Raw genomic sequence first — 60,948 nt, forward strand, 5'->3', positions numbered from 1 at the left:
TATAGTGCTTATATATCTGCGCTTACAGCATAACCACTTCTTATCAGCCTAACCACATTCTAATAGACTAACAAACTAGAGTGACACGTGGATATACTCTATCAGCCCCCACAAGCTCATGGGAGAAAGGCTCGAGCATGAGATTGGAGCAGTGAAAATCGAATTGAGGTGAGCACAAGCCTTTGGTTAGGATGTCAGCAACTTGTTGAGAAGAGGAAACATGCTGAAGCTGGATTTCACCGCATGTGACCTTCTCACGAACAAAATGACAGTCAACTTTAATATGCTTAGCACGAGAATGCAGAATAGGATTAGTAGAGAGGGCCATAGCAGACAAATTGTCATAGTAAATAAGAGGAGACTTGGCAAGAGGAAAGGAGAGATCTGTCAACAACTGCTGTAACCACACAATTTCAGCATCAATGGCAGTCATGACACGATATTCTGCCTCGGTGGAAGATCTGGAAATAGATTGTTGTTTCTTAGAACTCCAAGAAACGGGATTGGAGCCTAAGAAAATAACATAACCAGTTGTAGATCGCTTATCATTGGGATCACCAGCCCAATCGGCATTAGTAAAAGCATGAAGATCCAAAGAACCCTTGTGAAATGTCAATCCATAATGCATGGTACCCTTAAGATACCTAAGAATTCGTTTCACAGCAAGGTAATGGGTCTAAAGAGGAGAGTGCATAAATTGGCAAATCTGATTTATGGAATAGGCAATGTCAGGCCTTGTGAAGGTCAAATATTGCAAAGCACCAACCAGACTTCGATAATGAGCAGGATCAGAAACGGGGAGACTGCCATATCTAAGAAGCTCAGAAAGGTTGGCTTTAGACAAAACATCCTTGGTGTATTTAGATTGAGTCACGAAATACCAGCATCTGTATACTGAATGTGCAGGCCAAGGAAATAATGAAGATGTCTAAGATCAGTCATATCAAACTCCTTAGATAATAAAGTGATCATAGAAGCAATTGCAGCATGGGAATAACCAGTCAAGCTAATGTCATCGACATACAAAAGCAATAAAACCAAAGAGGTGTCATCTTGCTTAACAAAGAGAGAGGGATCAGCTTGAGAGGTACGAAAGCCAATACATGGAAGATAATTGGTTAAGACCATATAGAGATTTATCCAATCAGCAAACATGATGAGGATGGAGAGGATCAACAAAGCCTTGTGGTTGAGACATGTAGATTTCCTCTTTGCGAATGCCATGAAGAAATGCATTTTTGACATCTAATTGGTGAAGTTTCTAGCCAAAAGTTGCAGCTAAGGCTAATACTAAACATACAGTGGTATGTTTCACCACAGGACTAAAAGTCTCTGCATAATCCAAGCTAGCCTCTTGAGAAAAACCTTTGGCAAGAAGTCTAGCCTTGTATCTAGCCATAAACCATCCGGATTTTGCTTTAGCCTATAGACCCACATGCAACCTACCAGATTTCTATTATGAGGCAAAGGTACCAAATGCCAAGTGCGTTGCTTCTGTAAAGTATCAAATTCATCTTGCATAGCTTGCTGCCACTTAGAATATTTTATCTTAGAACAGAGAGATCTGAAGAGGCTTGAACAGCTGATAGGAACACCTTTTTCTTGACAATACCAGATTTGCTCCTAATCTGCATAGGATGAACATTGGAAGGAGCAATTAGGAGAGTTGCTGCCAAATCTAAAGGAGGACAAGAGGAATGTGATAAATCTGCAGGGATAGGCTGAGGAACATGAGAGAGTAGTGAGGAAGAGGAAACAGAAGAAGATTCTGAGGCCATAGGACTCATGGGCAGAGAAGGTAGGTGTGTCAAATGACTAATTGCCGAATAATAGACAGTAGTGGTTCTTGAAGTGGTGAAAGACTAAAAGAAACCCCAAGTGCCGAAGGAAAATAACTTTCATCAAAAATAACATGCCTCAACAATCAGCTTGTGAGAACTCAGATTGTAACAAATGTAGCCTTTGTATTGCAAAGCATAACCAAGAAATAGACATTGAGTTGTCTTAGGCTGCAACTTGTTGTGAACATAAGGCTTGAGTGAGGTATAGCAAGCACAACCAAACACTCTGAGATAATCCAAAACATGACATTTGCCATATAATAATTCAAATGGAGATTTATTATCCAAGGTTTGACAAGGAATGCGATTAATAAGATACGCAGATGTAGTACAAGCATGAGTCCAAAACTAGGCAGATAATGAGGCTGTTTGAAGTAAAGTGATAATGGTTTCGATCAAATATCTATTCTTACGTTCTGCTAAACCATTTTGTTCAGGTGTATAGGGACAAGATCGTTAATATAAAATGCCTTTAGACAGTAAGAAATGCTGAAAAGCTATGCTAAGATATTCCCTTCCCCCATCAGTTGGTAGGATTCGAATAGAAATAGAGAACTGAGTGGGAACATAGTGAAAAAAAGATTGAAAATAGGAAAATACTTCTGATTTATTTCGCAATGGATAAAGCCATGTATATCTGGTACACTCATCAATGAAAGTAACATAATATCTGAAACCTTCAAAAGAGGACCTAGAAGCCGGGCCCCATACATCACTATGAATGGTCTCAAAAGGAATTCAAGATTTAGACTTAGCTAAAACAAAATGGAGCTTTGTAAACTTTCCCTTCAAGCAAGGTTGACACATATGAGGAGCAGAAGAAAAAGAACTGGATATACCATATTTGTCCAAAGCAAGCTGAACAAAGAGTTGGTAGGATGTCCAAATCTGTAATGTCAATGCTCAGATGCAATCCTTTGGCCTAGGAAGACAGTATGTTCAAAGAAGGAAGAAGCATAGGATAGAGACCATTATGACTGAGGCCCGTGAAAAGAATTTGCCCTGTCCGCTTGTCCTGTATATAATTGATGAACATATAATAAACTCTGTGATAATTGGGGCATATGCAGAACATTGGTAAGTTGGAGAGAACTTGTAGGAGTAGAAATTGAAGAAGAACCAATATGAGCAATAGCTAAACCTGATCCATTTGCAGCAGTAATGGTCTCATAACCAATATATGGAGTAGGAGCAGACAAATTCCCAAATTCAAGTCATATGGTTGGTTGCACCAATATCAGCAATCCCAACCTCAGTGGAGGGTGAAGAAGAACAAGCCCGAGCAGCCATGACAGTCATTGAGTAGAGTGTGAGGAACTGTAGGAATACTGCCTCGATAGAAACATGTCGTGGCAGTATAATTTATCTTCGAACAAATTTGACAGAGTTCAGCCTCAGAGCGAGATGGAATCGTAGATCGAAAACGACAAGTAGCAGCGAGATGACCCTTTTTATGAAAAATTTGACAAATAGGCACAGGAGCATAACCGTGAGAACCATAACTGTTTCGAAAAGGTTGATGAGGTTTACCAAGAATACCTCAAGCACCATTACCAAACTGAGGAGGAGAATTGGAGAATTGCTTAGAAGGATTAGAATAAGACTGATTCTTAGGTTAAAAGCGTGACCCATTAGAGTAGCCATGTTGAGTATAGAACATCTTGCCTTTGCCTTTATCTTGAAATCCAGAGGAAGAATTATGAGACCCATAAGGCATAGGGGAAGAAGGAATAGAGTTCATACTAGACCTAGAAGAAGAATCCCAAGTCGCGGCAGCCATAGCAAACATGATTGGAACATTGCGAGTGGATTCCTCAATTGTGGCTTCCTCAACCTTCAATTGAGATCGAAGATCTTTCAAAGAAATACCATGATCACAACCCCGAATCACAGCCTTGACCGTATTATACTCAGAAGGTAAGCCTTTGAGAACCAAAATGACAGTATCATTATCCGGAATTTCAACGCTAGCAGCAGAAAACTGATCATGAACATCCTTGATTTTCTAAAGATATTGATCAATAGTTTCTGAGCCTTTCTTGATATTCTGAAGATCGGTCTTTAATTGGAAAATGCTTGCTCTGGTAACACTTGCAAATCGTTCAGGAAGATTGACCTACATGGTGTTAGAGGTTGAGCAACCAATAACACACGAAATAGCCGAGGGCGACAACGTCACAGTAATCAAAGTCATGAGTGTTGTGTCATGAATCATCCAAATCGTGAATTCATCAGAAAGAACAGAGCCATCCTCCGTGACCAAGAATTGAGGCGGGCATTTGAATGAACGATCGACGAACCCTAGGATTCCATTCCCAAGTAGTAAGAGCTCTATTTGAAAGTTCCAAGTGACATAATTTGTATCATCTAGTTTAACAGAAATAGTGTTACCAACACTAGAAATCAAGGAAGAAATTGGGGATTGAGTTAGGCCTAGCTGACTCGCTGTTACCATGATTGAAATTGCAAGAATCGAGTAAGAGAGAAGCAAGAATGGACAAGAGAAACCAGGATAAAGAAAGAGCGGAAGCAAGAAACGATTGAGAAGCAGAAGCTTTTGTTAGGCTCTTGATACCATGAAAACTTTAGAAGAATTGTAGAGAGAATTCATAGAAACTGATTTTCTTATTTCTCTTGTTAACTACTAATTACATCATTATAGTGCTTATATATTTGCACTTACAGCATAACCACTTCTTATTAGCCTAACCACATTCTAACAAACTAACAAACTAGAGAGACACGTGGATATACTCTATCATACCTTTCTATAACTGTATAGTTTAAACAAGTAAGAGTCTTAAGTCTATCACTAATTGATTATAGTCTATATGGTATATCAATTCATGAACAAATTTCATGCCAATTACACAATTAGTCTACCAAAATTCATATCAAATCATCAATTAATCTCATGAAAATCAATATCAATTAATCTAATCAAAATGCAAATCAAGTTATCAATTAAACAAACAAACCATAATTCATCATACCTTGAGTTATAGGCCGCACATCATTCTTCTCCTCGAATTTACTACTGATTATATGAATACAAAGATAACCAAATCAGAAAACAAAAATAATATCTCTAAAAAAAATACATATTATCAAATAAAAAAAAACATAAGGAAAATAAAAACCACAAGAAAATAAAGAAAAAATAAAATTCATTCAAACTAGGAGAAGATGGATGGATCTGCAGCAAGATTCAAGAGCACGCAAAGCTTCATCAAGAATTAAGACTTCAACGTAAGGCATCCCCTTGGTTAAATGGATTCCAACTTGGACTCAAAGACCACGCTCTTTTGTTCAGGTTTCACTTTTATTTATTTATTTTTCTTGGCCAAAATGATGTCTTTTGGCCAAGACTTAAAAGAAGAAAATATGGTCAGCACATCATCGCAACAAAGAAAGGAACAAGTCGCTGGGTTGCTAACTGAGGCATTTATTCGAACAGGTGGTGGGCACCTCAAAGGCAAAGAGCAAAGGCGCTTACTTTGAGGACTCCAAAGCTTTCTGGCGATGGAAGGTGCAGTTGTACCTTCTTGCATCTTTGTAGGTCCGCCAATGTGGACAGATGTCAAGATTTTAAAATGATGGTGGTGGTATACCGAGTTAAAGTGGTAAGTAAAAATGCTCCCCTCAATAAATTATTTTTGTTTTATTTTACTTTACTATGATGGAATTTAGGTAAGACCGTATGCTATAAGGCCATCTCCAATTGGACTCAAACCCAAAATATCCCCAAATCTCTCTCAACCCAAGAAAATGAAGGACCCAAAATCCAAATTTGGACTAAATATGGGTCCAGTATTGCATGAACCTAATACTATTCACTGAGCCCACTGAGGTGGCATAGCCCATTTGCTTCGGAAAAATGGTGGGACCCGCGCTGGTTACATATTCGATGGGCTTGTCCGTGGCATGGGCCACGTGTTGGCACTAGATGAGAGAGTCATAGGCTTTGCTGTCTCCTTTTTTTAAATTTAAAAAAAAAAATCAAATAGTATCGATTGGGCCCACATGCTCGCTGTTTCCTTTAAAAAAAATTATGGAATTTCAAATTTTTTTAGGTCAAATTGTTCAAAAAATTAAATTATGATGTTATTTAAAAATATTAAATGAAGAAAAGTTATCCATTAAAAAAAATAGATTTAAACAATTTAAATAAAGTTACGGACTTAAAATTTGAGTTCAGAGGGTTGGGAGAAAAAAACGATTTGAGTCCGGACAAAACCCAAATAGTCACCTTTTGGAGGGGGGAAATTTGGATTTAGCCCCTCATGGGTTGAAGAAGGCCTAATCTTCAAATAAGATGAAGCAACACTTTCATATGAAAACAAAACAAAAAACAAAACAAAAACTTTCGTGGGTATGTGACATGGATGTGATAATTATTATAAGAAGGGAGCTCTGTGAAGCAGATGAATGAAAGGGCCCATAAGTACATTATCTGGCCTAATATCCAATCTATTGGGCTAACCCTACCCAATGGAAATCCCCCATTTTTGTTTCCTTTGCATTGTGCATGGCCCAAAAGCTATCGGCATGTTGAATTGAAGGGGCTGGTTAATTAGGGTATAACAACTTAGGCCCCGCCGGCTCTACAATCATTGCCTCCACTGAACTCCACAACCACAACCATCGATGCCGCCTTCCCCCGATGACAATCGCCACCACCACCACCTCCACTCCCACCCCCATTATCACTTTAACACTAGCAATCCTATTAATTGCTCTGTAATGACAGACGTTAAATTTTGTATCTAAGTTCCATTTTACTTTTAGGTTAGTTAAACAATAAACTTCACAATTTCTAGAACTTTAAATTCTTTAGTATTCTTAAACTCCCTTGTCCAATAACATGGTTACTAATTTAACTTTTATTGAACTTTTATTTGATAATTAAGTAAATTGAACTCTACCCAGCAGACAAAATAATTAAGAAGTATATCTTAAGACACAAATGAAGGAAAGGATTATGCTTTGCCGTAGTCACTCCCCAAGTTATGGTGTGGAATCACCACTAAAGTTTAAAGAGGTTCTGTATCACTATTAAAAAAAAGTCTAAAGAGGTTTAGTATCAGCCAATGAAGGTTGGTTCAGCTAGTAAGGTTCCTGCATTGTGTGTAACCTCATTAGTGTCCTACTAGTGTTCGAGTTCTCGTGCGCGATCTGTAATTTCTTACATAAATGCATACTATTGGTAGTTAGCAGTTGAGTACCACGTGTAAGTCCTTTGGACTTGAGGTTGTGCATTTATTTTTGACGCTAATAGTGAGAGTAGCCAATAATAAAAAGAGGTTTAGTATCAAATATGTAATTTATAGGCAAAAAGAAAGATTAGCCCACTAGTCCACTACAATAAATGCTTGTTTTTACACTACCACAAAAACAAACTTGACCAATTAGAATGTCGACAGATGTACAGCTAGCTAGCGTAAAAGTCAGTACATGTATCCATTGTTCTCTCCGATTTTTGGTTTGTTGTCTCATACCTAAAAATCATACAAAACAATCCATTAATATATAATTTGCCAGTTATTGAGACAGTTGTATATAAAATACTCTAATTGTACTTTTCGATCTCTGTCAGCACGTTTTGTACAAAACAAATGGAAATGGAACATCACAGACAGAAGCTTTGTGTGGAAAACGCTTTGCTATGCTAATATACGTTGAATAATTAGATAATACATGTAAGCTAAGCATGCACCCACCCACTTGAAGGATGACGACGACGACTCCTTTATGAATTGGAATAATTATTTATTACTACCGTGTTCATATGACCTAATTAGCAATCCTTTCCTTGTATGGATCGGGTATATATGGCCAAAACACGATCAGGAAGTAAATGAATTGATTAATGAGATGAGAGACGTACACCGCTACAAAACTGGAGCCAGTACAGCTAATTTAGTGAATTTAGCTACCTAACAAGGACGATGCTTTGAGCAGTACGCGCGTCTAACTTTTGTCCCTTCGCTGCATGTGATGCTCCATGTGGAGGTGGGGACTTGATGCTCAAGGCATGTTTATCTTACATGAGCTAAGTTTTATCCTTTTCTTTTCTAGCTAGTGGTTCGTGTCTGCATTATATTATTCATTGATTGGGTTGGGCGATCTGCTTTTTTAGGTTTCCCATTTATTTTCCGAGAGTGAGCTTGATGCAGACCTCAACCAACATTTTCTACACGTTTTCATGAAGCAAGAGTAGGTGGGAGGAAGAACGAAGAAAGGGGCCTTTTTTTTCCATTTATAACCTGATATTTACGTGCAAATCTAAAAGAGTGATGTTATTTGTATCACATTTATTGACCATATTATTAATTGAGACGAAAAAGTTCAAATGGAAAAATAATTGCATGATCAAGACGAGAAGAAAAACATAATCAAAAATAATCTAAATTACTCTAAATTAATCTAAAGTATGAGGAGATAGACTCGAACTTGGGTGCACTTAAGATAGACCCATTGTCATGACCAACTCACATTTGTGGAAGTATCAAATTCAATGTGAAACACTGTGCACAAAAGTAGTTGTAACATTATTTAAGATTAGGGACCTTGGGCAATCGTTTTCCTATTAGACTAGCTAGGAATATTAGATGAAACTTCTTAGCAGAAAAGAAAAAAGAAAAAAAAGAAGAAGGACGATTAGAGTCAAGTCACCTAACATATTAGTAAAGAAATAAAGTAGGAAAGATAAGTGGGAATTTGTACCTTGCCCACTCCTGAAAAAAGGAAAAAAAGAAAGAAAAAGGGCATTATGAATGTAGATATGAATTGCTTTCAAGGAATTTTCGTGATTCAGAAAACCCGTAGAGGGGAGGACATTATCAATGTGGCCATGGCCCACCACGTCTCCTTTTTGTGGGACACTTGCGTTTTGGGGTTAGATGGAAATTCCAATTTTCTTGAAAGGCAAGTAATTCAATCACGCAGAAAATGTGACCAGTCCATTGGGGTTGGGTTGGGTTGGGCAAAGTCTTCCCTCTTTTTAGACATTTGTCAATTTCTCAATCCTGAAGCCATCATCCGTGTTGGAAACAGGAAACCCATCAAAATTGTCCCCCTAAATAAACATATTGCGGTGTGGAAAACGTGTTTCTTCATTTTTTTGGTAACAAGGCGTCTGCATAGAACTGGCCTACACGAAATTATTACTTGAGTGAATTATCTATCCAAATTATTCCATTGAGTCATCGACAAACATAATAACCTAAATTAAGTGCCCTGACGCATATAATTATAATAAAAATTAAATATTTGAATTTATACAGAAATTGTCGGTCAGCCGAATCCGGTGTCGTTTTTGAAAACAAAATACACCACTACACAAAACCGGCCTTTCATTTTCTTTCTACTATTGCCTATTTTAGTAATAGTATTATTGATCAATTCGCAGGCCTTTTTTTTTTTTTAAAATATGATTAATTAGTGTCATTATATGACCTTATTAAAATAATGTGTGCAAGTTTCTGTCAAGCTTGTGTTGCTATGCAATCCAACAAAAGGTTTGATTTCTTCAAAGAGAAGAGGCTGGAAACACGAAAACAATCAAACATGCGAAGGAGAAAAGAAAGGGCGTGCTGCCTGGTCTGACTTCGACCGAGACTGCAAACCCATCTTCGACTGAGACTGAGACTGCAAACCCATCTCCACCAAAAAGTTAAGATCAAAACGGATCAGAATCTTCAGATACGTTTATTCACACCAATTAAACACGACAAATCGAATTCATCATTAAAATAAATAAATAAATAAATAAATATATATATATATATCAAGGAGAAATCTCCTCTAACAAAATGAAAACAAATACAATAATACTAAAAATTGATTAATCTAAGCGTATAGTAGTTAAGTTCGTTACATATCTTATAGAAATCAATAAAATTAGGTAGATTCACCATTATACCAAATATAGGAGCCCAAATTATTAATAAAAAAAACATATATGAAATAAACTTTAGAAACACATCCAAAGTCTTTTTACAACATAACAAAAAGACTTTTAACTTCTTTTAAATTATAAAACTGTCATTTATTTCTTTAAACAAACTCAACCCCAAAACCTCATAAAAAAAGCCCAAAACACTCAATAGGGTATCAAAGTAATTTAATAATCAAAATTAAATTAAATAGGTCCAACTGTCAATTTTTTGGTATGTTTATAAAAATTAAATGGTGTATGGTTTATTTATAGTTTTAGTGCTAAGAATTGATATATAACTAAATATCTCATAAAGGTATTCACCAAGTTACAAATCCTTACTCTGACAGAAAGATAGGCCAAGAGTGTAATAATTTGTATCTTTAAATTGCTTTTACCTATATATTAAGGGCTCGTTTGGGACTACTTTTTTAACAAGTACTTCTGCTTATAAGTGCTTCTAGTAAAAACGTTTTTATTATAAATATGTTGAAATTTTCATAAGAAATTCAAGTGCTTTCTGGAAAAAGCACATAGCAAGTGCTTATTTAGAAAGCGCTTCTAAGACTTATAAATGCTTTTAAAATTTTGTCAAATGCTATCAAGAGCGCTTGTGGTTGTCTGAAGAGCTTTTAGCCCTTCCAGAAGCACTCTCAAATAGGGCCTAAATAACAAAAAGCGCATAACCCAATTGACGTGAGAAATGCTTAATAAATTTTAACATAAAATCCTTACCCAAAAAAATAAAAAAAGACAAAAAAAAACAAAAAAAAAACTCTCTCAATTGACTAATTTTTTCAAAGAGTTATTTAGACTAACAATCCATGAGGTTTTAGTGTTTTCATAAAATCATTGAAGTTTCAAAAATTACAAAAATACTCCATGAAGTTTTATATTGTTTTCACAAACTCATTTTCGTTGAATGTTCGTTCAAAAATTGATGATTTCATTATTAAAAAAAAACTTATGCAAAAGACAAAACTATGTCATTTGGATCATTTTTATATATATAAAAAATTATTAATTTTTTAATGAATAATTAATGAAAATGAATTTTATGAAAATAATTTAAAGTTGTATAGAGTGTTCATATAATTTCTGATATCTCATGAGATTTAAAAAAAAAAGATTCAGAAAGTGCTATTGTAAATAACTCTTTGTATAAATGTAATGTGATCGTGGGCGGCCAATGTTGAAGGAAATTAAGTTGTTGCGCACTAAGGAACGGCTGTGTCCGATGCGTCCTCATCTAAATCCAAACTCCTCTTCCTCGTGAAGCGTGAAAACCACGACATAAATAACGTACTCTGATTCAGGTTAGACCCCTTGCCCCTGCCTGAATCATGTGATTGCTTTTAAAACCCACCAGTGCTACACGTGGACCCCCCTACCTTCTGCCCGACGACGCATCAGCTTTTCTAGATCTCCTATTTACATTATTGACAAGACCAGAAAAAAAATAAAAAAGACCTAAATCTGGCGCCAAACAGGAAGTAAATACCAAATGCTTGTGGAAAAGTGGGGCACGTGTAAACGTGTAGGCAAAGCCCAAACGACAACTTGACAAAAAAAAACTAATGCATCAATCGAGGAGCGGCTTTAAAAACAGCGGCTACCTGGCCTACGTACGTTTAGACTTGAACGTGTCACTGAATGGACTTCATCTGCTTTACCACGCACAGCCATCTGAAGTCGGCGCACCGTTTGAGCCACCAGCTTTGCTTTGTCCCCAAAGCATAAGGGGGTCCCACGTGAGAAGAATGGGATGAGGTACGTGCGACGAGGGAAACGTTGGCCCGACAGGGTGTGTGTGAAAGAAAGAGTAAAGGAAGGAGGGGGTTGGATTGTAGGGAGGGGAATTATGGATGGATGAGGTTGTTTGTCGTCCACCCAGCGGGTATTTTTTGAATTTTCCTACAAAACAACCATCAGGATGCTTCGTTGACAATCAAATTATGCTGGCTAACTTATTTTATTAGCTTAATTATTGAACATTTTATTGACTAGATGGGCAAACTTCATTTAGTTGAAGATGAAAACTTGTAATGATGTTAAAGGCGGTCTTGCATTCTAGAGGAAATAGTATTTTATGGAGTACATATTTTCCGGTGTGCTCCATGACTCAATCAATTACTGAATTCTTAAATCTTTTTGAATACGGTATATTGACTTTGTTGGATTTATGGTATATTCTTTCTTCTAGTGTAGCACATTACTTACATCCATGGTATATTTATATTATGGGCGGCCATATATTCATATGCTTGTAATTATGGATGATGCTCTCAAATCTTATAATCACCTTATTTATTTATTAATTATTATAGCGTAGCTGTAATTGAACAGAACATTAAAGCAATTGCTTTAGTGAAGAGTTGCACTCCACCAAATCCGCACCAAGCAATATTTCAATCCACAACCCACAAAAGCCACAACATCTTAAAATATCTTTGTGTCTGATTTGTTCTAAAATTATTTCAATCATCATTTGTATATGTGGATTAGGTCAATTGACAAAGATAATGAGTGTGTCCGATTGCACCCAAGTTCGAATTCATAACTTTGTAAATTATATTAATTTTTAGAGTATTTTAAACTATTACTTGAGTGTTATAGTCGCATAAAAAATAAGACTGGGTTGGAAGATACATCAGGGTTTTGGGGTGGAGGTGGGAAGTACGAGTAACAAGAGGTTTTATTTATAAGCTTTATGTGAGTTTAAAGATGAATTTATAGGATCTTCAAAATTTGAGTATCAATTTAAAATTCTCTTCAGAATTTAGAAGTGTTACGTAACTGATCAATAAATTTAATAATCATTTAGTCGAATAACATTTGAGCTGGATCCCCATTGCATTAGAAAGAAATAATTAGGATAGAGATAAATTAAATATCCATGAGAAATAGGAGAGATTCCTGGAAACTACTGCTACACGATTTTGGCAAATTCATTTGCTTTCAGTGCCCATCAACGTCATCAACCACCCATTAAGCTATTCCTTCCAGAAAAGTACGTAATCAATTTATTTACCTACAACTTTTCTCTCCACACCCAAGCCAGTCTCTTTTCGATAAAGTCAAGCTCACCGCCCCGTCAAATCCAAAATCCAACTCCACCTTAATCAAACCCAACCCAACCCGATCCATTTATTCTCATTCTTTAAAAGCCAACTTAATTTACCATAATACCCTCAAACTCCCATAATAATTTCATTCTCGTTCTCCCACCCATCACCCAACAACTCAAACCATAAAATGCTTTACAATTTAGTCAGCCGAATCAAGCCGACCCGAGCCAAAAATAAAATAAAAAACCCAAGAAAAAGATAAATAAACAAATAACGCCGTGATTGACTAGGACGAGTTGGTCCCACAACTGACCGGACTTGAGCCCGGAATTCATTCCAATTAATAGAAAACAAATCTGGAAAAAGAAACCACCCAAAAAGAAGCAAATAAATAAAAAGGGAAAAAATTGAAAAAGATTGGGCAAGGAGTCCGTGATGGACTAAGTATTCGATCCCACGCGCCCGCGTCACATCATTACACACACTCTCTCTTTCTCTCTCTACTCTCTCTCTTTACATTGTCCCCCTATATAATGCTTCTCTCCTCACTTTGCCACCACCACCACATTCTCACGTTCAAATCTTCAAAACACTCCTTTAATTTGCGATTGGTATATGTTATGGAGGACCACACCTCAAATGGTAAGAAGCGGATCCGAGACAACTCGGACGACTCGGAGCATGACTCGGCCGAGGTTAAGCGACTCAGAGAAGACCTACTGGGTTTCCTCGACGACTCGGAACCCGACGCGGCCACTCAGGACCTCGACTCGGTCATGAAAAGCTTCGAGGAAGAGATTGGATCCACCACTTCATGTCCGACGTCGCCTCGTCCGTCGCCGGCCACGCCGTCGGCTCCGGTACCGGTGGTCGATCTGACGTCAGATTCCGGCGAGTCCAATCCGGACCTTGGTTACCTTCTAGGAGCCTCAGATGATGAGCTGGGTCTCCCTCCGTCGGAGAACTTTAGCGAAGTGCTGGCAGAAGGCAGAGAGACCGAGTTGGTCCGAGTTTCGTCTGACTCGTCCGGAATCGACGAGTTTTGGCGATTCGACGACCACCCTCCGAGTTACGACTCGTTCGAGTTAGGAGGCCATGTTCATGACAGTAGTACCGACTACGTGGCGTTCGATGGACTGTTTGGGAATTCCGACGTCTACTTTGATTCGTCTGATTACACTGATTTTTCGTGGCGTTTCGAAACACTACCGGCGCAGTAGTACGAAACGAAACGGGAAAGTTTATGTCGGACGGAATATATGATACTGCACCGATTTGTAAATTAGTTTCTTTAATTTTTTTTAAAGACATTTTAGGGAAATTGATTAGCATACTGAAAAGGGAAAAGACATTAGGAGGACTGTAGGACTAGGCTCGTATGAAAGATGCGTATATGTCACAGGTCGCAAGGAAATTGATTCGCGCCAAAAAGAAAAGAAAAATGAAGAAGAAAAGAATGGTTCGCTTTTTTAATAGCGGTCATAATATTCATAATGAACCCCTCGAGGGAATCTATTCTTGCGAAAGAAGTTATCCAGATTTATTTGGTTCCATAATTATGTATCAAAAGTATTGGGAAAATATGTGGAATCCGGAGCAAAATATTTTGTGCAACCTAAATAATTCAGATGTTTGCAGTATGAGGGCATGATTTTTTGGCTTCAATTTTATTGTAAAGATGAAAATTTTCATCATTCCACATATGAAAAAGGCTTAAGTGCTACAGTGCTTCCTGAAACATTAGTCTAGTCAATTCTTATTTTACAATCTGAAAGTTAAAGTGACCCACGTTTCCCTTTTGACCAATGTTTGATGTTCTACATTGCCCTTTTCGTTAACTTCATTCAAAAGTTCGTTAAGTTCGATGACGTGGCAGAGGTATTTTAGTAATTTTGTGCACTTAGGTTTTTTAATCACTTAAAAAAATTAAAATATAAACATAAAATTGAAAATAAAATAGATTTTAGAAAGGGCAAACAAAAAAGCAAAAACCCAACCCATCCCTTCTCCCCTAATCGCACCAAGTCCTCCCCTTCCTTCTCTGTCCTTGTAAACCCCCACGCACCAGAAACCCAAAACTCCCCCCAACCTACAACCCACCCTTCTCCCTATGCAGAACTTGGAAAGCCGTAACCCCCACCCGCAACCCATCCCTCCTCCGCAGAACCAGAACCTATTCCTCCACCACCCTCAACCTGCAACCCACCCTCTCTAAGCAGAGTCCAAAACCCATCGCCCCCCCTCCCACGGTAAAACCACTCTCCCGGGCAGAACCCAAAACCCACCCCTCAGCAAAAATCAAAACAACAACCCTCTCTCTGTTTTTTCTACCCCACTCCCACATAACCCCAACCCCCATATCCATTAATCAACTTTCAAGTTTTATGCCTCTCATCCCAAAACAACGAAGAGAGAGAGAGAGAGAGAGAGTGTGTGTGTGTGTGTGTGCGCGCGCGCCAATTATCTTCTAGATGTGTGTGTGTGTGGCTGCCAATTATCTCCATCTAGAAGAATAGAGTTATTTTGGAAACAACATTTTTGTTATTCCCAAAAAAATAGCAAGGAGCCCCTCTTTGGTATATTCATGTATATATTGAAATGTGTTTGCTACAGTTGTTCTTAGTACATGCATTTGTATTTTTTAATGTGGTGACTATTGACATGATAATCTCTTCGCTGTTGATATTCTCTCAACTTGCAATCTTGTAAACTATTTTGGGAAAATGGTTCTTGGGGTATGGTGTTGGTCAGATCACTGTGTATCAGGAAGGTTAGTGAGAGAGAGAGAGAGAGAGAGAGAGAGATAGATCAATTTTTTCAAGTTTCAAATTTTATGTTTGTGTTTTAATTTTTTAAAGTAATTAATTTTTTATTAATTTTTTTATCCATGAAGAGCCACCGTGCCTCTAAACTCTAAGGGTTTTTCTTATCTCTTTCTCCATGTTTTATTTTTGCTTTGTTACCATGATTATGAGTAACTGATTTTCTTTTACTAAGACACAATGTAACCTTTTTCTAATTATTCAAAGCTTAGTCATGTCATGCTATTAGAATTTTCATGTCGTTGAAATTAATCACTGTGCTTATTTTCTTAACTAATGCTCTTGATGCTTAGCTACCATATAGGTTTTTGGTTAAGTAATTTGATGCATGTTAGGGTATACGCCATGCCTAATATGAATTTTGCTTCTTGTGATTAAATTCATGAATGCGCCTAAGGTAAACACTGTACTCTTAGGGGTTTGTGTGATTGTGTGAAGCAAGGAACTTAGGTGCACAAAATTACTATAACACCCCTGCCACGTCATCAAATTTAACAGATTTTTGGATAGAATTGGTGGTAAGGGGCACTGTAGAACATCAAACCTTGGTCAATAGGGCAAAGTGGATCACTTTAACTTTCAGGGAGTAAAGTGAGAATTGACCAATGTTTCAAGGTGCACTGTAGCAATTGAGCCTATGAAAAATTCCATCATTCCAACTTTCAAAAAGTTTTGATATTGCAATTTCTTGTCTAATAGTAATACACGGTATTTTCGATAAGAAATTTGTAGTTCAAATAGTTAACATATTAGGACTATGTTCATCTCCCTGAATATCGCTTTGTATAAAAGAAGGATCATGATCCTCTGCTCTGATTTTCTTTGCTATGATTTGCTTTTCTTTTATTCTCCAGACATCACCTGATTAAAATTTAATCTAATGGATTTAAAAGTTGGCATATCATCCTAATACAAACCCAATTTACTCCTAATTAAAAAGAAAAAAAAAACCCTAACACCCAACTAACGGGATAGTTAACGTCCAAAAGCTTTTTTCTTCTTCTTCTTCTTCACTTCCATCATATTCTCTTTTTTTCTCCGAAAAAGGAGGAGGAGGGAAAAAAAAAGCTTTTGGACGTTAATTATCCCATTGTTTGGGTTTTTTTTTCCTTTTTTAATTAGGAGTAAATTGAATTTTTGTTTTAGGATCATGATAGAGAAAATCAGGTGGTATATGGAGAACAAAAGTAAAGCAGAGCATGACAGAGAAAATCAGAGTAGAAGATCTGGATCCATAAAAAAAACTATAAAGAAAAAACGAATGTCTAAGTCAATCATGCTAATAAAGTCAAAGTAGTTGTGGCTTATGGGTTGTCTTTTACATCATACGGGATCGATATCCATAGAAAATCCCAAGAATTCTATAGTGAGGACCTTATATATGGCCATTAGGTGAAGTCCTATCTCTTACGACCTCACTTAAGAACCAATAGCCCAATATGGGCATGTATATAAGGCCTAACGATAGCTTCTTCGACCCAATTGGCCCACAAGTCGATTCATATGAAAATGTTGGCCCAAATGTAAGCCTGAGAGCTATGAGCCCATTTCTTTTAGAGTTGTCTCTAGGCCCAAAAGCTTTGTGCAAAATACCGTACAAATATCTTTGGATATAAAAATTGTAATATATTTTCTCATGAGCTATCTGACAATAATACTCCAATCGTAAAGGACTAAATAAGTAGGAAAAATATAAGTTTCTTTTTAGTCAAGAACTGAATAAATGGGAAAAATATGAAAAACAAGGTGGCAAACGAGCGAGTTAGGCCCATCTCACCCGTACATTCCATACATTCTCCAATCTCTCTTTTCTTTTTCTCCATGTATCATGAATTCATTTAATATAGTATGTGGTCGTTGATCTCATCGGTGCTTTAGTGAAGATAACTTTATTTTTAGTTGGAGACGAATTACACATAAATTTTATTAAAGAGATTAACAAAGTGAGATGACTAAATTTGTTCTAGATATATATTAATGCTATAAATAAGCTTATTAAATTTGTTTGAGGAGAATGTGACTAATATTAGAGGTAGACATTTGAACCTGTTGAGGCCCAAAAAATTCAAGGTTTGGCTCAAATATATTCTCTGCCTAGTATGATACCTTACTGAGAAGAAACCTGATTTGGATATGCGAGAGTTCGTCGTACGCGCTCACACGAGTTATGGTCCACGTGCCATGCTAAGCAAATATATAACCCGTCATGAAGAGAGTTGTAACGAACCTGTAAAATGTATCGGCTCTATGAACCTATGCTTATTATCCTATCAAACATCATTTTGACTTGACCATAGCCCTTTATAATACGATAAAACTCGAGCACGAGCACGCCAAACAACATGCAATGTCAAGCGAAAAACCCTTATTTTTCACCTAGGCACGCTATAAGCTTAAGTAGGCTTAAACCACGCAAATGCCCGGGGCTTGTTGAGCGAGTTGTGGTATGTATGGTTACGAGCATTCACGAGACTCATTGATGAGGTAAGAAATGGAAGTTTTGAGCTGCTTGGGAGCCCCAAAACTCGAGCCTATTTCTTGAGCCAAAATATATGGGTAAGTATGTGTTTGGACCAAAAAAGAGGTCCACGCACCAGCCCACTTCTCACAAAAGCCCACAAAACAGGAAAGAGAGAGGACTGGGCTTTGATTTAAAAAAATAGAGAAAGCCCAAAACCAGATCAGAAGGCCTATGTCTTTACAAAAATGATAGAGTTGTAAAAATGTCAAGATTAAAAGGCAATCAACCACCGGGCTGAAGCAGATCAATAAAAAATTAAAAGAAAAATTGGATTGGGCCCACTTCTGCTCACAACTGATCTCAAAACCCAGAGTGCAAGGTCAGTAGATCTTTTTGGAAAGCATATTATCAGAACCCACGTGACTACCTGACTTAGAAAAGTCAACAATTTCAACTATCACAAGAGAGTTGATTGGGAATTAAATGAAAGCATGTCATTAGAAGAAAGACTTCTCTGAAACTCTGGGGCTAAAAGATCATCATCCTTTTTTATACAATTTTGCATCGGAGCAGGTGATCTTTCCAAGAGATAAGCAAACTACAATCTCAAATAGATAAGTGGGAAGCAGGGAGTTGTTTAAATAGACAATCAAAACTAACCATCACAGTTCTAAACTCTTACAAGGAGCAGTTAAAATTGGAAGAAATGTTAGGTTTTTCTTCAAGAAAACAAGGAAGTGATTGCCTTAGGAACTGACTATTGAGGGCTTATTTGCCAGAATTGATAGAACCCTTTTCTTTTGCATTTAAAAATGAGAGATCTTTTGAGAATTTTTACCACCCATTATTAAAAGAATTAGAAACCCTACGCCGAAACATTTCTTATAAATATAAGAGATGGTAAACAAAACAAAATCAATCAAAGACAAAAAATCAAAATGATCACTTGATCCCAAAGAACCTTCAAACAAACTGAAGCAACCACAAGCTCATTGAGCCATAAGAAAGAAGCCAGCTACAAGTCAAAACTTTCAATTTTCAGACATAGAGAAAAGTCATTCAAAACGAGATTTCTCTTATTACAAATTTGGTTCAGCAAAAGCCAAATCAAGCAGAGTCTGGGTGTTTACAAATATGAAAACCTCAACAAATTTATGGAGAGCTCTGATCAAGGAACATATATTATAGTGCAGTTCCAATTCAAGTAATCCTTAAGATAACCATTTCTCCCATTTCAGATTGAAGAGGCCGCAATTTTGCCCATTCAAAAAGCCTTACATGGCTCGAAATAGATTAAAACTCTGCCAAACTCAAACTTTGGTATCGATTTATCGGCTTAACAATTGAAGTTGGGAATAATCCATCCAGTGCAGCATACTCACCAAATTTCATCGAAGCTTCTATTTAAGGTAAATGGAAGTCCACCTTCTTTTGTCTTTTTAGAGTTGATTTTTTATTGTAGCGCTTTGTAAAAGTCACCTGAAATTCATTTTCTTACTATTTATTATGGCTAGAACTACCAACATTGTACTGTGAAAAATTATGAAGTCCTCACCAGTCTAAGGCAGGAAAATAACTTACTTGGGAGATATTCCTCATCCAAATTCACAATCGCTTGTTTAGAAATCAGTAACTTAGGGCACAAGTTATCTATTTTTAAGAAGTCTGCTAGAATTTTTATTGCTAGCAGTGGCATGCTCGCACACTAAAAAAAGTTGACTTGTTGACCAGTCAATGGTTTTCAAGGAGGAACTTTACCCTTCCATTACATGAGTAAACAAAAAATGGGTGAACAGTATGAAGAGAGAAAAGTGGCCCATCACCTTAGGAAGTGGCCCAACAACTTAGAAAATATCTCAGGAAGCCTCTAACACATGCCCAAAGCTAAATCCAAGCTAGACCATCTGTAAAACTGAAGGATATTTTGTGCATGCTGCTGGGAGTAAAACACCCTTCAGACCAATACCTTTACCCACTTCTTTCCCATACCAACTATTGCCATTAAATAAGGTAGGAAAAAATGAGAGAGTGTTGCCAAAGATAGGAGATTGCTACAAAGACAGTTGATGGAAGACTCTATAGCTCCCAAAAATCTTGTCTCTGTGTTTGGATTAGGGGGATTTTACAAAATGAGGATGAATCAAAGGAAGAGAAGAGGAATGGAGAGGGAGACTTGGCAGATTTGGGAAGAACTAGCTAGGGAAGAAGAAGCTTCCAGTGCTTATAAAATAGGGCATTTCCTACCCAGCAGATAACAACATCCAGAGAGAGCAAGCATCTCCCCTCACTATTGGAACCCTTCAATTTCAAGCTCTTCAATTTCTTTCCATCTTCTCTTCTAGCAAAACACCCAAGAATGTGACGAAACTTTCGTTAAGCAATTAGAAAATTTGCTCAAGCACCCATTCCTCTACCCTCATATTTTCCTATCTTCTTTCAACAAATCCTCCCAAAATTCTCTCTCTTCTTGCTTTGAACTTCTATTTCTCATAGGAAATTCAAGTTCTCTCTCTCTAATGCTAAACTCATGAATGCTCAGCTCCCATGTCACAAGCTTCTCAAGCCAAACCAAAATATTTATTTGTAAGCAAATGTTGGTTTTGTTGGTGAATGAAACTAAAGTGCTTCCTAAGGATCCACGAACCTTTCGAAGCACTCTTGGAACTTGATTCTTGGACTCAGACACAAGGGCAACTCCACCCATTTGTTCTTTATAGCAGCCCAAACATATTTTTAGCTGTTGGAACAAAAAAGCCACTACAGAACCTATAAACCAAGTAAAAGAATGGGAAAAAAACCAAATTGACAGAAAAAGTCAACCTAGACTCAAAAAACGAAACAAACCGTTTTGGATTGATTCCAGTCTAGGTTCTTGTCTTGAAAAAACTGATCTAAATCGAATCAGACTAATTATGTTCAGTTTAGTTATTCATTTATATTAAAAATTACCAGTAAGACTAATCAATATTCAAATCAAGCACATTAGTAACACCATGTAATATCTATATATTTTAGCCCAATTAATAACTAAATGTCTTATTTCCAATTTATACCCAACTAAATAACAACTCTAGCCCCACTTCTTTTTCTTTTAGGTGAACCATACCCGTTATTGTTGCGCTTACCATCTTACTCTATTTTTCATGTATTTCATTGTATTTCTCATCCTCCTTATCTCTTCTACCTCTTTCACTCTTATCTGATCTATTTCTCATTTTTCCTATTTCTTTCTTCTTCACATCCTCATATTTAGTTCATTCCACACTAGAAATTGATCCGAGACTGCATATGTCAAGTTTGGTTCAATTCTTATATATATATTTTTCAAATAAAAGTCAAATTGAAACAGACTGTATGTAATTTTCAATTACAATTACAATTCGATGAGAAAATTGAACCGAACTAGACCGCACCCACCCCTAATTATACATGTGGCCTTTACCTTGTTTGGAATAAGGTACCAAAACGTCAAAATAATAGTTGGGGTCCTGGAAGGGTCCACATTGTTAAGTTTATGGTTTTTTAAGTTTTTTTTTGGGCTTCCTTTGACAATATTATAATAGGACATACATTATAATTACCAAGTTCAAGTTTAGATTAAGAATAGTTTTTTTTTAAAGCATTCTTTCATGGCTGCTATCTTATGGAAAATCAATCATATTGGTAAAGGTAATTTGTGCATTGCATCATATTGCATTCATTAGATTTCTTAAGATTATGACTAGTCATCCTATTTTCGTAGGACTAGTCATCATGTTTTCGTATGACTAGTCATCTTCTACATTAGTAAGTTTTCTAGCTGGATCCTACCAAACCTTTTTGTCATATTCTACGAATTTTCTCAGCTAATATGTGTACCATTTTGACCCATGATTTTTTGGGTAAAAGCCAAATGATCATTTGACAGCAGTCACTTTTGAGGGAAATTTTTGAAAAGGTTCTTACTAACTTTTTATTCTTCTTATTCCTCAAGAGAAAACCACCACTTTCATCTATGAGTTCTCTAAATTAATTTTTTGAAAACTGCTTTTGAAATATGAAATATGCATCTAGCTAGAACAAACACTTCTCATATACATTTAGGTCATATTCAAGATTGGTTTCTAGAAGAGTATGGTTTCTTGAAGAAATTGGTCATTTTTTCCTTGAATCGAAATTGTTGGTTTATGTTCGCGTTTGAGCTGGCTAGTTGGTGCCATGAGATGAACGAGTTGAAGAATGAGCTGTCATTTCCATGAAGGACTAAGCTGCTAGCTTTGCTAAGTTAGAGAAGAAAATTGCACAAAGGAGGTATATCTCATCTTCCTGAATAGATCTAGGATTTCTTGAGCTGGCTTATGTTTCTTTGTAAGAATCTTCTTTACTTAGTGGATTGCCTAATCAGTTGATAACCTCCAATTTTTCCCAATGGTGGGTTTCTGAGTGAACAATTTCTAGTTTGCAGATGTGTTATTTTTTAGGTATGTGTTCTTAACAGCTGACTAATCATTGTTTGATGTTATGCGTTTCTGGGTTTGTGTTTTGCGGTTGACTAGTCATTATTATTTGTCATTTGTTGTTTATTTGATTATAATGTTTTCACATACTTTCACCATAGTTGTTGTTAGCACATGAGATGCTTAAATTGACGGGTACTTCTTATTGCCTAGGTTATCACTAGTAACTTCTAGGTTTGCAGTTACAGTTAGTTATGCTATGTATGTGTGTTCTTGGTTATTGCTTTCATGACTAGTTGTTGACCAGTCATAATTATCTTTGGTCAAGTTCTGAAAGTGTGTGAATATTGTTGTGTCTGTTTGAATAACATTTAAATTTATCCCTTGTCACCTAAGTACCAATTTCACACGTCGAGATGTAGGACTCAATCACAAAGAGTCCTTATCAAGATAAGAACTTACATGTAAGGAAATAATATTATTTTGTTATCTTTAACTAATTATGCAATGTCACATGAAATTATTACCACGCGTGAAGAAACGTGAATAATTTTTTTTTTAGAACAATAGAAGAGAATGCAACATCCTTATACTACCTCGCCCAAACTCGCTTCGGAGTTCTGATGAGTTGGTATGATCTCATCCAAAACTGTTATTGTGATACACAAAAATCAAGCTCGCCATATTCACCCGTCACCAACACAAACCACGCGCTCCCATAACCAATACAAACTACATGCTGCCATCTGAACCGCTCATCTTACTTAAACCCAACGCATTTTTCACCGTGTGTTTCTCGCCTTCTCCCTGTAGCGCGTATCTATTGAGAGCCGTTATCCCTCGTATATAAGCCAGCAAATTTGGGGCTAATTTTTCCTTTTCTTGCTTCACTTTACTTGCGCATTCGGTTTCTTTCTTTTAAACCCTCTCAGCAGATCACAGGCTTCGAGACTGTAGGGACGGCGATTCTCCGCCTAGCAGAAGATGAAGATTTTTGTCAAGACTCTCAAGGGCACTCACTTTGACGTCGAAGTGAAGCCTGAGGACACGGTTAGCCTCAATCGTTCTGAATTCAAATATTTAAATTTTTTAAATTTCGTGTTATTTTTTTTATTAAATTTTCAATCGCGCATTATGATCGTAATTGGAGTGTTTTCTAGGGTTTTGGTCTCGAATTTCTGTTTGTTTCGCAATTTGGTAAAGACTTAATGTGCAAGCTTTAACAGGTTTTTATGTTTTTGGCTTTTGTAGGTCAATTGGACTTAGGTTTTTGCTTCTAACACGTTGAGTATTTTTGGTTTATGGTGGAATTGGAGTCTGGGAATTTACGCTTTCCTTGTTAAATTACTTGTTCCTTTTTTTTTCTTTCGTTTATGTGTTTATCGCAATTTTCAAGTTCTACGGAATGGCTGACTTTGCTTAATTATAGAGTACATTCAGCTTTCTAGATGCAGGAATTGTAGTTCGGTGTGCTTATAAATTTACTTTGCTATAATTACTGACTACTTTGTCTAAATTACATTATCGATGACTAACCACTACTCTTTCCAGGTTGCTGATGTGAAGAAACAGATAGAAACTAGTCAAGGTTCAGATGTATATCCTGCTTCACAACAGATGCTCATTCATCAAGGAAAAGTACTTAAAGATAGCACAACATTGGATGAAAACAAAGTTGCTGAAAACAGCTTTGTTGTGATAATGTTGACAAAGGTATTTTTATTTTTGTATTCGATGCTTTAGAGTGCTACGTTTTCCATTTAATAATAATGGTCTAAATCTACCTTTTTAAAATAACACTTGACCTAGATTTGTAGGAAACATCATGTATGTATCATGTACTTGTTTTGGATTATGTCGGAACATAGTTTTAGCTTTAGGAAAGAGGGATCAAATCAAGAATATAGAGGTTACAAATGAGAATTCAAACTGGCACCAGTGAGCTTATAAACCATGTTGAATTGAATTCTTGATAAAGTAGTCACAGTAGGTGAGCTTGGAAGTAATAAATAATACAGTGGTGACAGTAATTATGCTTGTGTTATAGCTAATGTCTTGCTAAACAACCATCATGGAAACGGAATTTATTATATGGCATTCACTACTTTTGAAATTTCTATTTGGTGCTAATGTCTTATTCTTGTATTGTGATTTCCCTGTTTATTCACGTCTGGTTTGAGCCCACCTCCTGTCATTCCCTAACATACAATTTGTTTTACTTGAAGTTGGTGATATTGTTTTGATTGCCCTATTTGGTTCGCATCTGATTTGTGCCAACTATTTGTAGTGTTGAAATTCCTTCTCCCACCAGATAATGTTGCTAAATCTTCAATTCCTTGTTGGTTTAGAATGATGACAAGTTGTTTTGACTTACTTTATATACCTAAAAATGCTAGAGTAAGAGCTCGTCTGGTGAAGGTTCAGGTGCATCAACTGCGACTACAACTAAGGTAAGACATTTTTTTCATTGTTTTTTCAGTGATTTGTTTTCTCTGTGGGAGGTGCATGGATGTTACCACTTGCTTTGGTTCAAATTGTTGGGATTCATCTATAGTCTTCTGTTAATTTCTATTCTTCACAATTTATCTTTATAATTAGTTTTTCATTCAATACAAATTGGATTACTTCTGTTATATATTAGTTTCATTAGCGCTGAGATACTGTTAAATGTAGAGTTGGTCCGTGTATATACTTTGATTTGCTTGTTTGACTTTAGAAGAAAAATTATGAGCATGGGATTATAAAAAGAGAAAAACCTTTACACAGACTTAGTGAAGTAAACAAGCTCAATAACCCAGATATATTTGCATGCATGTCTGTGGACGAACTAAAGCTTTCCTTTTGTTTTATGTTGGGCTGTGAGTGTAGTTACTGAGTGTTGTTTTTATGTGCAGGCACCACAGCCAAGTGCACCTTCTGCTGCTCCAACTGCGACATTAACAGCACCTCAGGCTCCAATACCAACCTCAGCACCGTGAGTCTTGTTTTGTATAAGCTTTAGTTGTACCAGAAGTATGATATTCATCTTTCATTATACAAATTGTATTTCTAATTTTTCTTGATTTCTCAGGCCTGCTTCTGTTACCACACCTGCTCCTGTCTCTTCAGCTACCACAGAGTGAGTAATTTTGTTCCTTCCGGTGATGCTTTCAGTTTGAAATCTGTAGCCAATGCCCCGCAACGCTTCCTCATTAAGTTCTTCATTGGCTTTATATATTCTTTTGTTTCCTAAGACAATTCTTTGTAATTGTTGAAGCAGGGTAGAATCTGATCCCTACGGCCAAGCAGCATCTGATCTGGTAGCAGGAACTAACTTGGAGGGAACGATTCAGCAAATTCTGGATATGGGTGGAGGTACTTGGGACAGGGATACTGTTGTACGTGCTCTTCGTGCTGCTTTCAACAACCCAGCGAGAGCTATTGACTATCTTTACTCTGTAAGTGGAGATATTATTATGAAAAATTCAGAAGTTGCTCTGCTCTAGTTATATATCTTATACATCATGATTCTCTGTCAAATTTTCAACAATGGTTACAATATTGAGTAGTATTGTAGAAAAAAGAAGTTGATAAGAGTAGTGATTTTCAGAACCAAAAAGCAATGGTTATCCCTGCTCTTTGATTATTATTGTGTTTTCCTTTTGATTCCAATTTGGTATTTCTTGAAGGGTATCCCTGAGCAACCTGAAGTTCCACCTGCAGCCCGTATTCCTGTGAGTGGGGAAGTTGCAAACCTTCCAGCACAACCTCCGCAATCCGCACAACCAGCAGCCACTCCACCAAGCGGACCTAATGCCAATCCTTTAAACCTTTTTCCACAGGTACTCATCATGCCGAATCTGGAATTAATTATGGTGGAAGAATTTTTCAGTGATACGCATGCCTTTATGGAAACAGGGCCTTCCGAATGTGGGTGCTGGTGCTGGTGCTGCAGGCAATCTTGATTTTCTTCGTGACAGCCAACAGGTCATTTATCTCCCTCTCTCCCTCTCTCTATCTATATGTTTGCATGTGCATGTGTGTGTGCATTCATGTATGAATGAACCCACATTTGAACATTGTGGTTTTTTTAACTGTCGATTTGGTGTTGTTTGTCTCAGTTCCAAGCCTTGCGAGCTATGGTGCAGGCTAATCCACAAATATTGCAGGTACTTCTTCCCAACCCAAATGTTGGTTAGTCATCCTGTTCTTTTGGCGATAATTCTTCTATTTTTGTTACAGCCTATGCTTCAAGAGTTAGGGAAACAAAATCCTAATCTTATGAGGCTAATTCAACAGCATCAGGCTGACTTCCTTCGCCTGATTAATGAACCTGTGGAAGGTGGAGAAGGGTAAGGAGTTTACTATCTTACCTTTTATGTACTCTTTTAGTCTTTGGGGTTTGTTGTTGGTTATGTGTATTTACATGATTATGTATGTTTATCTTGCTCATTTGTCACTTTGTTTCAGGAACATATTGGGCGATGCAGCAGTGCCGCAGTCAATAAGTGTTACTCCTGAGGAGCGTGAAGCTATAGAACGTGTAAGTTCTCCCTTTTTTATATAAACACTATATTTAATACATGCAATGCACATGAAATGTAGCTTAAATCATGTGAAATAACAAATTTGAACTTGATTTGAAGAATACTTTTAAGATGAAAACAGGAAACACTGCCTAATCACTAATTGAACAGAATTTATTAAAAATTCATTGAGTGAAAAAGTTTATTTGTGATTTCCATTTAACCAAATACGCTTGGAAGTATCTGAAAAATAAGAGGGAAGGGAGAGATCTAGAAAAACTTGATGAATGTCCAATCATTAGTCTCGAGGGTTTGAAAGTCTTCAGTTTTGGTCCAATCATTACTGATTTAAAACAATGATTTTCATGAACTGATTTAGCTTTATGGTTATGGTATCAGTGTTATGCTTTGCACGTTTGCATTACATATGTGTTTTAATTCTTGCTAACAACTTATTACCTCTCAAGGAGTTGTGTGTATTGGACCTTAGAAGTTTTAGTTTGCTTATTTTGGCTATTTTTTATCCACTTTTTTCGTAAGGGACTTGTGGTGTCAGTGGTTGTAAGAGTTCTAAATATCAATGATTTATTCCTGTTGTTCTTTGAGCGGACAATTTGCTTTCTTGTTGATGATATGTTTATCCTTGCCAGCTTGAAGCAATGGGATTTGATCGAGCAATTGTATTGGAGGTTTTCTTTGCCTGCAACAAGAACGAAGAGTTGGCTGCCAACTACCTCTTAGACCACATGCATGAATTTGAGGAATAATCTATGGAATATCAGCCGTCCAGCCCCCTGTTAAATAAAAAAAGAAAAAAAAAGAATATAAAAAACCCTCTTCTCATGGCTTTCTTTTGAATTTTATTGCAATTTTATTTTTTTTCACATTTAGCCTTTTTAAGTTTGGAGTCTGGATTATGTGGATTGTCTATAGTTTACTAGAAATGTCAAGTGAGAACTTTCTTCTTCCCAAATCCAATCTTTCATTTCTCAGGTACATGCAATTGATTTTTATTTTTATTTTCGGTCGATTTCTTATGTTGTGAATATGAATAAGTTTTTAACTAGCACAATTTCTCGTCATGATTGGGGTGAAAGTCATACATCTTTTCCTTGTCATTTTTATCACGACGCTATTGTCTGGAAGCATAGGGATTGAAGTAGAGCAACAATCATTGATCTGGATGAAGGAGAAGATACATATTTTGATATGGACAAAGGACTTGCCTGTTGGTGGTGGGCTGGCTTTCTCCACCTAAATATTTACAGACTGATGACTTCCCTCAGCCATACGGAGCCTCGGTCCTTGCCTTCTATTGTGACTCAACAAGAAAGTGACATGTGTCCTTTTTTAAAATTGTCAAAACAGTTTTTTTTTTCCTCCACTTTTACTGAACCCCTAGCTTTTCATTTTTACTTCGATTTTTCTCAACCATTTTAAATAAATAAAAAAGAGTGGTGATTTTCCTACTCATTTTTCTCTTATTTTATCCACTTACACTCCTTTTTTATAACTAAAAAAGGAGTGTAAGTAGATAAAATAGGAGTGGGGAAATCATTGCCCATAAAAAATCCTTACTCAGTTCAAATTTTAAGTCTTTGTGGCCCTTAGTTTTGTTTTGGTAAAACATTTGGGCTTCAGTAAAAGTGAAAAAAGAAAGAAAAAAAGTTTTGACAATTCAAAAACAGAGGACACATGTCACTTTGTAATTGAACTACAAATATTTGTCGTATGTTTATATTGATAAGGTTCACAACAGAAGGTGTCAGGAAGAGTTCTGAACCAAATCAACTGTTGCAGAAAAGAGTTTGAACAATGCAGGGAAGGTTCCTAAAGCTCCTTGGTTATGGTAGTGGTCAATGCAGTTAGTTTACCATACAAAGATAAAACACGTAAATTTGGTTCCACACTTCAACCAAATGAGAAGTAGAAGTAATACGAACAAGTTCGATTTCCTAAAGTGATGTGAAGCACGAGCGATTTCATGTGTGTGGGGGCCTCTTACAAAATATAAAGAATCAAAAATTCGAACTCATAATACATACAAAAAATAGTGTATATATGTATATTATTTCAAATACTTTATGTTTTGATATGTACCCACATGTATTGTGGCGGACTTATTAAGGCACAATGAGGTAGTTCAAATTGCGCCCTTGCTCAGCTAGTGGTGATGCACTCCAGGTGTACAGATTACCTTATTTCCATTTTCAACATTTAAGTAAATGTATTTGTCCTTTGACTTTAATTTATTTTTATATTACTCTATTTACTTAAGTTTACAATGTAAATAAGGAAGTACCCCCTATTTGAATTCAAATGAAAATACTAGAAAATCAAATTCCCACCAAGTCCAAATATGAATAATCGATTTTAGTATAAAATACGATTTAGGCTAAAAATGATGGCTCATTAAGTCAATATATACTTCATACTAAAATCCCATAAAATCAAGTTTTCTTATTTCATGTGTAAGGAATAAAAGCCGCCAAAAATTATCTTGAGAAAATGATTATTCAAAAAAACTATTTTTCATACTTGGTCGATATTTTTTCATGTATGATATGAATGCATAAAGAGGGCCTAAGGTTGTTTTTAATTTGGGAAATTTTGATTTTTTTTTCATTTCTATTGGATTTAATGGGGAAAAAAGCTTTAAAGATATTTGCTAAATCGCTACTTTTTGTCTATCTCTTGTAATTTTTCTTGCTTAGAATGTATTTGTCTATCCCTTTGTCGAGAACAATTATGATTGCAACCAATAAGCGATATATTTCTTGACATATGTGATATATATACACTATTTTTTGTATGTATTATGAGTTCGAATTTTTGATTCTTTATATTTTGTAAGAGGCCCCCACACACATGAAATCCTGGCTTCGTTACTGCTTATGTTTATATGGTTTATCAAAGTAGCCTACTTGTAATGAACTTATGTTGATAAATATATAAAACATCTATTTGATTTGTAATATAATCTTACATTTTCTCATTGTAAGCTAATTAGGCTTTTAATTTTGGTGAAATAAATGGTTATAAGTTGCAGCCAACCTGTTTGAAGAAATGTCTAAACCAAGTTGTGATCTTGTTTTTCTTTTCTTTTCTGTTTTTGTGATTTCTATTTTCTTAAATGATTTTAATTTCTAAATATGATCCAGGGGTTAATTACTCAATGGTCCTCAAATTTGTACATGATTTACATTTTGGTCCCTAAAATAAACTATTCGTTCAAATGGTCCATCAACGTTATATTATTAGGTCCATTGGTCCAACCGTCTAATTTTCTACTACATTTAACCAAAATTTAGGGTAAATATGATTTTTCATAATTAACAAATAAAAATAGGTTTACACAGTTTAGTATAAATACAACTCATTTGTATTCCAAATTTCACTGATAAATTTTTTTTTTTGGTTACCCACAATGCTTGGAAACAGAGGACTTGAGGAAATAGAAGCACAAAAGTTGATCATGGTCTCAGTCAATACTATGTCAGAAATGGAATTCAATTGGCACATCATAAGACTCGCATCTTCTTCCACAAAAGATAAAAATTTCCTCAAAAGAAAGCGACAAGTTGATGAAACTCATTTGTATTCCCACCATACCAACCACGAAGACCCACCCCCACTCTTTCAACTCATTTGGTAAACTATTACCATCAACAAGATCAAAACTACAACATCAAGAAAAAAATTAAAACTGTAATGGGGTGGGGATTTTTGGGTGTCTTGAGAATACTTTTTGGTGGATGAAAGGTGGTTGTTGGGTAGGGAGGAGGGTGGTGGGTGGTTGTCTCTCAACAACGAAGGGAAATCAAAGGGGATGGGGAGAAGGTTTGGGTGGTTGTTGAGTTGGTGTTCTGGGTTCATTGGGAGGGGTCTGTGGAAGATTTTTTTCTCTTCTCTTTTTATGTAGTTGCTGGCTCGGGTGGAGGGTGGGAGGAGCTGGGCTGGGTTCATGGGGCCTGGGTGGAGGGTGGTTGTGGGATGGGGTTTGTGGTTGGAGCTTGAGGTGGTGATCATTGGGGAGAGAGAGAGAGAGATGAAGGGATCTTTTTATTTCATTTTTAAGTATTTATTTATGTTTAACGTACGAAATGACTAATTTGTCATCATATTTAACGGCAACAGTGACAGAATGTAACGGTAAGACCAATTGACCAAATAATATAGAATTGATGGATCATTTGAACGAATAATTTAATTGAGAGACCAAAATGTAAATCAAGTATAAGTTTGAGGACCATTTAAGTAATTAACCATATAATCCAGTAGTTCTAATTGATAGTTGCGATAAGGGTCGGGAGAGTTTTAAAAAGTTGGAGTTTCTGTTGAGGAGGCTAGAATTACAACCAGCCAACAAGACTTGGGTTAGAGAGTTGAGAGAAACAAAAAACAAAACAAAACAAAAAAAAGTGTCTTTTTGTAAAGAGGCCACGTCTTATGTCCGGAGCCAAGCATAACTTTCCTGTCACAGGGATGCCAACTGTACGCAAACTACGTAAGTGTCCCAAGCCAATAAAATATCGACAGCTCGCAACTAATTTTAAGACTTAATTACGTACATGCCCCCTGTGCTTTCAAACTTGTCTCATATTACCACATGTGTTTGCAAACGCCTCAAAATACCCCCCCAAACTTTTAAAAATAGTTTCACGTTACCCGTTCCGTCAGTTTTATAGACATTCTGTTACTTGCATTGGACTCAACTTTGTTTAAAATATATTTAAAAGTATACCTGCACGTCCCATTTCCTCTTTCTGAATCACTAAATCCCTCGGCCATGGTCGAAGGCTTCAAGTCGGAGGCGTCCCATTCAATCCAAATGGGTGGGGCCCACCGGATAACGCAACCACCCCAACCACCACCTCCAACCTTCCCCTCAACATCCCATTCTCCCCATTCTCTCGTGCCGAGAAGTTGGGGAGGATCGCTGGACCCGCACCTTTTGCAACAACCCAAATTACCCAAGAATCGGTCGGATCTTTGACTTCTCGAGCGACAAGTCGTTCCCCATTCGCCGATGACGGCGCCTCATTCCGTTCGTTGACGGAAAGCCCCGCCGCGCCCTGTGTTCGCCCCAAATGGCAATTCCACTGCGGCACCGCCACGATGAAGAAGTTGAAGCTAAAAATGGGTGGCGAGAATGAGCGAGCCCGCCGCGACCGGCAATACAACATGAACCGGTCCAATGTCAATGTCCTCGCCGCGGCCGCGGTTTTCAAATCATTGGTCGATATTCAACTCGAGTGGAACATGCCGACCAAATCCCTTTCTCCACATTCCCAAGGCTATCGTGGTTCCGCAACCAGAGGACCTACTCGCGGTGGGCTCGAGTTTTATGATCGGTCCTGCGATCGAATCACGCCCAAGAACGAGCGAAGACTCGAGTGTTTCAAGAATCGGAACTTCTTCAAGTTCACCACCACCGACGACCCAGTCATTCGCCGACTTGCAAACGAGGACAAAGCTACGATTTGCCACTCGATACCATTCTCTCGACTCTTATGTGTGAGTCGATTTACTCTTGGGATATCGTTGTTGGTGAGTTGGGAACAAGTTATTCTTCTTCTGCAGCCTTTTTTTTATTTTAAATTTTTTTCAAAGAGGTATAGCCGTGGCTATACTTTTAAATATATTTTAAACGAAGTGGGGCCCAATGCACGTAATAGAATATTTATAAGATAACGGAGACTGTTTTTTAAAAGTTTGAGGATATTTTTAGATATTTACAAACACATGTAGAATCCATAAATTTGAGTGGCATGTACATAATTAAGTTTAATTTTAATTCGGGCATTTTGGAAAAGGCAAAGGAGAGAGAAATTTTTTAAAGAGCCAAAATAGACAAAAGTCTTTTATTTATTTTTTCGATTTTCTATGGAATCTGCATTTGTATGTTTTTAGTTTGAAAGTTAAGAGATTTTTCTGTTTTTTTCCGAAAAGTTTTGACTTTTTTCAAAAGCAAATTTTTTTTTTTATAGTTAAAATCTAAATTTACTTTTTAATTCCAATTTTATATATTAAAATATGTTCAGCACCCATTTTCTCTTCTCTCTCTTCCGCATCCCTCTCTCTCATCCATTAATCTTTCTCTTTCTTCCTTTAGTCACTCATCCTCCATCATCATCCGAACACCCCTGCATTCCTATTTTTCTCTTCAATCAGTAATCCTTCATTACCCACACTCGGTGATATATCAGTTTTAATTTTAGTGAGGTATATTTATTGGAGAAATCTGGCAAATTTGTAAATGGTGGAGTTGAGAAATTTTGGGTTGGCGTCGGTTTTGTGGAGGAACAGTTTACGTTTTGGGGAAGAAAAACCTTCTCCGGCGTCACTCTCTCTCCTCCAGATCTGAGGAATCTTTTTCCTCTTTTTTTCTTCAAATTTTATTATCTATTGGGCAGTTTTGGAAAATTTGGAATGGTGAAGCTGAGAGAGCTTGGGTTCTGTCAGGGAACAGTGAAGGTGCGGTTTTGGGGAGAAAAATCGCACCATGTATTGATTTCTTCTCCAGATCTAAGGAATCTCTCCTGCCATTCCATTATCATAAAGTATTAAGAGGAAGTGAAACACCAGAAATAGAAGAAGAAAAAAGTTTTTTTTTACGGACTGCAAGAGGAATGGGGGAGAGAGAGAGAAGAGGAAGAACATGGGTGAAAATACTTCGTAAAATTTTAAATTGAAAAACAAATTGATTATGTGCGCTGAGTGATTGAATCGAAAAGGAGGAGTGAATGCACACCGTGTGGGTGATGATGATGGTGGAGGAGTGATTGAAGAGAGAGATTAATGGATGAGAGAGAGGGATGCGAAAGAGAGAGGAGAAAATGGGTTCAGAATTTTTTTTTTAATATTTAAAATTGGAAGTAAAATTAGTTGCCAACTGTCGACATTTTATTGACTTGGGATACTTACGTGGTTTGCTGACAGTGGTATCTTGTGACAGGGAAGTTTTTCTCGTCCATTTGGGCTTTTGGAAGGGTCCACATCGGCGGTGTAGGAGTCAATCACAAAGATGCTCTTCCCTTGGAGATGCTAACACAAACCAGTCACCAACACAAACCACGCGCTCCCTGAACAAACGCAAACTACAAGCTGCCATCTGCACCGCTCATCTTAAACCCAGCGCAAAAAAACAAATTTAATGAAAAAACCCAACGGAGTTTTCATTCTGTGTATCTCGCCTTCTCCTTCTAGCGCGTATACATGAGAGCCGCTAGCACTCGTATTTAAGCCAACAAATTTGGGCTCTGTTTTTCTTTTCTTTATTTAGTCTTGCCTCACTTTACTTGCGCATTCGGCTTCTTTCTTTAAACCCTTTCAGCAGATCACAGCCTTCGAGACTGTAGGGACGACGATTCTCCGACTAGCAGAAGATGAAGATTTTTGTCAAGACTCTCAAGGGCACTCACTTCGACGTCGAAGTGAAGTCTGAGGACACGGTTAGCCTCAGTCGTTTTGAATTCTTTCATTTTTTTAGTTCCGTGTTAAAAAAAAAAAAAAAAAAAAAACAATCGCGCATTATGATCGTAATTGGAGTGTTTTCTAGGGTTTTGGTGTCGATTTTCTATTTGTTTCGCAATTTGGTAAAGACTAAATGTGCAAGCTTTAACAGGTTTTTCTGTTTTTGGCTTATGTACGTTAATTGGACTTAGGTTTTTACTTCTAACACTTGTGAGGATTTTTGGTTTATGGTGGAATTGGAATCTGGGAATTTACGCTTTCCTTGTTAAATCACTCGTTCATTTTTTTCCTTTCGTTTCTTTGTTTATCGCAATTTTCAAGCTCTATGGTATGGCAGACTTTGCTTCATTATTGAGTACATTCAGCTTGCTTTATGCAGGAAATGTGGTTGGCTGTGCTTATAAATTTACTTGCGATAATTACTGGCTACTTTATCCAAATTACATTATTCACAAAAAACCACTGCTCTTTCCAGGTTGCTGATGTGAAGAAACAGATAGAAACTAGTCAAGGTTCAGATGTATATCCTGCTTCACAACAGATGCTAATTCATCAAGGAAAAGTACTTAAAGATAGCACAACATTGGACGAAAACAAAGTTGCTGAAAACAGCTTTGTTGTGATAATGTTGACTAAGGTATTTTTATTTTTGTATTCGATAGTTTAGGGTGCTACATTTTCCATTAAATAATAAATTAGTGACAGTAATTATGCTTGTATTATAGCTAATGTCTTGCTAAACCTCCATCATGGAAATGGAAATTATTGTATGGCATTCATTTCTTTTGAAATTTCTATTTGATGCTAATGTCTTATTCTTGTATTGTGAATTTCCTGTTTATTCACGTCTAGTTTATGCCCAACTCCTGTCAAATTTGTTTTACTTGAAGTTGGTGATGTCGTTTTGATACCCTTATTTCGTTCGCATCTGATTTATGCCAACTATTTGTGGTGTTGAAATTCCTTCTCCCACCAGATAATGTTGCTCAATCTTCTCTTCTTTGTCGGTTTAGAATGATGACAAGTTGTTTTGACTTACTTTATATACCTAACAATGCTAGAGTAAGAGCTCGCTTGGTGAAGGTTCAGGTGCATCAACTGCGACTATAACTAAGGTAAGACACATATTTTTTTCATTGTTTTCTGTGATATGTTTTCTCTGTGGAAGTGGCGTGGAGTTTACCACATGCTTTGGTTCAAAGTCTTGTATTCATCTATAGTCTTATGTTAAACTCCATTGTTCACAATTTATCTTTATATTGAGTTTTTCATTCAATACACGTTGGATTACTTCTGTTACATATTAGTTCCGTTAGAGCTGAGATACTGTTAAACGTAGAGTTAGTATGTGTATATACTTTGATTTCCTTGTTTGACTTTAGAGGAAAAGTTATGAGCCTGGGATTATAAAAAGAGAAAACCTTCTACACAGACTTAGTGAACTAAACAAGCTCAGTAACCCAGATCTATTTGCATGCATGTCTGTGGACGAACTAAAGCTTTCTTTTTTATCTTTTTATGTTGGGCTGTGAGTGTAGTTACTGAGTGTTGTTTTATGTGCAGGCACCACAGCCAAGTGCTTCTGCTGCTCCAACTGTGACATTAACGGCACCTCAAGCTCCAATACCAACCTCAGCATCGTGAGTCTTGTTTTGTATAAGTTTTAGTTGTACCAAAAGTATGATATTCATATTTCATTATACATGTCTGTTTGTAATTTTTCTTGATTTCTCAGGCCTGCTTCGGTTACCACACCTGCTCCTGTATCTTTAGCTACCACAGAGTGAGTAATTTTGTTCCTTCCGGTGAGATGCTTTCAGTTTTAGATCTGTAGCCAATGACCCCCGCCCCTTCCTCATTAAGTTCATCACTGGCTTTATATATTCTTTTCTTTCCTAATACAATTCTGTGGAATTGTTGAAGCAGGGTAGAATCTAATCCCTACGGCCAAGCAGCATCTGATCTGGTAGCTGGAACTAACTTGGAGGGAACAATTCAGCAAATTCTGGATATGGGTGGAGGTACTTGGGACAGGGATACTGTTGTACGTGCTCTTCGTGCTGCTTTCAACAACCCAGCGAGAGCTATTGACTATCTTTATTCTGTAAGTGGAGATATTATAATGAAAAATTCAGGACTTGCTCTACTCTCTTAGTTATATATCTTCTACATCATGGTTCTCTATCAAATTTTCAACAACGGCAACAATGTTGAGTAGTATTGTAGAAAAAAGAGTTGATAAGAGTAGTGATTTTCAGAACCAAAAAGCAGTGGTTATCCCTGCTCTTTGATTATTGTTGTCTTTTGATGCCAATTTGGTATTTCTTGAAGGGTATCCCTGAGCAACCCGAAGTTCCACCTGTAGCCCATATTCCTGTGAGTGGGGAAGCTGCAAACCTTCCAGCACAACCTCCACAATCAGCACAACCAGCATCCACTCCTCCAGGCGGACCTAATGCCAATCCTTTAAACCTTTTTCCCCAGGTACTTATCATGCAGCACCTGTGATTAATTATGGTGGAAGAATTTTTCAGTGATACACATGCCTTTATGGAAACAGGGCCTTCCGAATGTGGGTGCTGGTGGTGCTGGTGCAGGCAATCTTGATTTTCTGCGTGACAGCCAACAGGTCATTTATCTCCCTCTCTCTATTTATATGTTTGCATGTGCATGTTTATGTGCATTCATGTATGAATGAACCCACACTTAAACATTGTGGTTTTTTTAACTCTCGATTTGGTGTTGTTTGTCTCAGTTCCAAGCCTTGCGAGCTATGGTGCAGGCTAATCCACAAATATTGCAGGTACTTCTTCCCAACCCAAATGTTGTTAGGTCACCCTGTTCTTTTGGCGATAATTCTTCAATTTTTGTTGCAGCCTATGCTTCAAGAGTTAGGGAAACAAAATCCTAATCTTATGAGACTAATTCAACAGCATCAGGCTGACTTCCTTCGCCTGATTAATGAACCTGTGGAAGGTGGAGAAGGGTAATGAGTTTATTGTCTTACCTTTTATGTACTCTTTTGGTCTTTCGGGTTTGTTGTTGGTTATGTGTATGATACATGATTATGAATGTTTATCTTTCTCATTTGTCACTTTGTTTCAGGAACATATTGGGCGATGCAGCAGTGCCGCAGTCAATAAGTGTTACTCCTGAGGAGCGTGAAGCTATAGAACGTGTAAGTTCTCCCTTTTTTTATATAAACACTATATTTAATGCATGCAATTCACATGAAATGTAGCTAAAATCATGTGAAATAAAAAAATTTGAACTTGATTTGAAGAATACTTTTAAGATGAAAACAGGAAACACTGCCTTTAATCACCTAATTGAACAAAATTTATTAAAAATTCATTGAGTGAAAAAGTTTATTTGTGATTTCCATTTAACCAAATACGCTTGGAAGTATCTGAAAAATGAGAAGGAAGGGAGGGATCTAGAAAAACTTGATGAATATGCAATAATTAGTCTCGAGGGTTTAAAAGTCTTCAGTTTTGGTCCAATCATTACTGATTTAAAACAGTGATTTTCATGAACTGATTTAGCTTTATGGTTATGGTATCAGTGTTATGCTTTGCACAATTGCATTACATATGTGTTTTAATTCTTGCCAACAACTTATTACCTGGAGTTGTGTGTATTGGACCTTAAAAGTTTTAGTTTGATTATTGTGGCTATTTTTAATCCACTCTTTGCGTAAGGGATGCGTGGTTTCTGTGGTTGTAAGAGTTCTAACTTTCTATGATTTATTCCTGTTGTTCTTTGAGCGGACAATTTTCGTTCTTATTGATGATTTGTTTATCCTTGCCAGCTTGAAGCAATGGGATTTGATCGAGCAATTGTATTGGAGGTGTTCTTTGCCTGCAACAAGAACGAAGAGTTGGCTGCCAACTACCTCTTAGACCACATGCATGAATTTGAGGAATAATAATCTATGGAAGATCAGCCGTCCAACCCCACTGTTAAATATAAATAGAAAAAAAGAATATAAAAACCCTCTTCTCAGGGCTTTCTTTTGAATTTCATTGCAATTTTATTTTCTTTCACATTTAGCCTTTTTTATAGTTTGGAGTTTGGATTATGTGGATTGTCAATAGTGCACTAGAAATGTCAAGTCAGAAGTTTCTTCCCAAATCCAATCTTCATTTCTCAGCTACATGCAATGGAAATTTTTTTATTTTTAGGTCGATTTCTTATGTCGTGAATATGAACTAGCACAATTTCTAGTTATGATGCAGTTGGGTGAAAGTCATACATCTTTTCCTTGTCATTTTTATCACCACATTATTGTCTGGGAAGCATAGCGATTTAAGTATATATATAATCATTCAAAGATTATCAATACAAAAAAATCACTTGAATTCGATATCGTTCGACTACCCAATTGAGTTATTAAATTTTAGATTTTCTTGAAACACCGGGTTCATTGATTTTGTAGGACACAATGGGATGTCGAAATGGTTTCGATTTGTCTAATTTTTTGCAAGAATGATCTATGAATGTAGACTTAAAAAATTGATGGTTTGGATTGTTGAAAAGAAATTCGTAATGGACCCTAAAGGGTGCCCTTGAAATAAAATTATTAGAACATTTTCTTAATAGAATGTGATTGTATAATATTTACCGACTGATGTGTATATCAATGCATGGACAAAAGACCTGCCTGTCGGTGGTGGTGGGTTGGCTTTCTCCACCTTAATATTTTTACCGACTGGTGTAGAATTGGGTATTCTTTTTAAAACACTTGTCGTATGTTTGTATTCGATAAGGTCCACATCAAAACGAAAAGTTGTGAACCAAATCAATTGTTGCAGAAAAGAGTTTGAACAACGCACGAAATGTTCTGAAGCTCCTTGTTATGGTAGCGGTTCTGACCGTCAATATAATTTCTTCAAGTTTTATTTCCTTTTTCTAAGAGTGAGTGTGGAAGGAAAATTTGAGTGAGTAACATGAGCATGCTATGTATATCAAATTATCAATCGAAGTGGGATACAGCAAAGATGAGCACGACACGACATCAACCACTCAGTTTTACCTTGTTGATGGATTTACGCGTCCTGTTAGGCATATGACGTTGAGACTTTGTCCTCCAAAAATAAAGACAAAATAATGATTTTTCACAGGAAGACAAGAGAATCATGCGGAGCAAGATTTTTCGTGGGAACGCATGCTTTTTGTTTCGGGGCTAATCGACGAGAAGATGTAGTGGTCCCCACGGCTGCCTATAGTCTTAGCTACTGGGTGATCTGAAATTCATGTTGTATTCATAAAACCCCAAAACAAAACCCCAAAACAGAAAATAGAAATACAAATAGAAGGCAAAAGCCACAAGGAGTCAGCAGAACACAAGAAAAAACTAACAAAAGCAGGGTCAGACATAGCCAGATTCCACCGGAGCCTAGAACAACAGTCCCTACCCAGCAAACTAGCTACTAATAGGAATTAAAACTAGACTGCATAAGCAACAAGAGGTGGACAAGTCAAACCATCAGAAGTTAACACCCCAACGGGAGACAATGGTTGTCTGTCGACTCAACTTTGCAGTTCCATAATTATGTTACCTATCGACGCCGCTGCATGAGCCGCACGATTTGCACTCCTAGGCAGCCAATGACCAAATCACCTCTTCGAAACTCGAAACCACATCATGGATTTCGTCAATAAGAGGAAGGATAGCCCAGGAGTTGTTATCATGATTTCCAGTGATGCCATCAATTAACACCTTGCAATAAGTAGACAATAATTTACACTATATATCATGTATTACAATTTACAAGACAACCGATAATCAAATTATTGGATATATAGAGTTTGAGAGATCAAATTTGAGAGGGTATACATCCGTGATATCTAAGTTTTACTTCCCTAATAAGTATAACATGTATCGAATAGATCACGCACAAAGAGGTAGGCTTTATGAATTTATATGTTGTTGTTCAACTCACCGAAAGATAGAGATTGCCATCATAAATGCTCAAATCAGGCCCCAAAGCCAAAAGTTAAAAGCTATCCCGAAGGATGTCGCATGGTTTGCATTTTCATTATATTCTTTTACATCGACATGATGTTTTTTGAATATGTTATACATAGACATGATGTGTTGTGCACTTCAATCATGACGACATGTTCTAGAACCACACGGAGAGGAATTTTGGGCCTTTAATTAGGGTTTATTTGACTGGAGAATGACTTCTATGAAACAATCCCGACCAGGCCAATAATCTTATGACATACATAATAATATTTCCACGCGTCATAGAATCATTGGAAAAGGGTAAGGGAGTCAAGGACCACACGTCATGGGATTTTCACTTTTCATCTCTCAAGATTTTCTGGCTTTCTTTCATGTCAGCCACCTGCCATACAAGGAGTAAATTAGAAAGAATCCCAAGAGTCGGAATAATTTATATGAAAACGTCAACACCTTGCATATCATGCCATTGCATTGGTTAATTATTATATATGGTCACATGCATGTATACAGTGACTTATCACTTGAATATATTCTGAATGAGTGTCCTTTTTTGACCGTGAAATGAAATCGACTTGTTGTTGCTAAGTATATACAAGATTGAAATTGATTCCTAACAACATATATACCATACTGCATAAAGAATTCCACCCTCTCTTTCTGCTAATCCTGCTTTACAGCTGCAACTTAAACGCCAGAGACAAAAAAGATAGAAGAAACTCACCACCTCACTTTTTTCTGTGTTTGGTTTATTGACAGATAAAGTAAAATATCTTCTTATTGGCAACAGTAGGCAGCAATTTTCAATACAAATAAATTTACCCTATTTGTAAGAGACTTGATTCATTAGATTTTATCTCGCTAGGAAACAATCACAATGATCATAGTGAGTCAGCAGCTTTAAAATTCTGGTTATATTTTCGTCTTCCCAAATTATTTTGTCTGCTGAAAATCATATCTACCTATTCATTTGTAAAATCGCATTACATATTAAAAGATTGAACGCTCCTTAACTATGAATACATCGATATCCATCCTTGCAAGTTGCAACCATGAAACTTGACATCTTAGAAAATATCACCTTCTTCCGAAAGCTCTCTAGGCTGATTGATCACTTTAGTTACGTAATGCACTATATATATATACTCACATCAATTGAACTTGGTGGTGGGGACCTCCGGTATTGCACTGTTGCATTGCATGCCAATCATGTAGTCTAAAAGGGGTGCCCTAAAACTAAAACCATATATCTTTTCTCCAATGTTATCGAAAATTCATAATCTACCAATCAAAACCTAATCAATCTAGCTAAGCAAATTGGTGGTGGTGGTGGTGGTCTCCTATGTGTCACCGAGTCTTATTCCAGTAGTGCAAGGGACCACCGACCTAGCCCACCCCACTCATCTTTGAATCACAATCATTATCTGGGTGATTTATAAAAAGTCATAGTCACGTTGATCCCAGTCAAATCATGGGAGGCTCACAAAATCCTCCCCACTTTTTTAGTAGGGCACGTGTTGGGTACATAATGGGTGATGATCATCGACTACCCTTTATTTGAGATGGCATTCTTGTCGTTTTTGAAGTGTTTTATAAGTGTTTGTGTCGTTTCTTAATGGGTTGACACAACACAACACGACAGGAGCGGAGCCACACTGGAATTAGTGTGGTCTCGAGCCCCCACTCAAAGTTTTTTATATTTTAAAAGTAATATATTGTTATGTATTTTTATATGTATATTATTTCAATTACTTTACGCTTGATATGTACTAACATGTGTGAATTGTAATTATTAAAGGCACAAGAGACTTCAAATTGCTTTACTGAGTGTAGGTGCACTCTAGGTGTACATATTACCTTATTTCCATTTTAAGTTTACAATATAAATAAGGAAGTACACCATATTTGGATTCAAATAAAAATACTAGAAAATCAAATTCTCACCAAATCAAAATATGAAAAATCGATTTTAGTGTAATATACAATTTAGGCTAAAAATGATGGCTCATTAAGTCAATATATACTTCATACTAAAATCCCATAAAATCAAGTTTTCTTATTTGATGTGTAAAGAATAAAAGCCGCAACAAATTATCTTGAGAAAATTATTATTCCGAAAAACCATTTTTCATACTTAGTCAATATTTTTACAAAAAATATTTTTTCGTGTATGATATTAATGCATAAATGGACCTAAGGTTTTTTTTAATTTGTGAAATTTTGATATATATTTTTTTCTTTCTATTGGGTTTAATGGGGAAAAAGCTTTAAAGTTATTTGCTAAATCGCTACTCTTTGTCTATCTCTTGCAATTTTTCTTGCTTAGAATGTATTTGTCTATCCCTTTGTTGAGGACAATTATGATTGCAACCAATAAGCAATATAATTCTTAACATGTGATATATATACACTATTTTTCGTATGTATTGTGAGTTCGAATTTTTGATTCTTTATAATTTGTAAGAGGCCCTCACACACATGAAATCCTGGCTTTGCCACTGCGACACGAGAAGAAAAAGGGTTGACAATTTCAAACACAAACATGACCCGTTACAATTTGCGAATCACACAATAGACACGATAATCCGTTAAGAATAAATAAATAAAAACAAAACATAAAATTTAAACAATTAAATAATCATCAATTAGAGCAAAAAAAATAATAATAATAAAAATCAAACCGTCCATAGACGGGCTCGAAGGTGAGATTAGAGATGCCTGCAAGTGGCCCTCGAAGGTTTGGGCAGCAGAGATGGTGGAAGTGGAGGAGGAAGAGCCATCGGAGAAGGTAAGGGAATAGGTGGGATTGATCGGTAAGAGACAGAAGGAGGAGGTGGCTGGGATGGCTCATGGTGGTTGGGTGGTGTGGTGGCTGCTTGAGACTCTTAAGAAGAATGCTCAAAGGTTGCTGTTGAAAAGAGAGAGAGAGAGAGAGAGAGAAAGAGAGAGAGAGAGAGAGAGAGAGAGAGAAGAAGGAAGAAGAAAAAAGGAAAAATATAAAAAGAAAGAGATAAATTTACAAAAATGCCACTGAGCTTAACGGGGTAACGAGTATTCGCGAATTGACATGACACGACACGATAACTTATCGGGTGGCTAACGGGTCAACACGATAGAAACACAACACGATAACACAGACTCGAACACTGAATTTTTTGTATGAATTCGTGTCGTGTTAACGGATCGTATATGATATTGCCAGGTCTTACTAACAAAAACAGAAGATTTATGAGACAATACAATGAATATACTTTATTTGTCGCTAATGGTGGCATCTAGTTCAGCGAAAAATAATTTTGACTTGTAGATTAGTGGTCTCATAATTCGAATCCTATGACATTAATATTATGGTAGTGTGTGTGTGTGTGAGAAATCTATATTCCTTTATAGTTTAGATTATCACTGAACTCCATTGATTCACAAGTGTGTTTGTTGTTCGGGTGAATTTTTAATTGTCAGTTTTCACCAATTCACCACCTATTGCCTGCGTCATGCCTCACGTCAAGCACTGGTGAATAAAGTTGGGGGGGCCGGGGGACTCTCTACTCACGGCCGTTTTCATAATTTGTAGTTTTTGCATTTGAATGTTTATTGCTTGGCTGACTGCATTGATTTGAAATTGGAATATTATTATCTCCCACTCCCATTAGTGTCATAGTGATAAGGAATATATCAGACGATAAAACTTGCCTTTATTTGATCTATGTACTTCCTTCTTCAGCATTTCCAATAGTTGTGTTTGAACTCGTCTTCTCTCTTCCTTCCTCTCTTATTTTACAGACACGTGTTCATATTGATTTATGGCGCATGGCCACGATCCGAAGCCAATCCAGCAATTCTAGTTTGTTGATATTTGTGGAAGCTTACTATATATCTATGTACAGAGCAAAAGGCAGAAAATTTGAATATCAAAAAATATCATTGGTTAATATAAATATTAAGAATTAAAATTATTAATTAAATAAAAATAATATAATAAATTCACAGTTTTTCATATTTAAAAATTAAAAATTAAAAAAAAATAGATAATGGATCTTATTTTTATGGAACACAACTACCTATTATTATTTTTAATTCTAAAATAAATTTAAATCTTTTTTAAAAAAAGGTCCTCACAATGCGCTTGAGAGGCTAAGATATATATAATCGCATTTTATTTTGAACCAGACAATCTCCACAGCACGAATAAACCTAATATTTTTTTTCCCCTTCATATGTTTGTATGTTTAATTAGTAATTTTCAATTTTCCCCTTAGTTGGTTTGGTGAAACAAATTAAAGAGGCGTTTAATTAAATGGTAATCTTATCTTTGGCATAGGCTAACAGCTGCTTGCCAATAATTGTATGAGGAACAGTCTTGCCAGTTCATCCCGCATCAGGTTTGCATTATTTCAGCATTACAATAAGACAAGTCTGGAAAAAAAAAATTGTAAATATTAATTCTGTGTCCATGTACAGATACCTGCCTGCTTCCTATATATCGTATATTGGTTTCGATGTCTTATTATAGGCCACAATTTGCCTGGCCCACACACTCACACACACAGAGCCAAAATAAAAATAAATAATTTTTGCGGATGAAACAGTAAGGGTAACTCAAAGTGAAGCCAAAATAAAAATAAACAATTTTTGTGGATGAAACAGTAAGGATAACTCAAAGTCAAAGTTAAGTTTTACTCTGCTCTATCCTTCATTATTGCATTTGTCCTATAAATAATGGAGCTTCGTGGGTCGCTTAAAACTCAAAGCAGATGGAAAAGATGGAGGAGAAAGGCAACCATGTTGCAAGGAAAAAGGGAGGCTTGGTCACAATGCCCTTCATCTTTGGTAAGCTAATCACTAGCCAGCGGTTTCTTCTTCTGCTTCTTCTTCTTAATTTAATTATCTCTTAATTATTTTGTTTGTTTGTTTTTGGGGTTTTAATTAATTGATTAATATACTAATGGAGATTGTACTGTTGTTCATGGCTTGGTGGTTGTAGCTAATGAGATTTGTGAGAAGTTGGCTGTGGTGGGTTTCAATGCTAATATGATTAGCTACTTGACAACACAACTTCATATGCCATTAACCAAAGCAGCCAACACCCTCACCAACTTTGGTGGCACTGCGAGCTTGACCCCCTTGCTTGGTGCCTTCCTTTCTGATGCCTACGCTGGCCGCTTCTGGACTATAACTATTGCTTCCATTATTTACCAGATTGTAATTCTCAACCCTCTCTCTCTCTCTCTCTCTCTTATAGACACATAACATAAACATGAAGATTTAAGAGTATATATAGAACATGTGAATGAAACACCAAAAGGAATAGTATTGAGTTCTTATCAATCATAGTGAGTTATATGGCGAGTCATTTTCAAGATCAACTACAGAAAAAAGAACATAGAATTTGTGACCTTTTAAATGATTTTTCATGAAGGGGTTTCCAAAAGAAAAACAGAGAAAGTAGAATTTGACACAAGGGGGCCAGATTATTAAAAGTGCATGTCCAATATGATTGAGCTCAATTTTTAATTAGTGAGTGACATACATTCATCACTATTGTCACAATCAAGCTAGCAAAGAATTGATACACCAGTCCTTTTCTTTTGTTATTAATATTATTAATCAAAGACTAATTCTTATTAACATTTGTATTTTCGTACATAATTAAACAGGGCATGATTAGCTTGACGGTATCGGCAGTACTTCCCCAACTAAGGCCTCCGCCGTGCCAACACAACCAAGTGTGCACAGAAGCCGACGGGGGACAGCTTGCAATTCTGTATGCATCTCTTTTACTAGGAGCACTCGGGTCGGGCGGGATCCGACCCTGTGTCGTGGCATTCGGAGCGGACCAGTTTGACGAGACGGACCAGAAGCAAACCACCAAGACATGGAATTATTTCAACTGGTACTATTTTGTGATGGGGGCATCTATATTACTGGCTGTGACAGTGCTTGTGTATATCCAGGACAATATAGGATGGGGTTGGGGACTTGGAATTCCAACTATAGCCATGTTTATCTCAATTATTATATTTATGGTCGGGTACCCGCTTTACCGGAACTTGGATCCGGCTGGGAGTCCGTTTACCCGGTTGATACAAGTGTCCGTGGCTGCCTACAAGAAGAGAAAGCTGCCTTTGGTGTCTGATCCTAGATTGCTGTATCAGAATGACGAACTTGATGGCCCTATTTCTCTGGGTGGGAAGCTTCTTCATACTAAACACATGAAGTAAGTCTCTCTCTCTCTCTCTCTCTCTCTCACAAGTTGCATGCATATTTGTGGCTTATTAGCTCTTCGACATGTTTTCTCACATAATTATCATAATTGGTTTTAATATAAATTGTCACATAAATTGGAAATTTTGAATAGCTCAGAGGGTTGCTTTTTTCACCATCTGGCTAAATTGGCTTGGCCCCCTTTTCACAGAAAATGAAGATAAAAAAAGGAGATCTAATTTCCCCACTCCCTTCTTCTCCACTTACACTTCCTTTTGCTTTTCTAATACTTTTTAATCAATTTTATTCTTTCTCTTTCTTATTCTATCCTTATCTTATATTAATTTCTTTTTTACTTCACTTTATATTATTTCTTTTTCTTTACACTTAATTTTCCAACTTATACTCTATTTTCAATATTAAAAGGAGAAAAACATACTTAATTTCTTACTTCATTAAAGGAAAAAAAAACTAAAAATGGAGTGCAAGTTGGAAAATTAAGTGTAAAGAAAAAGAACTAATATAAAAGTGAAGTAAAAATAAATCAATGTAGAGTAAGGGTAGGAAAAAAAAACAGAACAAAATTGAATAAAAAGTATTAAAAAGTTAAAAAGAGTATAAGTGAAGAAAAAGAGAGGGTAAATCACATCCAAAAAAACAAAGGTTTTTTAGGTTTTAGACATAAAAAAAATTTCACTTTTGGAAAAAGCAAAGCTTTTTCAAAAAGACAAAAAAACCATTCAACTTTCAAATCAAAGACATGCAAATATATTGGATTCATTAGGAAATTTAAAAATAAATAAGGGCATTTTTGTCATTTTTGCTTCTTTTAAAATTTTTCTCTCTCCTTTCGCTTTTTCCAAAATGTCCCAAAAAAAAATATCTCTAGTTTTGATAACAGCTAGCCTGCATTATTATCAACACCTATATTTGACGGAGGCAATATTATCAATTTGTTATGGTTGTTTGTCGTTAAGTGAAAGCATGTTGCAGATGATGACTAAATCATTTTGTCCATGCATTATTGATTAATTGAATACGTAGGGTCCACACTCCTCTGATCTTCTTGAGCAGCACACCACACCACATACTTGGTTTGGTTTCTATATCAGAAAGCTCGCGTCCTCTAGCTTAGTCCATTGTCAGAGACTCGTAATCATCCCACAATCCGCAAGAACCCAACAGTATGAACGTGCAATCTAGTCACCTTTGATTGCTTTCCAGAGCTTGACCTGCCTTTCCCACCACATGCTGGCTTACCTTTTTTGCTTCCCAGGTTTTACTGGCTTAATGGGTTTCTCATACACCAGATCAACGCCAACATATATGAACCAATCATTTGGCCATCACCACAATATTGGATAAAATTCTTAATCCCCAAAACACACACACAAAAGAACAATGCAATTAAAGTAGCTCTTAATTTAAGATATTGTATGCTAAATTAACCCAATTCCTTGTCAACCAATCACAATGTTTTATTAGTTGCGATCTAAATTCACAGTACAACAACGTAAGTCTTATCATGACGATTGGGATAGAACGTTAACCTAATATACATATGGTGAAATATACATGCAGATTTCTTGACAAGGCGGCCATTGCGACTGAGGAAGACAATCTCAAGTTACCAAACCTATGGAGGCTGAACACCGTTCATCGTGTGGAAGAACTCAAATCTGTGATTAGAATGGGACCTATATGGGGATCAGGGATACTCCTCATCACAGCCTATGCCCAACAAAACACTTTCTCACTCCAGCAAGCAAAAAGCATGGACAGGCACCTCACGAAGTCCTTTGAAATCCCAGCAGGCTCCATGAGTGTCTTCAACATAGTCACCATGCTGTCCACAATCGCATTTTACGACCGCCTCTTCATACCCTTTGCCAGGAAGCTCACAGGGCTCGACAGAGGCATCACATTCCTTCACAGAATGGGAATTGGCTTTGTCATTTCAATACTGGCTACACTGGTTGCTGGGTTCGTCGAAACGAAGCGAAAAAATGCAGCTTTTGCTCATGGGCTTGTAGATCAGCCTCATTCCATAATCCCCATTTCAGTGTTTTGGCTCATCCCTCAGTATAGCCTTCATGGGATGGCTGAGGCATTTATGTCAATTGGGCACCTCGAGTTTTTCTATGACCAGGCACCAGAAAGCATGAGGAGCACTGCTGCTGCGCTGTTTTGGACTGCAATCTCTGCTGGAAATTATGTGAGCACTCTTTTGGTGTCCCTGGTGCACAAGTTTAGTGCTGGGCCTAATGGATCAAATTGGCTGCCAGATAATAATCTAAACAAGGGGAAGTTAGAATACTTCTACTGGGTGCTCACATTATTGCAAGTTATAAATCTGATTTACTACATAGTTCTGTGCCAAAATGTACACTTTTAAGCCCATTCAGGTCATCAAGAAAGAAGCTGCTGAGTCTGAAGAGAAGGGCGTAGAGCTTGTCAATCGCGTTTAGTTGGCTTTTTAATTAATTAATCAATTAGTGCTTAGGTAGGCAGTCACCACTGGTCATAGTTTAGTGTAAAGAAAATGAGGAGAATGTCTACTTTGAATAATAAATTATAGATTCTCTGAGTCTTCCAGCTTGTATGATCAATTCTCTGTATATTAGATCTTGGAAGCACACGAAATTCAAACATGTGCTTCTACTCATCTTATCCACTAAAGCAAGGCCTCTATTTTGCTCTGTTTTGCGGAAAATTAATTTTATGGTAAGTTTTACTTTACTACCCAGAAGTTTATCGGTGATTAAAAAAAGGGAGTTTCACTAAAATACCAAAATGTTAAAATATAAAACCCAAAATGGAGGTTAAAAACAACACCCAAAACCCATGGATTTAGGGTTGATTTTGGGTTTGTTTATGTTTAAATAGTCTTGGGTATATAAATACACGCTTTGGTTTATTTATAAATTTGTATGAATACATATACACTGGATTCAATTTTGGGTGATCTTAAAAAGGCCATGAACTAGGCCCAGTTTTATCTTTGGGTTTGGGACCTGACCCAAGAGGGAGCAACCAAGGCCTAATAAAATGGAGATCTAGAAAAAAAGAAGAAAAGGAAAGTGGTGTTAAGAAACCCCGATGAACAAACAAACAAGAGATTTGACTTTTCCCGGATGGTCGGTCTGATTGTGTTTGACTTTTGATGATCCCATGCCGTGTAATGTAAAAGATAAAAGTGGTGGTTTCCTTTACCTTAGGCAGGCCGCATCCTTAGCGAAGCTTCAAACCCCATAGCCTTACGTTCTAGGTTGCACCCCTTTTCAACACAACAAACAACAAAAGCAACAGAGGCAACTGCCTTGCATCTTGAGGACCCTAATTATTATGTATGGCAATGGCAGAGTCGACGTCCACGCCTCCTCTAACATCCATTGTTGAAGCCTTTGAGGAGTTGGACAAGTTCCTCCAATCCCAACCACAACAACAGAGGCTAAGTTTGGATACCTTCTGCCAGGCCTCTTCTCTCGTCTCCATCCTCTTCAGTTGCCTTGGCCTCGCTTTCAAGTTCGCCGAGATGGAGTACGTCTCCAAGGTTCCGTTTCTCTCTTCCATCCATCTTCTTACTTTTCAAATTCAATCTAAATTGTGTGTGTTTTTTTATATAGATTTTCAATTTGTTTTGGATAAAGATATGCTGCATTGATGATTATGTTGTATATAATATGCTGCAGAACTCTGTTGCAGATCATGTATAATATATGTTTTCCATCCTGCATTCCCATTCTGCTTGCAATTTTGATTTCAGATGTCGATGATATCTGGCCTTTCTGATCAAGTTTGCCTTCTCAATTTTGTTTGTTTCTCAATTCTTGCATAATTCATACTCCTAATGAGGCTCTGTTTCTTATTCGTTCTTGGTTGCATTTTCAATCCAATTGGCCTTCCTGCAGGATCTCACACTCTGTTTGGTTCATTCAGGTTGATGATCTTGTGGAAGCATCAAAGACTTACGACACCTTAGAAAGTATAATTGATTTTGATGTTGCAAATGACATGGTAAAAACCCCGGGAAGCCACTCACGTAATTTGCGCCGAGTTAGGCAGGGCCTTGACCTCATCAGAGCTTTATTTGAACAATTTTTGTCGACCGAGTATGTTCAACCTCCTCATGTCTAATTGCAGACTGCAGTTATGTATCATTCTGCAGGTATTTTGGTTTTGTTCTACATGATGATATCCAGCTCTCTCTCTTGCTTTCTTGGCCTTTCAGTGACTATTCTTTAAGGGAAGCAGCTTCTACAGCTTATGCCCAAGTTTGTGCGCCATACCACAGTTGGACAATAAGGACAGCAGTTGCTGCCGGCATGTATGCTCTTCCGTCAAGGGATCAACTTCTGGTGAATCTCGAAGAAACCCGTAAGTGTAAAACTTTTCTCTATCCATCCAGCATCTCTTTCAAATTTGCTAGTGATTCTTAATTATGATCAATTTTATTGCAGACCAGTCAGCAGAGAAGAAGATGAAAAGGTACATCCGGGCCTCACGTCCGGTGATTGAGTACATCGACAAGCTATACCTTTCTAGGAGTATCACCTTGGACTGGTGACTTGAGTCTTCATCTATTATTGTATATGCAGCTCTAGTTCTTTAACATCACTTCTTTTACTCTACAATTTGCATGTACATAAGTGTTATTACCGTGCTACAAGAGACCTAATGTTTTATAGGAGGCTATTATTTAGACTGCAAGATCAAAAAAATTATCGCATGGCTCAAGGCAGTGCTGCTGCAAAAGTTATTAGTTAAATGATGTTTGCTACCTATTACAAAGAAAGGAACTTTAAACTCCAATTTATAATCACTTAATCCACTATAAAATGAAAGGTTTCATGAGATGCTTAACAGATAGAATATGGTAAACTTGAATGCCTAAAATCACCAAAGTTCATAAACAACCAATTCATGTATAGATTCTATGCCTGTCATACATGATATTATTACACAGCCATTGGGTTTTGAACTTTCCCACCAAGCATTGTTCTTATCCAAAAATTTCAAAAGTTGCTATTTCCCTGTTTCAAATTCTTCTCAACAGTGACTAACAAAGCATTGCAATTTCTTAAAGGAGTTCAAAACAAAATGAAGTACAACACAAGCAGAAAATGCTAGAAATTACTGCAAAAGCGTGTTCTTTAGTTGGGCACCCCGTTTGAAAGAGACGTCATTCTTTTTTCACTGATGAAAATTAGAGGCTTATGGTCAAAAACATTTTATCCTTGGAAGTCCTGAAACACCAACTACAACGTGAGGCTCTCTGGGTTCTCAACAATCTTTGCAAACGTCTTGAGGAAGGCAGCCAAATCAGCACCATAAACAATCCGGTGATCAGCTGTTACATTTACCTGTAGAAAGATGCACATTCCAACTAAATTAAGTATCTATTCTAAAAGTTTCTAACCACAAGAGAAGCTATAAGTTTCAGATTCCCTGTTGTGTTCAACTGACAAAATTGATAAGCAGAGGAAGAAAAATATTCAGTGCAGAGAAACCTAGTTATTAAATCCAATCAACATTATAAAATCTTGGTGTTTCCGGAATTGGAGTCAATAGATCAACTACAAAGAAAGTGATGTTCCCCTCCTTTCACATAGAGGTGCATGGAGGTGTTTGCATAGAAGGCTCTGTTTCTCTCCCACAAGATTAGTTGACATGCATATAGAACTGAGAAGTACAAATAAATCCTTTATATTTCGTGAGAACAGCTAATTTCAGTCAAGCACAACTCTTGCCAAATTTATATATAACTTCTTAACATTCTTTTCCTCACAGAAGAAAGTAGCAGGTTACCATGCTTTGTGTAGCTGACATGGAAAATTTGGGAGTACTAGTAACAAGAAGTATATGCTGTTGAATTTTGCATTTGCGTATGCTGTTGAATTTTGTTTAAATGATTGTCATAGTGAAACTAAACTGATATCATTGTAAAGTTCTCCAGCACATCAACATTAAGATACATAGCACACATTATGAAGAAAAACCGATGATACTCACCAGCATTTTACTTTTTACACTGAAGAACCCATCTGCATCGGCCACAACAGTTGGCTTTGAAGCTCCAACAGCCATGATAGCCCCCTGATTATTAATAAAAAATTTGAGCAAACAGCGAAATAATAATTAACATAAATTATCAATTCACGAAACCAAAAATTCTTATCTTTAAGGGTTAAAACTCACCTGTCCTGGAGGAAGAATAGCATCAAATCTGTCCACTCCAAACATGCCCAAATTGGACAAAGTGAAAGTTCCTGTATAGAATTCAATGTAACTTAATGAGCGCAACAGAAAAGCAAGGAGAATAGAAGTAACAAACACAGCGTTTCTAAGAATTTGTACAATAAAGACCTGAACTGTACTCATGGGGCTGAAGTTGCTTCGCACGGGCCTTCTCCACTAGCTCTTTCCATTTCTGGGATAACAAATACAAATCCAACTGCGAAAACAAATACAAATTACCCATCAATATCTAAAACTCCAACTATCAAGAGCAAAAATATTAAATTTAACTACCATATCATTCAGAAATCACAGACCTTGTCGGCATCCTGAAGAACAGGGGTTATAAGGCCACCATTGATTGCCACAGCAACGGCGATGTTTATGCTACTATTATAGGTGAAGCTCTTCCCGTCTTTGCAGCTGGCATTTACAACCGGGTGCTGAGCGAGTGCCAGAGCAGCAGCCTTGGCCAACAATGCAGTCATGGTCACACCCTTTGGCTTCACCTGTACAAAAAATGTCGATAAATTCAGCTCAAAGTCCCAGAATTGCAGATGCCAATCAGACCCAATAGGAATTCCAAAGGCATCAACCCAATTAAATCAAACACTATCCACAATGTACCTTCTCGTAGAGGGCATCGAGCGCGTCGGTGCTGATTGGATAACCAACGCGGAATGTTGGCACCGAGAGACTCTCCAACATGTTCTTCGAAACGGCGGCCTGCATCGTTGTGAAGGGCACCACGGTTGAGCCAGGAAGCAGAGGCGCTGATGAAGCCGAAGGAGCAGCAGAAGGCTTGGGTGGAGCAGCGGACACGGGAGTGGGCTCGGCGGCGACGGTTTTCTTGGGCAGGGCAATTCCGGCGGCGGCCTCCACATCAGCAGGTGTAATTCGGCCAAATGGACCGGAGCCCACCACGGAGGCAATGTCCACCTTGTGTTGCTTGGCTAGCTTTTTGGCAAAAGGCGTGGCCACAGTCTTTTTGGGAGTGTAAGTAGCAGGTGGAGAAGGCTGGGCGATTGCTGGAGCGGGAGTGGAAGTAGCAGGAGGAGGAGTGGGCGTAACAGCTTCAGCAGCCGGGGAAGAAGAAGCAGGGGAATCTGATGAAGCGGATTTGGCTTTGGCTTTAGCCTCAGCGACTTCCTCTTCGGTCTCGGCCAGTAGTCCGATGGCGGCTCCGACAGGGGCGGTCTCGCCTTCGCCGACGACGATGGCAGCGAGAATTCCGTCGTAGAAGGTCTCGACGTCCATGTCGGCCTTGTCGGACTCGACGACGACGACGCTCTCGCCTTTGAAGAGGACGTCGCCTTCGGATTTGACCCAGGAGACGATCTTTCCCTCGGTCATGGTGGAGCTGAGGGCAGGCATGAAGATCTCCCTGATCTTGGATTGGACGGTCAGGTTTCTCCGACGGGGTTTAGTGCGAAATGCGGTGGAGAAGGAAGGGGAAGAGTGTGAGGACCGCCAAGGAAGAGAAGTGGAGATGGAGGAGGAGAAGGAAATGGTGGTCTTCGATAGAAATGGAGAAGACGCCATTCTGGATTTCGGAGAACTGGAGGGGATAGAGAGAAAGAAGGGATTGGGGGTGATCTGTGTGAGTGTGATTTAAAAGAAGAAGAATGTTGAAAGGTGATGAAGAAAGTGGGCGGAGAAGACGAGGAGGAGTTGGTTGGAGGCTTTGAGCTACCCGCAACTCTGTTTAATTTGTTTACATCGCCATTCGCCTGGCACTCGGCCACTCCCACTCTTCCTTATTATTTACTTATCAGGATTTTTTTTTTAAGTACAAGCTATTGACCGAAGTTTACACAAATATTCATTGAATTCTTAGGGATTTTCAATCTCTTTTCGTATTGATGGAGGTGAAAGAGTTAAATCAATTGAGTTATACTTAGGGGTGGGCACTTAAACCAGTGAACCGGAAATCCGAACCAAACCGCACCAAACCAAATTAGAAAAAAACCAAGTTGACCACAAAGTCAACAATCGGTCAAAACCGAACCGACAGGTTTAGACCAGTTTTGATCTGGTTATATGTCTTTAAAAACTGACCAGCCAAACCAACCGGTCAAATTGAAAAATATATAATTTCAATATATATATTTATATTTAATGCTATATTTTTAATTTCACCCAAAAAAAATTAATATTTTTAAAATTCTCTTTTTCTAACTTTAATATTTATTTTTATATGAAATTGAATAATTTTTTAATTTTCAAGTAATAATAATAATATTTCAATTGAGAATTGTATTAAAAATTAATTTTTATAATCCGGTTCAAAACGAAACCGGTTCAACCCAAACCAGATAGTTTTTGAAATTTTTTTATTAAAATTAAACCGAATCAAACCGGATAAATAGTACCAAATTGATTCTAATTTGGGGCAAAAATCGGTTGTTCAACCCGAACCGTGCCCACCCTAGTTATACCTATGCTCGGCCCTGAATAGGTGTAGTTAGTGCGGCTTCCTTGGGCCCATTTTTCAAGGGGGCCCAATTTTTTTAAAAATAAATGTTAAATGAGATTATTATAACTAATTTAATATTTTCAACAAAAAAAAAAAGACGATGAGGATTTGGTATGTTCCACTCCTCAAGAAGAAGAATGCTTTTGTGCACCCGTTCCACTCCTCCAGGTTAACTTTTGCACATCGCTTCTTCTAGTTACAAAGTTTGGAATCCTCTCCTAAGCCTCATCTAAGCTGGTCCTTATGAATCCTCTTCTTATAGTTACAGGTTAAGTTTTGCGCATCCCTTCCGCTTTCTTATGAATCTCATTCATCTCATTTCATCTAAGCCTCTCCTACTAGTTACAGAGTTGTGAATCTCTAAATTAATTTTTTGTTGGTAGATTGGGGAGATTCCAAAATCCAAAGTGTGGGCTTTTGTTCAATGCAAAATGGGTCGTTGTAGAAATCAATTGAATATAATTTTTTTATGATTTGAAATCAAATGAAAAGGAAAATATGATTTTGTTTGTTTGTTTGTAGATTTGTGAACTCATGCAGTTACACATTCTTTTTGCTCTAATTGATTGCAAATTTGGAAATATCAAGTTTGTTTCTGTGGAGAGGGATTTCTCAAATTACAGGTTATGTTGTTCTTTGTTTATTCTTTGAAGTATTAAAATTGCATTGGCTTTCCTTGCATTGTTTATGTTTTCAAGTAATAATGTTCCCTAATAAACACCCATCTGAAGTTAAAAAATTAGAAATTAAAAAAATTAAAGAGAGAGAGAGAGAGAGAGAGAGAGAGAGAGAGAGAGAGAAGAATTAACTCAATCTCAAAAGGGAGCTCTGGATAACTTTTTTCAAAACAAAACAAATAGTTCACTTGATAACTCAACTGAAGATTTAGTCAATGTATCTAAACAGCAAAATCATGTTGAAGAATTTGTAGGAATTTATAATGATATAGTCAATGAATCTAAACAACAAAATCATGTGGAAGAATTAGTAGGAACTGAGAAAGATTTTAATGCACAAGTAGGTGACTTAGGTGAAAATGAACATGTTGAGAATGAAGATATTGATCATCTTTGTGATAATGAAGACACTGAACCTGAGGGTGTAGAACCAAGTTTTCCTTTAAACATTTTTTATCCTAGAATTTGGGATAATCTTGATGAAAAAATGAGAAGTTTACTTGTGGAAAAAGGTCATGCAATAGATAATAATATCAAATTTCCTAGGGATGAAAATTTTAGACATTTTTCCTCGACTTATTACATGAGAAAGTTACCAAATGCAGAGACTTAGGATAGAAAATGGCTAGTATACTCAAAGGAATTGGATAAGGTATTTTGTTTTTGTTGTAAGTTGTTTAAGACAATGTGTTGTAGAAGCCAATTAGCAAACGAAGACTTAGAGATTGGAAACATCTTAGTGAGAGGCTTAAACAACATGAAAACAACATTGAACACATAACTAACATGAAATCTTGGATTGAATTACATAACAAATTGAAAAAAAAAATTGATAAAAGCATACAAGAACAAATTAGGCGAGAGAAGGAACACTGGAAACATGTTTTGGTAAGAATAATTTATATTGTCAAATGTCTTGCTAAAAATAACATTGCATTATGTGGAACAAAAGAGAGAATTTATGAAGAAAATAATGGTAATTTTTTAGGTATATTGGAAATGGTTGTAGAATTTGTTCCAATAATGCGAGAAAATTTTCGACAAATTCAAAATGATGAGATTCACTATCACTATCTAAGCCATATGATTCAAAATGAACTGATAGCTTTGCTAAAAGTCAGAAGTGCAATCATTGAGAAAATTAAACATGCAAAATATTTTTCAGTAACACTTGATTGTACTCCTTATTCAAGTCACAAGGAACAAATGACTTTGATAATCCGGTGTGTGGAAGTGTCAAGGAGTCCAGTAAAAATAGAAGAGTACTTTTTAGAGTTTTTAATTGTGAAAGATACACCAAGATTAGGACTTTTCAATGAATTACAATCTGTCCTAGATTCCCTTAGTCTTGAAATTGATGATGTTAGAGCATTTCTAGCAAGGGGCCTAAGGGAGGGTTGGGGGAGGGGGCAAACCCAAAATGGTGGTTCCAGCGTGTCAATAAAGATCTGCCAAGGCAGGAGTGAGGCCTAAAATATAAGCCAACTAAGATAAAGAGAGGAGAGAGAGAGAGAAGGAAAAGAAAGAAAAAAGAGAGAGAGAGAGAGAGAGAGAGAGAGAGAGAGAGAGAGAAGATTGAAGGAAAGAAAAGAAGAAAGAAAAAAGAGAATGAGCTAAAGAGAAGGAAAAGAAAGAAGAAGAAAAAAGGAGAGAAGAGGAAAGGAAAAGAGAGTAGAGAGGAGAAAGAAAAAAAAAAGTGGAGAAGAGAGATGGAAAATAAAGGAAAACACAAAAGAAAAAGAAACATTAAGCATATGATAAAATCACAAAATTGTTTGTAGTTGGATAAGGTGTTTGAGAGAAATTTAGGGGTTAAAAAAGTTGGAAGTCGTTGGGTGACCCGCTTAATAAACGTGCAACGGGTCGCGTCAACTTTTAAAAAAGTTGACGCCCGGTGAGGAGGCCCGCCTGATGCCCTAACGACTCTCTTTCACGTGGCTAGCTCGGCCTCGATCCACTTTTTCCAAAGCAATCTAACGGCAGCCATTTTTCCCCAATAAAAATGAAAAAATTGAAATTGCCCCTAAGCTCCTTCAGGCTCTCCGATCCCCTTTTTCAGCAATCCGGCAGCCAATTTTTTCCAAATAAAAAAATGAAAAAAATCGAAATTTTTTTTTAAAAATACCCAAAAAATACTGAAATTTTTTTCTACAAATACCAACCAATACTCTTCACTTTTAACATCAACTCCTCATACATTTTCTTCTCATTCTACTATTATTCACTTTGTACTCAATATTTTTTCACTTTCAAGTTGTTTTTTTCTCTATCATATTATAGGTTCTTCTAGTGAAACCGGAGGGGCATGGAGCATGATGGAAGATGTTAGCTTGTGTGAGGCTTGGCTCCAAGTTAGTCATTGTCTCGTAAAGGGCAATGAGATGAAATTCTGTCATATGTGGAAAAAAATTCATCAGAAATTTTGTGAAAGGGTAATTGGTTCGACCCGTATGGACTCAGACATTATTTAGTAGGTGGAAAATTATTAATAAAGAGTTGGCGAAATGGAGAGATGCCTTGGCAAAAGCGATGGACAACCATAGAAGCGGGAAAACCTTAGCAATGAGGTAAATTATTTGTAATTTTTGTTTTATTAATTTCTATGTCATATTAAATTTTATTTAAATGTTTCTTGCAATTTATATATGTTGTTAATATTTCTTGTATTTCCAATATTAATATGAATGTTTCTTGCAATATTTATATTTTGTTTTGCATTTCTAATCAATTGTCAAAGTTTCTTGCGTTTCCAATTTTTATTTTTTTAATACTTGTTGCATTGCCAATATTTTTTAAAGTTTCTTCTATTGCCATTTTTTTTTATACTTGTTGCATTGCCAATATTTTTTAAAGTTTCTTGAATTTCCATTTTTTTTTTTTTTAGATTATGCAAGCACAAATGTTTTTTGGTGCTACTGGGTACGGCAAAAAAGTTTCAACCATACCCTATGTTGGGAGGTGGTGAAGAATTGTAAGAGATTCCAAATTATTCCAACGGGTCCGACGGTAATCTTGAACGATTCGCCACTCCATGAGACACCGGCATCGGATTCACCTATGGATTCCCCGATGAGTCAAGACTCACCTATCGAAAAAGAGCCGAGGCCTATTGGAAGGAAGGCGGTGAAGGCGAAGATTGGGAGTAATTCTACCAAGAATGCATATAAATTTTTGGAGAAACTTTCAAAGATGCAAGCCATGAGAATTGAAATGGACATGAAACAACAAGAGCATGATAGGGCAATTGATGTAGAATATGCAAAAGAAATGGAGTATGCACGCCAACAAAGGGAGTATGTACGCCAAGAAAAGATTGAAAAAAAGGATCGGGAAACCATGGCCATGGATACAAGCCATATGTCTCCTGAAACAAAACAATTTTGGAAGCTAGAACGAAGGGATGTTATGAGACAAAGACTTTTTCGTGACGATGGACCTAGCAACACGGATTGGTTAAATGATCAAAATCATTAAGTTAGTTTGCTTGTCGTTCATTTCATTGTACCATTAAATTAGTTTGCTTGCCTTTCATTTCATTGTATTTTTTGTTTTGTTTAAAAAATTAATGGTAATTAATGTATTTTATTTTATGAGTTGTATTGATTTTCTTTTAGTGAATAAAGAAAACGTTCACCAAAATTCCTTTTTATTCAAAACATTTCATACATAAAAAGCAAACCACAACCAAAGCATAAAAAATAAACAAAACACAACTAAAGCATAAAAAACAACAAAGCATAACTAAAAATACAACATAAACATAAGACATTAAAAAAAAAAAATCTTCACTTCACCCACAAATGCTCCATCAAGTCAACTTACGATGTTCATGAATATACGATGATTGCATCTTCGTGTAGCGCTCAATCATACGAGGCAAGAAACTACCGTCTCTAACCAACGAATCATGCTGCACTGGTTCTCCATTTGGCCTTATGGGTTTTTCATAAATTCGTGTTAAGGCCGTGTTCATGAGATCTGGTTCATACACTTCATCAGCATCGTAATCATACTCTCTTCCACAATCATGTTATGGAGGATGATACAAGTCATCATTATACTCCTAAGCACCTCACCGTCAAATAGACGTGTTGTACCCCTAATAGCCCACCGGGCTTGAAGGATACCAAAGCACATCTCCACATCTTTTATGTACCCCTCTTGATAGGCAGCAAAAAAAAAATTCTTATGGGATCAGGGATGTGGAATTTATTTCACAAATGTTGTCCACATCGGGTAGATACCATCAGCTAGATAATACCCGTTCTGGTAACGGTATTATTGATTTGATATGTGATATTTGGGCCTTCACCTCTAAGAGCATCATTGAACACCGGGGATTGACCCAGGACGTTCAAATCGTTTTGAGAGCCGGCAACTCTAAAGAAGGTGTGCCAAACTCATGTATTAAAACCAAGCAACTGCTTCTAGGATGATGTTTTTCTGCGCTTTCCGATTGCCATAATCCCATTGCCAAGCAGTTGGACAATTTTTTCATTACCAGTGCATGCAGTCAATGCTATCAATCATTCCAAGAAATCCACGAGACTCGCTTTTTGTAGAAGCCGTTACATAGTCCCTAGGCGAGGTCTCAGTAGTCCCGGTGTACTGAGTTTCAGCATCACAAAATCGCACCAAACTCTCCAAAATAGTGGACTTCCTTATCCAGGCAATTTCATCCACCTGATCAGCAGATGACCCATACGTCAACATTTGTATCACAGATGTGAACTTTTGCTCGGGAAGAAGCCCCAAATTTCCAGCACAATTTTTCTTTTGAACAAAGTATTCATCATAATTACAAATATCATGCATGAATTTATTAAACAAATGAGGTT

The 60,948-nt window shown here is 36.9% G+C and overlaps 6 protein-coding genes, 1 long non-coding RNA gene and 1 pseudogene across 9 annotated transcripts; 6 read left to right on the forward strand and 2 right to left on the reverse strand.

Annotated features, from left to right (window-relative positions):
* Positions 1 to 7,145: 7,145 nt before the first annotated feature.
* On the reverse strand, positions 7,146 to 7,901 carry LOC148919766 (uncharacterized). Its single transcript, XR_016124518.1, has 2 exons — positions 7,562 to 7,901; positions 7,146 to 7,339 (listed from the first exon to the last, which is right to left on the reverse strand). It is a non-coding gene; the product is annotated as an uncharacterized LOC148919766 (long non-coding RNA).
* A 5,491-nt stretch (positions 7,902 to 13,392) lies between these two features.
* Positions 13,393 to 14,321, forward strand: LOC103341472 (uncharacterized). Its single transcript, XM_008244998.3, has one exon. It carries the CDS (start codon positions 13,469 to 13,471, stop codon positions 14,066 to 14,068), a length of 600 nt encoding a protein of 199 aa, XP_008243220.2. The 5' UTR covers positions 13,393 to 13,468; the 3' UTR covers positions 14,069 to 14,321.
* Positions 14,322 to 23,418: 9,097 nt separating this feature from the next.
* LOC103341471 (ubiquitin receptor RAD23c-like) lies at positions 23,419 to 28,045 on the forward strand. Of its 2 annotated transcripts, none has more exons than XM_008244997.3 (12): positions 23,419 to 23,617; positions 24,119 to 24,280; positions 24,964 to 25,017; positions 25,462 to 25,541; positions 25,638 to 25,685; positions 25,827 to 26,004; positions 26,236 to 26,388; positions 26,465 to 26,533; positions 26,668 to 26,715; positions 26,789 to 26,898; positions 27,017 to 27,089; positions 27,723 to 28,045. In XM_008244997.3, the coding sequence occupies exons 1-12, from the start codon at positions 23,552 to 23,554 to the stop codon at positions 27,837 to 27,839; spliced, it is 1,158 nt and encodes a 385-aa protein (XP_008243219.1). In that variant the 5' UTR covers positions 23,419 to 23,551; the 3' UTR covers positions 27,840 to 28,045. The 2 variants fall into 2 exon arrangements, with proteins under 2 accessions (XP_008243219.1, XP_088902722.1); XM_089046596.1 differs by having other exon boundaries at positions 23,506 to 23,617; positions 23,819 to 24,280.
* A 2,856-nt stretch (positions 28,046 to 30,901) lies between these two features.
* On the forward strand, positions 30,902 to 32,672 carry LOC148919767 (eukaryotic translation initiation factor 3 subunit D pseudogene; annotated as a pseudogene).
* A 1,664-nt stretch (positions 32,673 to 34,336) lies between these two features.
* LOC103341470 (ubiquitin receptor RAD23d-like) lies at positions 34,337 to 38,731 on the forward strand. The gene is made up of 12 exons (XM_016796563.2): positions 34,337 to 34,526; positions 35,024 to 35,185; positions 35,610 to 35,663; positions 36,112 to 36,188; positions 36,284 to 36,331; positions 36,475 to 36,652; positions 36,880 to 37,032; positions 37,109 to 37,177; positions 37,304 to 37,351; positions 37,425 to 37,534; positions 37,654 to 37,726; positions 38,360 to 38,731. Exons 1-12 carry the CDS (start codon positions 34,461 to 34,463, stop codon positions 38,474 to 38,476), a joined length of 1,155 nt encoding a protein of 384 aa, XP_016652049.2. The 5' UTR covers positions 34,337 to 34,460; the 3' UTR covers positions 38,477 to 38,731.
* A 6,458-nt stretch (positions 38,732 to 45,189) lies between these two features.
* On the forward strand, positions 45,190 to 49,307 carry LOC103341469 (Major facilitator superfamily protein). The gene is given in 5 exon segments (XM_008244995.3): positions 45,190 to 45,346; positions 45,501 to 45,718; positions 46,174 to 46,733; positions 48,302 to 49,088; positions 49,090 to 49,307. Coding segments are annotated over 5 exon segments (1,740 nt in total). The 5' UTR covers positions 45,190 to 45,270; the 3' UTR covers positions 49,189 to 49,307.
* A 356-nt stretch (positions 49,308 to 49,663) lies between these two features.
* Positions 49,664 to 51,422, forward strand: LOC103341468 (Glycolipid transfer protein (GLTP) family protein). 2 transcript variants are annotated; one of them, XM_016796554.2, is made up of 4 exons: positions 49,664 to 50,273; positions 50,660 to 50,832; positions 50,952 to 51,097; positions 51,186 to 51,422. In XM_016796554.2, the coding sequence occupies exons 1-4, from the start codon at positions 50,070 to 50,072 to the stop codon at positions 51,236 to 51,238; spliced, it is 576 nt and encodes a 191-aa protein (XP_016652040.1). In that variant the 5' UTR covers positions 49,664 to 50,069; the 3' UTR covers positions 51,239 to 51,422. The 2 variants fall into 2 exon arrangements, with proteins under 2 accessions (XP_016652040.1, XP_008243216.1); XM_008244994.3 differs by having other exon boundaries at positions 49,670 to 50,273; positions 51,181 to 51,422.
* Positions 51,423 to 51,625: 203 nt separating this feature from the next.
* LTA2 (2-oxoacid dehydrogenases acyltransferase family protein) lies at positions 51,626 to 54,821 on the reverse strand. Its single transcript, XM_008244993.2, has 6 exons — positions 53,585 to 54,821; positions 53,275 to 53,466; positions 53,087 to 53,174; positions 52,919 to 52,989; positions 52,733 to 52,816; positions 51,626 to 52,083 (listed from the first exon to the last, which is right to left on the reverse strand). The coding sequence occupies exons 1-6, from the start codon at positions 54,497 to 54,499 to the stop codon at positions 51,979 to 51,981; spliced, it is 1,455 nt and encodes a 484-aa protein (XP_008243215.2). The 5' UTR covers positions 54,500 to 54,821; the 3' UTR covers positions 51,626 to 51,978.
* Between the last annotated feature and the right edge of the window lie 6,127 nt (positions 54,822 to 60,948).

Source organism: Prunus mume, linkage group LG2, assembly GCF_029339155.1.
Source record: "Prunus mume cultivar Tortuosa linkage group LG2, ASM2933915v1, whole genome shotgun sequence".
NCBI classification, from domain to species: Eukaryota; Viridiplantae; Streptophyta; class Magnoliopsida; order Rosales; family Rosaceae; genus Prunus; species Prunus mume.

Bases quoted from the DNA above. Each gene is read 5' to 3' on its own strand.
- LOC103341472 (XM_008244998.3), top strand. From the start codon at position 13,469: ATGGAGGACCACACCTCAAATGGTAAGAAGCGGATCCGAGACAACTCG.
- LOC103341471 (XM_008244997.3), top strand. From the start codon at position 23,552: ATGAAGATTTTTGTCAAGACTCTCAAGGGCACTCACTTTGACGTCGAA. The intron at 26,005-26,235 runs GTAAGTGGAGAT...TATTTCTTGAAG, and splicing joins CTATTGACTATCTTTACTCT to GGTATCCCTGAGCAACCTGA. The intron at 26,899-27,016 runs GTAAGGAGTTTA...ACTTTGTTTCAG, and splicing joins CCTGTGGAAGGTGGAGAAGG to GAACATATTGGGCGATGCAG.
- LOC103341470 (XM_016796563.2), top strand. From the start codon at position 34,461: ATGAAGATTTTTGTCAAGACTCTCAAGGGCACTCACTTCGACGTCGAA. The intron at 36,653-36,879 runs GTAAGTGGAGAT...TATTTCTTGAAG, and splicing joins CTATTGACTATCTTTATTCT to GGTATCCCTGAGCAACCCGA. The intron at 37,727-38,359 runs GTAAGTTCTCCC...TATCCTTGCCAG, and splicing joins AGCGTGAAGCTATAGAACGT to CTTGAAGCAATGGGATTTGA.
- LOC103341468 (XM_008244994.3), top strand. From the start codon at position 50,070: ATGGCAATGGCAGAGTCGACGTCCACGCCTCCTCTAACATCCATTGTT. The intron at 50,833-50,951 runs GTATGTTCAACC...TTGGCCTTTCAG, and splicing joins GAACAATTTTTGTCGACCGA to TGACTATTCTTTAAGGGAAG. The intron at 51,098-51,180 runs GTAAGTGTAAAA...ATTTTATTGCAG, and splicing joins GGTGAATCTCGAAGAAACCC to ACCAGTCAGCAGAGAAGAAG.
- LTA2 (XM_008244993.2), bottom strand. From the start codon at position 54,499: ATGGCGTCTTCTCCATTTCTATCGAAGACCACCATTTCCTTCTCCTCC. The intron at 52,817-52,918 runs GTGAGTTTTAAC...ATTAATAATCAG, and splicing joins CTATTCTTCCTCCAGGACAG to GGGGCTATCATGGCTGTTGG. The intron at 52,084-52,732 runs GTGAGTATCATC...ATCTTTCTACAG, and splicing joins GTGTAAAAAGTAAAATGCTG to GTAAATGTAACAGCTGATCA.